General features: G+C 48.7%; 2 long non-coding RNA genes across 5 annotated transcripts; one reads left to right on the top strand and one right to left on the bottom strand.

Annotated features, from left to right (window-relative positions):
* Positions 1-8,917: 8,917 nt before the first annotated feature.
* On the bottom strand, positions 8,918-45,124 carry LOC113604238 (uncharacterized). Of its 4 annotated transcripts, none has more exons than XR_003426120.2 (4): positions 44,655-45,124; positions 43,884-43,989; positions 23,095-23,236; positions 8,918-9,028 (listed from the first exon to the last, which is right to left on the bottom strand). It is a non-coding gene; the product is annotated as an uncharacterized LOC113604238 (long non-coding RNA). The 4 variants fall into 4 exon arrangements; XR_008296628.1 differs by having other exon boundaries at positions 44,735-45,124; XR_003426118.2 differs by lacking the exons at positions 8,918-9,028; positions 23,095-23,236 and adding an exon at positions 29,077-29,343.
* On the top strand, positions 23,154-31,311 carry LOC128314713 (uncharacterized). The gene is made up of 4 exons (XR_008296629.1): positions 23,154-23,314; positions 27,344-27,383; positions 29,505-29,609; positions 31,043-31,311. It is a non-coding gene; the product is annotated as an uncharacterized LOC128314713 (long non-coding RNA).
* Positions 45,125-60,948: the final 15,824 nt, after the last annotated feature.

Genomic DNA, 60,948 nt, shown 5'->3' with positions numbered 1-60,948 from the left:
AGAACATGCAACTCTTGATCTCAGGGTTGTAAGTTCAAGCCCCACATTGGGTGCAAAGCTTACTTAAAAAAAAAAAAAAACTCGGGGAGGGGGGCACCTCAGTGGTTGAGCAGCCAACTCTTGATTTTGACTCAAGTCATGATCCCGGGGTTGTGGGATCAAGCCCTGCATCAGGCTCCACACTGAGAGTGGAGCTCGCTAACAATTCTTTCTCCTTTTGCCCTCCCTGCTCGAATGTGCATGCTCACTCTCTCTCTCTCTCTCTCTCTCTCTCAAATATATATATGTAATCTTTATATTTTATAGTATATATAATTTTATATTATATATAATTTTATATTATATGTAATTTTGTGTTATATATGTTATTATATATAAATATATACATATATGTTTATATATAATTTTTGTCTCCAGAGATGTAAAACTCTGGAAGCAAAAATTGTTGATGAACTTTGAAAAATAGAACACTCTGGGGCACCTGGCTGGCTCAGTTAGTAGAGCATGAGACTTGGTCTCAGGACTGTGGGTGTAGAGATTACTTAATAAATCTACACATTGGGTGTAGAGATTACTTAATAAAATCTTAAGGGGTGCCTGGGTGGCTCAGTTGGTTTAAACGTCCGATTCTTGTTTTCGGCTCAGGTCGTGATAGGGCAGTTTGTGAGTTCAAACCCCGAATCGGGCTCTGTGCTGACAGCTTGGCACCTGCTTGGGCTCCCTCTCTCTCCCTCTGCCCCTCCCCTGCTCTCACTCTCTCGAAATAAATAAATAAACGTCTTTTAAAAATCTTTAAGAAAAGAAAAATATAACCCTCTTTGTAGTTGTTTCCCCTCTCCCTTCTTCCGGGTTCTTTTCTCAGTCTCCCCTAGTGTTCCCACAGGTTGGTGTCTGATACTGGCCACAGCAAATCATTTTAACCCCAGGAACGAATGCTATGTTATCTCAGGAAGTGCCTCGCGATTGTTGCTTTTTTAAGCCCCCAAATCTTGGAAGCCCATTTATGGACACTTCTCTGTGCTGCTTTTTGAGAATCTCTGTAAGTGCCCCCAGAGATAGTGAGGGACGTAGGAGCACCTGAGGTCAAGACCTAAGGCGGGCGGCACCTAGTCCATTCTGGAGGAGGCAGCTTTCTCCCCTTCCCTCCTACAGAGACACCGGAGAGGGAATCTCACTCACAGTTCCTTCGCCCCTCAGGGAGGATCCGGCAGTTCTGTGGCCACAGAGTTCTTGCCTCCGACTCCATCAGGGACGCGAGCTTCCTTGGTTAAAACTGTTCAGACTCGGAGCCTAAGTTCAGTGAGAAAGTGTCGCTGGGGACCACCTGTCACAAAGAACATCCCCCTCCCCTTCTGATGACTCAAAGGCCTTTTTAAGAGCAACCCCCACCTACAGGGTCAGAAGCCTGGGCTGTTGGGGTACCTGGGTGGCTCCCTTGGTTAAGCCTCTGAATCTCGATCTCGGCTCAGGTCATGACCTTGAGGTTCCTGGGATCAAGACCCTGGAGGCGCTCTGTCTGTGCTGGTGGTGCGCAGCCTGTTTGGGATTCTGTGTCTTCCTTTCTTTACCCCTCACTCATGCACACACAATGCTCACTCTCTCTCTCTCAAAATAAATAAACTTAAAAAAAAATCTAGTCTTAAAAAAAAGAAGAGGGGATTGCCTCTTTGTTGCGTGCTCATCTGTTGCTGTGCAAACCCGCATAAGCTCCTCGGTGCCCCGCCTTTCGGCCCCATAGCCCCACACCCCCAAACCCGAAGCTCAGCCCCCTCATTTGCCTCCAGTGGCCTGCCAGAGTTTTGTTTTTGTTTTTTCCCCTCCATTTTTGAAACCAAAATCACCAAGGCGGCAAGGTGTTACTTGAGAACTGAGGTGCACTCATCACGAAAGGACTCCTTGGGCCACGGAAAGTCAGCGAGTCTGGACCTGCCCAAATTTCTCACCCAGGACTCAGTCCTTAAAGATGTTTTCTTCTTCATGCATCAAGTACAACTAATAATCCCCCCCTAAGGTTTGCTGAGCACTTACTTTGTGTCAGGCCTTGTGCGAAGTGCTTTGTAAGCGTTGTCTTATTTCATTTTCTCCACAAACCTGTGAGGAAGGAATTAGGGTTTTCCTAGCTTATAGATAAGCAAACAAACTCAGTAACTTGCCCAGAGGCAGACAACTAGTTAGTGGCGGAGCTTCAGAACCGTGGCAGCCGCCTGCGCATGCTCAGAACCTTTGTGCTCTAGTTATTTAGAAGAAATGCGGGGGCGCCTGGGTGGCTCAGTCAGTTGAGCGTCCGGCTTGGGCTCAGGTCGTGATCTCGCGGTTCGTGGATTTGAGCCCGCCGTCGGGCTCTGTGCTGACAGCTCGGAGTCTGGAGCCTGTTTTGGATTCTGTGTCTCCCTCTCTCTCTGCTCCTCCCCCACTCGCGCTCTGTCTCAAAAATAAATAAGCATTAAAGAAAAATTACAAAAAAAAAAAAAAAAAAGAAGAAGAAGAAAAGAAATCCGCCCTTCAACTGAAAACTTTTTGGGCTCTTTTTCTAGGGTCAGCTCGCAAACACCCTTTCCGCAAGCCTGTCCTGAGCCGTTCCGCCCGTGGCACTTTATTCATACAACGTTGGAGCTCTGGCCCTACCAGGATCCATGGGGGCGCCTGAGGGGTACCTGGCTGGTTCAGTCAGAAGAGCGTGCAGCTTGTGATCTCAGGGTCATGAGTTCGGGCCCTGGTTTGGGTGCAGACATTACTGAAAAAATAAATAAACAAACTTAAAAAAAATGGTGGCACCCAAGCCTGTTCTCCCCACCCCTGCCCTTGCTTTACAGGGAGGGTGTTGCCTTACATCCTTCACTGGCGCCCCCAGCTCCTTGAGAAGCCCCACCAATGTCTTCTGATGGAAAAAATGGTAAACACGAAGGTGGTGGATTCTGTCACAAGCAATTCTGAGGACCAAGGAGAGCGTCCTGCTTAGTTGGGGTCCTGGAGAAGAGAGATGGAGTGAAAGCGATGATCTCAGAGCTTTAAAAAATTTACAGTCTAACTGGGAGGTTACGCATGCACCTTTGAACTATATAGCCCAAGGCTTTATGAGGACACAGCAGCAAGGGCACAAAGATGTTTATCTACATCTTCGTTTTGGACACAGATGAACTGAAAACATTTTTTGAACTAGGTAGCAAGTCACATGATTCAGAAGTAAATGGATTATGACCACTCTCCTTTTCCTCTTCCCCCCAGCTCCTTATTCCCCTCCATGCAGACAACCAACTCTATTCCTCTCTTTTGTGTTCTTCCAGAGAGATTTTATACATGTGCCAGAAAAAATAGTTTTAGTTATAATATATTGTGCATATATGTGTATATAAAACATATATATTAGCTATACAAATAAATTAGCTATATATGTTATAGCTAAAATATGTAACATGTAATATATATGCATTTTATGAATTGCTTTTGGCTGGGATATCCAGTAATATAATAGGCCATCAATTAAAATCCAACATTTAATAAGCTCACTATCTGCACAGGCTTTGTTAGAAAGTGGATCCCAAGGGGAATATAACAGAAAACTTAAACCCTGTCTGCAAACAGCTCCCACTTAGGATTGGTTAAAACCTGTCCTATTTCAGTTAATTCAGCCTACACTCAGGAGTAGGCTGGGCAGGGAGTGGGGACCAGGGGGGTAAGGAGAGAAGATGGGGTGGCATTAAGTTTAAAGGAAAATTAACCACTTTTCTCTACTTTGTGTCTCTGGAAACTCACCATAAAGTGAGTCATTGTAAAGCAGATCACATTTTCTTCATAAAAATAATGAGGCAGCTGGAGGTCACATCCTAAGTAAGGCCTTGGCATCCAAAACCACAGATACGACTAGAGATGTCATGAGAGCAAAGAACGATAAACCTTTCTAATCACTTAAAATAATAAAATTATGCTCCAAAGCGTTTTACAAATGTACATAAATGTACCAATCATATTGATTACACAAAGGGCCCCAATCAGCCATAAAACGTACATGCAGCACATAAAAGGTACAGCATTTCTGCCTCATAAATCTTCCCAGGACTGATACATTACTTGTGATAAGCATTAATTTAAAGATTAATTAACAATAATTCTCCCTGCCCTTCATAGAAGTTAGAAAGGCTTTTGAGAATAATTTGAAGATATTTTGAGATAATGATTAAGAGGCATTTTTGATTTAATAATTCAATAAATTTTGCGATACCTTTTAGGCATCCTGAGCTCATTAAAAACTTATCCAAGAAAGTTTGAACCACTGCCTAATTGTTCCCCCAGTAAATTTTCTTTGATGGAAACGGAGATGTTCAAAATCATCCCTTTGATCTTAACGTTGCCCTCAAAGTAGCAGTGGCTCATTCAGAAGGCAAAAATTTTTAGCACAAACTTTGTGTTAAACACTGAGGATTAAAAAAGGAGGGGCACCTGAGTGGCTCAGTGGGTTGAGCGTCCAACTCCTAATGCTGGCTCAGGTCATGATCTCAGTGGTACATGGGTTCGAGCCCCACATCAGTTCCATGACAGCATGGAACGTGCTTGGGATTCTCTCTCTCTCTCTGTCTCTCTCTCTCTCTCTCTCTCCCCCCCCCCCACTCCCCTGCTCACACTCTCTCTGTCTCTCTCAAAATAAATAAATACACTTAAAAGAAAAAAAAGGAAAAAAAACTGTAGTGGACTCATAGTTGGCTGGACAGTTATGAACATAGAATCCACAGCAGTTGCCTTTTTGAATATTTATTAGGTACTATGCTCTGGTACAGTTAGCTCATTCTATCTTCCCACTAAGAGGAAGGTATTCCTTTGCATGTATTTCAGAGGAGGACACATTACAATTACCCGGGTGTTATGGATTAGATTGTGTCTCGACAAATAATACACTGAAGTCCTGACCCCCAGCATCTGAGAATGCAAACTTATTTGGAAATAGGGTCATTGCAGATGTAATCTGGTAAATTAAAAGGAGTTCAAAATGGAGTGGGATTGGCCCTTAATCCCATAAAACTGGTGTCTTTCTAAGAGGAGAGAGACAGAGAGCAGAAGGCTCTCCAGACACAATGCAGGAAGACAGCTGAGTGAAGAGAGAGGCAAGGCAACGTGTCAAGGATCGCCAGCTGTCACTAGTGGAGAGGCATGAAACAGCTCCCCCCTGGCCCCGAGAAAAAAATCATTACCAACACCCTGATCTCAGACCTCTGGCCTCCAGAACTGTGAGACAATACAGTTCTGAGTTTTGTAAGCCCGGCTTGGGTCGCTTTGTCAGAGCAGCCCCAGGAAATGGACACCCCAGGGGACACAGAGGGTGAGGTGGACCCAGGCTGGATCTGCTTCTGAGCCCCCTCTCTCAGATACCATCTTGAGGAGTGGGAGAAGTGTGGCAGAGGGGCCGGAGGCTCTGTGGAGGACAGAGAGGAGTAGCCACCTCTGCCCAAGGTTCGGCATCTAGGAAGGCTTCTCAGAGGAGGGGACCTATGAGCCGGATCTCAGTGGCTAAGCAAGAGTTTGCCAGGGCTGGGAGGGTGGCGGTGGAAGGTTAGGCTGGGCAGAAGCCTCCTCATGCAGAGGCAGAAATGACTGCACAGGAGGGAGCTGGGGAGATGACAGCAGGTCAGTGTGACTGGTGCAGGCGGTGGCGGGTTTTGCCCATAAAAAGAACTCCTTAAAAGTGAGGATCGAATCCCCGTTTCTTTCCTTCCCCGTCTGTTACCTCCTTGCTGTAGTCCAAGGGGCTGTTCCAACTCCACTGGCCTTCCTGGGCTCGTTCTTCTGCCCTCACAGCCCCTGCCCTCACCATCCCTGTGGCTGTCCCCTCTGGCCCTTGGGTCTGGCCTCAGAGGTACCCACCCTCTGCCTCCAGGAAGGCTTCCTCATGATCAATCACCACGTTCTGTGATTATTAATCATGGTGCCTTTCAATAACTGAAACCATCTGATTACCATTTGCATACTCTGTGTTGTCTGCCCTTAAACATAAGCTCCACCTAAGCAGGGACCTGATCTAGCTTGTCTCCAGAATTGAGAACCAGGTCTGGGAGTTAGGGATATCTTCTATAAAGATTTGTCAAATGAACGTAGGAAGAACTTTCTAGCAGTGAAAGCAATTTAAAAAATAAAGTGGGGGAGGGGCACCTGGGTGGCCCAGTCAGTTAAGCGTCTGACTCTCGGTTTCGGCTCGGGTCACGATCTCCCGGTTCATGGGATGGAGCCCTGTGTCGGGCTTTGTGCTGACAGAGCAGAGCCTGCCTGGGATTCTCTCTCCCTCTGTCTTTCTGCCCCTCCCCATCCCCAAATAAATGAATAAACTTTAAAATAAAAATAAAAGTAAAATGGCCCCAGCAGGGCCTATCACTAAAGTGGCTCAACAGAAGCACTACAGGTGGGCCTTGGGGCATGGAAGGTCATTAGACTAAAACTCCTGGACCCTGAGCATGGCTCCATGAAGACCAGGGCCTGACATGAGGGTAGACTCTGTTTCCACTGGGACTTGGGTCTATCAGAGGGAGGCCTTTGCCTACGTCAGGGCCGAGGAGCCTCCCGAAAGGGAATTCAGCCTAAGGAACAAGAGAGTCATGCACATCGCTTAGGTTCTAGAACAACAGGCCAAGGCCAGGGAGGAGATTCAATTCCGGGCCAGCAAGCGTCTGTTCCCAAGGCTGTGCTGTGGGCCAGCTGCCATACAGAGGGGGCTGAATCACAAAGAAAAGAAAAGCAAAAAGAGACTCTTAGGTAACATCTCTCCTGGGCACCAAGAGGGCATGGGGGCTCTGGTTGACAGAAGCTCCATCAAGGGCAGAGTGTCCCTGGAGAGCTGCTGAGCGGTTGGGAAGGTCATGCCCTGGTGTGGATGTGGCCTGCCTAGAATATGGGGTCCCCTTGCCTTTACTAGCACAAAGGTGCCTTCTGGACCTGGAATCACAACAGGAGGGCAAGATGTTGGTGGCCAGACTGGACGGCTGTGACATTACATGGAATACCCACAGGCTGGGGATTCAGGAGGGCAGGGCGTGTGCGGCAGGGATCCAGGAAAAAACTGTCCAGGTCACAGCTTTGGTGGCCCTTTCTTGCCCCTGAACAAGTTGTGTGTGCAAAACAGATTTGCTTCTGGCCCTCAAATCAGTGAATGGTCCCCCTCGTCTCGAGTGTCCTAGGCACTTCCTGACACTTCCTGCTATGCTGTCAGGTGCTTCGCACTTCAGTGGTGAGCCAGGAAGAAAATCAATAACACCAGAGTTGCGAGGGATTTCTCACCAACTTGTCTGTTCCTTCTGGCACCCACCACGGAAAGAGAGTGAATCTCTACCTTCCAGGGGCCTGTGGTCTATTTGGAGAGGTAAGACACACACACGCACACACACACACACACACACACACACACACACAAGCCCAAGCCTGCACTGGAGGTCTGCATTCATCTGCATTGACGGCGGCGGGGGGGGGGGGGGGGGGGGTGCAAGGGAGGGGAAATATTTTAGTCAGTGACTAAGCTCAAGGCACACAAATCTTAACTTTCTTGTCCACAGAGAGGTGTGACATTAAAGGGTGCTTTTGGAGAAGAGCTAACAGTAATAGGGATAAGGACATTGGTGCCTGAATAGTGGCCCACACTGTCCACAGCCTGGTGGGACCAAAGTGGCAGGGTTGGGGGGGTGGGTTGTGGAGGGACGCAGCAGACTGACCCATGAGGGTATGTATCATGGGTCTTGTCTTTTTTATCATTGAATCCCCAGGGCCTGCCTCAGTGCCCAGAGCATAGTAGGTGTTCAAGGAATCTCTGTGAAATGAGTGAAAACAAGTCGCTGCGATATTGTGGTTTGTGTGGCTAGAACATCTCCACGGGTCTGCTCCCTTGCTGCTGTGGGTTTATTATTGTTACCATTGTTATCATTGTATTGTTCTGAGTTTAATTTTCCCCAGGACCAGGAGAGCTCCAGGTGCAGACCAAGTCTTCTGATCCTCTGACCCCTGGCCCAGGTACTTCCCATTCCACGCTGATGGCAAGCAAGTGAGCCAAGTAAGGGAGCCCTGGTCTCACTTCAAACCCCTGCTCACTCCCTCCTGCCCCCTCCCCCTTTCCCTGTCTCCTCAAAGACAACTGTCTTTACCTTCTTGGAAGAAGGGGAGCTCCCAAGACACGCCTCGCCCTCCCTGCTTCCCTGCAGCCCCCCCCAGCTGAGATGGCTGGATACAGCGCGAAAGTCCGGGGCTCCCAAATTGGCCTGGAAAACAACGCAGCTGTACCCGATCTCAGTTAATCCAGCACATGCTGGCACTACCATCTCAGGATTGCACAGTAAGTGATGTACAGCATGCAGAAGTACTCTGTGAATTTTGAAGTCTATGCAAATGTTCATTATTTTCATCTTTTGAGCTCAACCTCTCTGGAATGTCTCTGTGTGGCTTCCAAACCTCACTCTGAGAAAGGGAGGGACATCTATTTACGCTCGTGTCTTTCCTGTGTGTGTTGGGGGGAAGTGCTGTGGGGGAGAGCATTAGGATGGGGGTCCGTGCAAGGAGGGAAGAGGGGATGGGAAAGGGAGGGGACACCTGTTTTTTAAATGGTTATTGATCTTTGAGAGGGGGCAGAGTCAGGGGGGGCAAGGGATCGGAAGCCAGCTCTGTGCTGACAGCCGACAGCCTGAGGTGGGGCTCGAACTCACGAAATGTGAGCTCATGACCTGAGCTGAAGCTGGATGCTTGACCAACTGAGCCACCCAGGCGCCCCCGGGGGACATATGTTTTGTAGGGAGCAGGAAGAGGAGCAGGAGTTTGTCAGACAAGCATGGAGGCCTGACCAGTTTGCATCCTGCACCTGAGCTCAGAAATAAACTTGCATGAGGCAGACTTTTATTCTAGGTGAATTTTGAGTAGAAGGGGAAGTTATCAGTTCAACAATGATTTATTAAATTTCTACTATGTTCTCTGAAAGCACCATAGGAATATATGAAAAAAGTACAGTAGAACTGCACTGCTCCAGATCTCACATTTCTGACAATCCATCCTTCTGGAAGAGAGTCAAGAACTAGGAAGGAAAAAAGGTCATTGATTAGTCAGAAATACACCACAAAGTACACACATAAATACACACATTTGTATATTTACTCTGGGCCTATTAACTTTTAATTTGCACATGGCTCTAGCAAACTTATTTATCTGTTTATTTATTTGTTTGTTTATTATTTTTGTTTTAAATAATAGTTGTGGCTATGCCTTTTTATTTATTTTTTATTAAAAATTTTTTTTAATATTTATTTTTGAGAAAGAGAGTGTGAGCAGGGGATGGGCAGAGAGAGAGGGAGACACAGAATCTGAAGCAGGCTCCAGGCTCCGAGATGTAAGCACAGAGCCTGGTGCGAGGCTTGAACCCATGAACTGTGAGATCATGACCTGAGCCGAAGTCAGACGCTTAACTGACTGAGCCACCCATCTGCCCCGCCTTTTTTTTTTTTTTTCAGGTTTTCTTTTTTGTAAGTCATGTCTCCACCCAATATGGGGCTGGAGCCCACAACCCCCCAGATCAAGAGTCCCATGCTCCAGGACTGAGCCAGCCAGGCGCCCCCAGTTGTAACAGATTTAGATGTTACAAACTTGAAAGAGAGTTGCTACTATGGATGGGTCTATAAACAGTGGTCTAAAATTAGCCTAAAAACAAGGTAGGAGAGAAGGAAATCTAGCAAAACTGGTTTTGAAAGTCAGAGTCAGCTGTGATTTAGCGTGTGTGGAAAATGGCCTTCTGTATACCTCAATAACTTTTGTGTTGACCTCATTGTATGACCACATGGTACACAGGGCAACCTCTGAGAGCCAGAGAGGTGAAGGAACTTGCTGAAGTCTGCATAACCAGCCGGGCAGCTTAAGTGGTACCCAGGTCTCCTTGTTCTACCTGGCCCAGGGTTCTTTCCACTGCTCATACAGGGATCCTAACTGAGACCCCAAGTTCCCAAGAAAACCTCAAATTCTGTTCTAGGTCTTCTATCTGAGACATCGGGAACATGTGTGCCTACTTTTAGAAAGAATTCCTTCGTAAATGATGATAATGAAGAAAAGATTGGGATCCGACAGAGGTCCTGTGTGCCCTGTGGCCCCCAAACACATACACCAGCTATCTGGAGGCAAAGACTAACCCTGAGGAAGCAGACAGACAGCAAAGATTTTGCTCTGGGAGAAAGAAAAGGTCCGTCCCTTCCTTCTATGGGGCCCATGCTGACTTTGAGGGTCAGACTAGGCAACGAGAACCAGAAGACGGTGTCAACGGGGGTGCTGATGGCAGGGCAGGCTTGTGATCCCCTGGCATGCGCCAGGGGAGTGTGTGGGACATCTCATCAGGTATATAAATACCGGGCAGGCTTATTATTGGGTGTATACGGCCGCATTATTTTAATTCAGTGATCCTGTCCCCGGTGGTGGGCATCCCGCCAGTCTGCATTCCCACATCCTGCTGCCGACTCCGGGCCCACCCGTTTCTATATTGAGGAGCTCCTCTCCATAAATAAAGAACAGGAGTCAGGCACGAAAGAAAGGCCATTTAGAGTGCTGGGAAGGCTGTCACATGGCCCAACAAAGGGCAGGAAGTGCCGGGCGGTGGCCCTGTGTCGGTCCCCAGACCCAGCTCACCTGGCTGGGCTGTAGGGTCTTTGTGCAACAAATGTCAGGCCCAAGTCCTGAACTTCCTGCCATTTGTCAGGCTGTGCTGTGACCCAGAGTTCACCGAAATGCTTGCTGCTCCCAACAATACACACATACATCCTTTGGAAAAATTCTCTCTCTTTCTCCTGTCCAGGCAGTGATGGCTTTTTATGGAAGAGGCCGGGGGGATCCAGGGCTGAGCCATGGAAAGTTTCAGTTGTATTTCTCTTCTGAAGAAGCCTGGCTCAGACACAGCAGGGAGAGGGCAGGATCCCAGGGCCAGGGGACAGAAAGAAGCCCCGAGGTCCCACCCCGGCTCTGCTCCAGACTGGCTTGGAGCTGTGAGGACATGGGGTGGGGGTGTCTGCTTCTGTGACCCATTTGCTTTCTGCTCCCTAACGAGACTCCAGAGTCTCTGTTCCACCTGTCTCCCCTGGGGCCCCAGGATTTCTCTGCCCCAGAGTAGGCTGCAATCAGCATCCAGAATACCTACATGCCCACAGAGGTGAGCCTCCTGGAGCAAAAAATCAGGCCATGTGTCTGAAACAGAGGCTCAAGGATTGGAAGCCATGTCCCTGGCTCCCAGCTGCATCCTGGGACTCAGCGACTCAGGTCACTTCTTCTCTGGGCAACGACGGAAGACTTTAACCACCTGCTCTGCTCACTTGGGCTGTGCTCAGCTGCACACAGTGGCTCCCAGATACTGGGATAAACATTGGTCAAGTGGTCCCCTGTCCCCTGTAAACTGAAGAAAGAGAAACGTGATATATTTTCCAGCTTGCTAAATTTATTCCATTGAAAGGACCATCCCTTCATTCTGAGATTATGTTCTGAAGTGAAGAAAAAGAAAAATGTGAATTTCCCCATGCTGCTAAGCGTATTCAGTTTTAAGGGTTGTCCTTTATGCTGGCATTATCTTCTTCCTTCCTCCCTAACATGACTTTCTTAGTGTTAAAATGTGCTTTTGTTTATGACATCCCAGTAATTTAAAAACGTGTTTATTTGGTGCCCCTGGCTGACTCAATCAGAAGAGCAGAGGACCTTTGATCTCCAAGTTGGAGCCCCATGTTGGGCATGGAGATTACTTAACAAACAAACAAACAAACAGACTTTAATAAATTTAAAAAAATAAGTGTTTTTGTTTGATTGAACAAAGAGGTGACAGTTCCATGCTAGCCCTCTGAACAAAAAACAAAAACAAAAACCAAACAACCACCAGCACCTGCAGCTTGTAAAGGAACCACACGAGGTGCATGGAAGAGGAAGACTGGGCTGTCTCCCTCAAGGGGCTATGGCTTGGTGGAGGGCCACAGACCTGCAATGGTGACACATTACAAAATCTCAAGGGACTCTGTGCCAAAGTGTGGGACCAAAGCTACTGGTGCCATTGGAGCTCAGAGGGGAGTCTGGCCCGAGAGAGTCTTTTCCATAGCAAGCACTCAATTAACAGTGGCTGAATAAACGAATGACGGGAAACCACTGAAGAGGACTTAAGAAAATTGGGACTTGGGGGGCAACTGGGTGGCTCAGTCAGTTGAGCATCAGACTCTTGATTTCAGCTCAGGTCATGATTTCATCGTTCGTGGGATCGAGCTCCCACATTGGGCTCTGCCCTGACAGTGCAGAGCCTGCTTGGGATTCTCTCTCTCTCCCTCCCCCCCTCACCACCCCCCCACCCCCCCCCCCCCCGCTCCTCCTCAGTTCGCACATGCACACACACTCTCTCTCAAAATAAATTTTAAAAAAGGAAAATTGGGACTTGGAGGGGGAGGAAGTCTTGGTGAGGGGGCGGAGATAATGAAAGGTATTGCTGGTCAGCGTGTCAGCCCAAGCACAGGCACAGAGGCCCAAAAGAACACGCTTATATGGGGGCTGCGGGGACTAGTGTGACTGAAGCAGAGACAGTACTAATCGGAATGGTTGGCTCTGATGTTAAATAAGTGCAGATGCGCCTTGAGATGTGTTTGGACTGGATGCAGCCATTAATGGGGAGCCATGGCAGGTTCTTGAGCAGGGCAGTGCCAGGGTGAAATGCTAGATGAAGGCGATGACCCTGACAGCTGGTGTGTAGGGCTCAGAATCAAGAGCCTGGGGAGCAGCCAGAGGACTCCAACCTGGGAGGGCAGGGGGTGAGGGTGTGGGCAGTAGGGCTGGTGAGGGGGCACTGCCAGGATGGCAGGAGGACTGAGACTTTCATTCGGGAGTCTAGGAAAGTTTTGACATGCCTGAACAGACGGAGATATGGGAGAGGTAAGAGGTTCGGGATAAGACCGATGAGCTTGGCTACGGGTTTGCCAGCTTTGAGATGGCCGGACTGGCGAGTGTAAGTGTGCAGCCGCCCAGGGCTGTAGTGAGAGAGCTGGGGAAGGGACCCCGGCCTCCTCGCCGAGGGACGGGAGAGGAGAGGCCACCTGGTGCTCCTGTGGCTGTGGTCAGGGGATGGGGGGGACCCCATGGGAGCGGGGGTGCTGGCCCTTCCCAGGAAGATCTCCAGCTTGGCTCAATAATGTGTGGAATTCAGGCCTGGATTGAAGGAGTTGAAAGCCGCCAGTGAGGGACTCTCTCCGGGAGGGGGGCTGTCAGGCAGGCCAGCCTGTCCACTCTAGCAGCTTAGATAACCCGGAGCTATTTCAGGAAGAGAGTCCTAAGAAGATAAACAGGCCAGTGGCCAGCAGATGGACAGATAACCTGTGCTTACCGGAGGAAAGGCAAGAGGGCCCTCTGGGGACAGGGTCCTTCGAGACAGGAAGGTGCCAGGGTGCGTCAGAGGGGGGAGGTGTGGGGCTGCACCTGGGGAGGGGGCGTCTCATCCCCCCGGGCCCTGCCAGGCAGAAGCCCCTGTGATTCTGATGGGAAATGGAGACAGGAAGTTCCCTCAAGTCCAGAAGCTTTGGAACTTACTTGGGGTCCGAGTGCCCCCAAACAGCCCGGAGATCGCAGGCTTTTTATGTTTTACTCTTTCAGGTTGTCCGGGAATCAGTTGCCTGCCCGCATTTACTGGCGGCACGGCCCCGGGGTGGTGCAGTGCGTGCGTGTGTGGGCTGGTGGTTGTAGAAGTTGAGTGTGTGTGATGTGTGGGTGTAACGTGTGTGGTGTGTGGGGGTGGTATGGGGGTGAAGTATGTGTGTCGTAGATATGTGTGTGTGCAGCATGCACGCGTGGGGTACGGGTGTGCTGTGGGCGCGGGGTGTGCGTGGGTGCGGTACATGTGTGTATGTGTGTGTGTGCGCGCGCGCAGTGGGTGTGGGGACTGTAAGTACAGTATGTTGTGCGGTGTGTGTTTGAGGGTGTGTGTGTGTGTGTGTGCAGTGCGTGTGAGGTCTGTGGGTCCAGTATACCGTGGGGGGTGTGCGTAGTACGTGTATACGGTACGAGCGTGCGGCACGTGTGCGGGGGGCAGGTACGTGTGTGTACGCGTGAGTAGCACGTGTGTGCAGCGGCGGCCGGCGGGGGGCGCGTGCCCGTGGTGTGAGGGGCGGGCAGTCCTGGCAGGCTCGGGCCCAGGTCCCACCCTCACCCCCTTGAAAACAGCGCTGTGGCAGCGGTGGCCCTCGGCAACTTCAGAACACGCTCTGAAGCCCGAAACCACCACGAGACGCCTTCAGGATTCAGTTCCAGGCCGCAGGCAGCCACCGTGCCCACCTTGCCCTCCCGGGGACCTCCTTGTCTATGTGTTTTCCTGTCTCTGGGCCCCTGTTTGCGCCATTTCCTCTCTGTGGAAGGCCCTGCCCATCCTCTCCACCTCAAAAAGCATCTTTGTCCTTGAAGGCTCGGCTCCCAGACCCCGGACAGTGACACCTTCATGGGCACTTTCCTGGTTCAGGCCCGCTGCCCTCCGCCGGCTCCGGGCTCAGAGCTTCCCATAAGACAGGCTTATGGCAGTGGGTGGGGCTGTGGCCATGTGCTGAGCCCGCTGCACTGAGACACCACAGGGGCGAGGGTGGGGAGCCGGGCCCAGGCACTGGCCCCGGCCCCCGGGCTCCTCTCCGGGCCTCCCCGCAAGGCTTTGCTCCATCCACACACGGGCCTCACTGCAGCACGTTTTCTCATGGCCGTCTCTACAGGACCTCACACCTGGTTCTGTACCTCAGTTCCTGACTCTCCTGCTGGCACTGCCATCCTACAGGCACCCAGGCTTAAACACTGGGCTTCCTGGGCGCACCTAGGTGGCTCAGTGAGTTAGGCATCTGACTTTGGCTCAGGTCATGATCTCGCGGTCCATGGGTTCGAGCCCCGTGTCGGGCTCTGTGCTGACAGCTCAGAGCCTGGAGCCTGCTTCCGATTCTATGTCTCCCTCTCTCCCTGCTCCTCCCGACTCATACTCTGTCTCTCAAAAATAAATAAACATTACAGAAATAATTTTAAAAAAGCGAACTGGGCCTCTTCCACTGTCCTGCATGTGTATGCACGCTCAAGTGTGTGTGCATGACAGAAAGAGAGAGGGAGAGAGAGAGGGAGACGAGTCACTGACCACATCTGTTCTTCTGGTCAGTGGCTGGACTCATGACAAGGAAGAAGATGTCATGATGTCTCTTGTCACTGTCCTTCCCCACTTCAGGTTTTGGTTTCCTCTGATTAGACTACGCAGTAACAGCAAACATTGATGAGGTATTGGTTAGGGTCAAGGTGACAACTCCTTCGCCCCCTAGAGACAACGCAGCAGGGAACATCCAAAGCACAGCCCCCCAACCCCGCCCCACAGACCTGGGTGAGCGTTTCCTTGGGTAGCCAAGGAATGGGTCCTGCCACAGTGCTTTCCAGAACGGCCACACCGCTCCACTCCCAACTTGCCTATCTTGTTACCAACCACAGAGCATTTCATGTGCCTCTGAGCTTTCTCCCCCCATGTGGTCTGTTCGTACCTTAGGCCTGTCTGTCTTCTGTTGGGCTTGATGCCCTACCCCTGTCCTTTGTATATTCTAGATTTTACCTAGAATTAGAATAAACTCAGTGTTGGTTTTAGACCTGGCAATGGCTTCTCCCATTCTATCATCCATCTATTAATTTTGTTCATAGTATCCTTCTTTGTCAATGAAGCCTTCATTTTGATGTAGAAAAAGGAAATGTTTATTTTTTTCAGTGTTTATTTTTGAGAGAGAGAGATTGTGCGCATGAGCAGGGGAGGGGCAGAGAGAGAGGGAAACAGAGGATTCAAAGCTTTTAGCACAGAAGTCATAAACCAAGAGATCATGACCTGAGCCAAAGTTGGACGCTTAATCGACTGAGCCACCCAAACATCCCCCCCAAAATCAAACTTTTAAATTTTTGTGCATGCTTTTGAAATTTTAAGATGTCCTTTCCAGTTTCTAAGTCACGAAAATATTCTCCCATGGGGGTGCCTGGGTGGCTCAGTCAGTCTAAGTGTCCGACTCTGGATTTTGGTTCAGATCATGGTCTTGCTGTTTGTGGGTTCAAGTTCCACATTGGGCTCTGTGCTGACGGCACAGAGCCTGCTTGGAATTCTCCCTCTCTCTCTCTCTCTCTCTCTCTCTCTCTCTCTCTCTCTCCCCCCCCCCCCGCCCTTCCTCCCCATCTCAAAACAAATAAAAAAAATATTCTCCTATACTTTCTTATACTAGCCTTACAAGGTTAATACCTTTTCTTGTACCAGGCTTATACTTTATCTAGTGTTTTCCATAGTGACAGGTACTCTGCAAGTGCTTTGCAGACACTTTGCAGACACTTAACAGGTGGAGACTGCTTCAGATCCATCTATTAACTTGTTCAATGCTCACAACCCTGGGAGGTGGGCACTGTTACTATCATCCCCATGCTACATTTTAGAAAACTGAGGCACAGAGAGGTTAAGTGACTTCTCCAGGGTCACACAGGTAACAAGCTGAAGAATCTAGGAGTCTGGCTCCAGAGACTGTATCTTCAATGTCAATGCTAAACCTTCTCTCTCAGGTGAACTTCACAGCAACCCTTAGCATAATGATTAACTTTATAGGTCACCTTGACTGGCTGAGGGATGGATGCCCAGAGAGTGGGTAAACTGTTTCTGGGTGCATTCTTGAGGGTGTCTGCCTTCTCCCTCAGACTGAATTATCTCACCAGCTTTCCTGGTTCTCCAGCCTGCAAATGGCAGATCTTGGGACTTCTTGGTCTCCATAATGGCATGAGCCAATTCCTACAGTAAATCTCCTTTTGTATGTATCTCTAGGTATCCTGTTGGTTCTGTTTCTCCAGAGAGCCCTGATTAGTACACTCAGAGTAAATGAACAGATGCCACTCCTCCTTGCCCTAGCTCACAGCCCCAGACAGCCGCAAAGTCAGTCTGAGCTTACAGCCTGTGCCCTGAGCCTCTGAACTTCGTTCCCACTGGGAAAGAAAGCCTGAGGTGAGCACCTGGACCTAGGTGGCTCATTTTTAAAAAAAAAATTTTTAAGGTTTATTTATTTATTTTGAGAGAGAGAGAGACAGAGACAGAGACAGAGAGAGAGAGAGGGAGAAAATGCATGTGTGAGCTGGGGAGGGGCAGAAGGAGAGAATCCCAAGCAGTCTCTGTACTGTCATCACAGAGCCCAATGCAGGGCTTGAACTCACAAACCATGAAATCATGACCTGAGCCAAAATCAAGAGTCAGATGCTTAACTGACTGAGCCACCCAGGCACCATAGGTGGCTCATTTTATAAAATACCCCCCCAAATAAAGCAAGTTAAAAAAATAAAGAAAATGATCCCAAAGAATAGGAGTGGGGGCTTGAAGAGAGCAAAGCGGGAAGGAGGGCAAGCCAGTCCAAAGAAGCTCTTCCAGGCTGGCTACTGCCGTGGCAGCTGGGGCTCCATCCTGCTGGAAACCTCTGAGGGAAACATAGAAAGGGTCTCAGAATTGTCCTGTGAAGAATGGGACAGCATATACCCAGAAGCTCCCATTCCCCCACTGGCCAAGAATTATCCTGTCACGTGTATGAGTGTCCAGAGTACCCAGTCATGGAGGAGCCTGGGGGGCAGAATGGTGACAGGTGCATCTGACAGGTGCTGGCAAGGCTGGCTGCTACAGCCACGGCTGGGGGAAGGGTGGGTGCGGAATACGTGAGGCCAGGTGCTGCCTGGAGTTATTACTACTTGACACGTCCCTCCTAGTCTCCAGAAATTTCTCTCCCTGCAGACCTGTCTTGTTTCTCCAAGCAGATCACTGGCTTCTGGGATGTGGGTATGGGCACATCAGCTCATTGATCTTTATTTCCTCATGGTGTCCAGTGAGGTGCTGAGAACAGAGCACACTCTGATACAACAACCTCATCCTTTACTGAACAGCTTTTATGTTCCTGGCAGGTTTGGGGGCGGGGGGGGGGGGTTCTCTACCTCTGCATCACTTTAATCCTAGTGACAGCTCTGCTCTGCTTTTGGGTGAGGACGTACAGGCTGAGAAGTTTAGGGACTCACTGCAACAGAGCTAAACCAGAATCTAGGCTGGTGCCAAACAGGGACTCGGAGCTCCCTGAGTGCTGGTTTAAGGAAGCTCGTGACCCAGCTTCGGTCACCTGGACCCAGGACACCAGGGGGAATGGGGAGGAAGGAGCCTTTACTCAGAGGAAACAGCCAGAGGCTTATAGGCGAGAGAGGCAGGAGAGCTGGGGCTTGTATAAGGAAGAGCACTTTGGCCAAGTGCAGGAAATTTGTGGGAGGCTCTCCTAAAAGAGTGGCTGCTTTGGGGGTGGGGGTGGGAGAAGGTCAGGGCAGGGGAGGTTACTCCTTATGCCTCAGGTGGCAATGGGTGGGGGAGCTTGGGCTGAACTTTAAAATGCCCCAGTCACACTGCAGTCTCCATGAGGGCAGGAGAGACGCAGAGAGAAGCCGCCTTTCTCTGCCCACGAGAGCACCTGGGTACGTGTGTACCTTTGTCATGGTCACGGAGGGTGGAAGATAAATTGGGGTGGTGCCCACTTCCCAGCATATCCCCCTGGTTACATTCTGTCACCAGTCTTAACCCACCCACCAGACCAACCCCCAACCTCACAGCTGAGCGGCCGCTCCACACTTCTGTTACTGGTTTTCAGCAACGAGCCTAACAGTTCTTGGGGGCTCCTCCAGTATGTCACAGGGGAGCAGCTGGGATGCTCTTCCTGTAGACTCCCACCAGCTGCCACCCTTCCCAGGCTTGCACAGTTCAATGGCAGCAGGAATGGAAAAAGGGACAAGAGGTTCCCCAGACCTGTGGCCTGGTCAGCCCTTGACCGAGGTAGGATTTGTCCTTGGTGTCCCTCTCGCATGTTCCTCCCCTGACTTCAGTATAATCTCTGTCTCTGTGAGTAACTGACTTGTCCCCCACTCCTTTAGCCTGGCCCTGGTCCTGGTCCTGGGCTCTGGGTTCACACCACGCTCCCCTCTAATGCCACTTCCAAGAGGCAGCCCCTGCCAACAGTTAGCTGTTTATATTAGTGACATATGTTTAAAAACAGGATCAAACAATGTGTATCACTGTTCAAATCACTCCCCTCCTTCAGTAAGGTCACAGCCACCTTTCCACAGAAGGCACATGGACCCAACTTTTTCTTTTCAGGGACTGCTTGACATTTCAGTACAGGCACATGCCATATTTTTAACAGGCTCACTTCCCATTCTTTACTGAGAAACTGTCATGGATAAAGCTCTATTGTGGGGACCAGAATTTACATTCAAGTAACGAAAACAGGAAATATAACAGTAATTATATAAATAAGCTGGAGCACTATGGATGGTGTTAAGTGTGATAAAGAAAATAAAACCAGAGGGTTTGGGAAAACATCACTCTCGGGTGACACTTGACAACTAAATACAAACTTCTGGAGAACAAGAAGGATGCATACTTGGGCCCCGTCCAGTGTGGACTAGGATGCACACTACTGGTGACACCAGTGAATCCATATGATGTGGACGGTAGACATGGAGACGAGAGGAACCCTGTGGCATGAGTCTTGCCTCTTCCTTACTTGGTGTCCTCAGGGCCAGTGGCAGCAGGTACAGGACAGCTGCCAAGGGATGGGTACATACAGGTACACAGGCTGCTCAGCAGGCCCACGGCCCCTTGGAGTGAGTCCCTAACAGACTAGGCAGGCATGACAGAGCACTGGGCCAGGCCCAGCTGCAGCACTCCCTCACTTTTGTGACCTCTCAGAGTAATAAGGGGACTCTCTTATTTGTAAAACTGAATAAAACACCTAATCTGCCTCCGCTTTCACAAGATAACTTAAATGGAGTTGCTTTAGGGGGCCCCCCGGGGTGGCTCGGTTTAAGTGGCCAACTCTTGATCTCAGTTCAGGTCTTGAGTTCAGGTCATGGGTTCAAGCCCCATGTCAGGCTCTGTGCTGAGTGTCGAGACTGCTTAAGATTCTCTCTCTCGGGGCACCTGGGAGGCTCAGTCAGTTGAGCGTCCGACTTCGGCTCAGGTCATGATCTTGTGGTCCGTGGGTTCATGCCCTGTATCGGGCTCTGTGCTGACAGTGCAGAGCCTGGAGCCTGCTTAGGATTCTGTGTCTCCCTCTCTCTCTGCCCCTCCCCTGCTTGGGCTCTGTCTCTCTCTCTCTCTCTCTCTCTCTCTCTCTCTCTCTAAAAAATAAGTAAACATTAAAAAATAAAAAATAAAAAAAGGCTTCTACATCAGTGTCCTGGGCCTGCTGTAACAAAGCACCACACACTGGATGGGTTTAACACAACAGAAATTATTGTCTCACAGTTCCAGAGGCTGCAAGTTTGAAATCAGGTCGGCTCCTCCTTAGGGGCTCTGAGGGAAATCTGTTCCAGGCCTCTGTCCTAGCTTCTGGTAGCCATCAGCGATCCTTGGCATTCTGTGACAGCATCTCTAATCTCTGCCTCTGTCATCACACAACATCCTCCCTGGGTGTCTGAATCCAAATTTCTCTCTTTTTATGAGGACACCAGTTATTGGATTAGGGCCCACCCTAGTGACCAAGTCTTAACGTGATTACATCTGCAAAGACCCTATTTCTTTCTTTATTCCTCCCTCCCTCCCTCCCTCCCTCCCTCTCTCTCTCTCTTTCTCTCTTTCTTTCTTTCTTATGTTTATTTATTTTTGAGAGAGAGACAGACAAAGCACTAGCAGGGGAAGGGCAGAGAGAGAGGGGGACAGAGGATCCAAATAGGGCTCTGCACTGACAGCAGAAAACCCAATGCAGGGCTCGAATCCACAAACTGTGAGGTCATGACCTGAGCTGCTTTCCAAATAAGGTCACACTCACAGGTACCAGAGTTAAGACTTGAACATATCTCTTTGTGGGCACACAATCCAAACCATTATAGTACTTAATGTCCCCTTCATCATCAGCACCATCATTGTCATCATCACCACAAAGAATCAATGTTAAAAAACAGGGCTCCTGGGTGGCTTAGTCAGTTAAGCATCCAATTCTTGGTTTCGGCTTTGGTCATGATCTCATGGTTTCATGGGTTTCAGCCCCACGCTGCTTGGGATTCTCTGTCTCTGTTCTCTCTGCCTCCCCCCCACTCATGCTCTCTCTCTCTCTCTCAAAATAAATAAATAAACTTTATAAACACACACACACACACACACACACTGGCTCAGTCAGTTGAGCATTAGACTCTTGATTTCACCTTAGGTCAGGAGCTTATAGCACATGGGATGGAGCTCTGTGTTGGGCTCTGCACTGACAGCCTGGAGACTGCTTGGGATTCCCTCTTGCTCCCTCTTTTTCTGTCCCTCCCCTGCATGGGCTTGTGCATGCAAGTGCTCTCTCTCTTCTCTCTCAAAATAAACAAATAAACATTAAAAAACAAACACACCAGGACGCCTGGCTGCCTCAGTAGACACAGCATGCTACTCTTGATCCTATAGGTTGTAAGTTCAAGCCCTACGTTGGGTATAGAGATTACTTAAAAATAAAGTATTTAGAGCAAGCAAGCAAGCAAGCAAGCAAACATACCCAAGTGCATTATCAACAAACTGGATATGCCTGTGTTTGTGTGAGAGAGCCACCTTATTTTAGCAGATGCCTCCACACAACAAAGGTAGGTCCTGCCCAGCACTTCCCAAGCTGCAGCTCACACATGAATCACCTCGGGGTCTTGTGAAAATGCAGACTTGGTCTGTAGGCCTGGGGCAGCCTGACATTCTGGATTTCTGTCAAGCTCCCCAGTGCTGCCTCTGCTGTTGGTCGGCAGATCACAGTGTGAGTAGCAAGGGTCTGATGGATTGCCACCTTGCAGGCCTCTGCCCTAAGGCGTAAGCATTGGTCACACGCGAAGAGACTTGCCCTCTTTCTCCCATGACCTTTTGATTTCAAGAGCCAGCCTGGCAGGCTTTATACACATCTCTTCCGCTGAGGTGGTCCCTGCTATGATGTCCTTCCCGTTCCTACCCGTCCTCCATGTAGCATGCTATCTTTTCTTAGCTGCCATTAGTATGCCAGTGGGTGACCTTCACCGTGGACCCCACCCGGGAGCTGAGAGGAAACTTAGCTGAAAGGCAGGCTGCAAACACATCAGAACACAAAACACACACATTCAGCCAAAAGACCCCCATTCCTGGACCCCATCCAGACTCGTCCCTTTATTATTTTTGTTCTTTTTCCTCTTTAATGAGATCTTGCCTGAAAACAGCCTGGGCGTTGCTAAGGTAACGCCTTAGAGCCTTCCCGAACACATCATTGTTTAATGCCTGCAGCGTTGGCCTGGAGGAATTTGGTATTTGTTTAAGAGATGAAAGCCACAAACTTCCACACATTCTTCTCCAGTTTCACTCACTCCCCTTGTACTGTATGGCCCAGGCAGAGTGAACACATTGGGTGGAGGGGACTCATGGGGACCCAACCAAATAGTGGGTGCTTGTGAATGGTCCTCACCACCCAAACACAGAGATCTGGAATTTCTCTTGACCGGACAATGCGGAAGAAGTGTCCTCACTGAGGGTCTTGGAAGGACACGATGGGGGAGGAAAGCCTCTCGGTGGTGGTCCCTCCCATCCTTGAAATCTGGAAATAGTGAATCAAGGCACACTTCCCCCCAGGGCCTCAGTTTCACAGATTATAACTCCAGGAAGGGCACCAGAGCCCCCAGCGAGCAGTACTCCTAACCTGTATGAAGACACACAGGGTGTGGTTCTGGGGAGCAGGTGTTTCGGGAATGCATACAGGCCCCTGTAACAAGCTGTATCGGGACCTCACTGAGGCTGGCTGGTGGCCAAGATAGGCACCAGGGATGCAAGGTGCATGGTGATAGCACCTCCAGGACTTCACACGGCCCTGGATCTGCAGGTTCTTGCCAGCAGGAGCGCTTGGCCCTACTCAATCCTACTCTGCCACGGACCTATCTCAATCTCTCTTTGTTCTCGATTTTCTTTCCTCCTCATTCTGCTTCTCTCACCGACAATGCCCTCACTCCCGCTCCCTCTACATGGACCCGAACTCCCAAAGTATAGGCTCAGGTTTCGCGAGCCCCTCGGCCTGGTTACCTCTAGGAGGCTGGCTGACCAATAGAGGGGCAGCGCTCGGGTCAGGTGCTCACCCTTGGTCCAGTCAGCTGTGGCCCACACGCCCCGGCTCACAGGGTGCCGCGCAGCAAGGGGGCTGCCCATGCGGCAGGTCTTCGGGGCCTGCTCCTCGGTCCGACGTAAACCACGTGATGAAGTGATGCTTTCAGAGGAATTCTGGAGAGAGAAAAAAACGTCTCAAGGAAGCTTGACTGAATGGCGGATACCATCTCTCCCCCGTCATCCGTGTAAAATGTGCGTCGCGCATCAATACTTTGAGCCTTAGACTTGTGTTTTCGGAGGGAGGTTGGTTGTGCTGATTCTGGCCTCTGCGGGGACACAGGTGTAGAACAGAGGCTGGTTTTGGGGGCCCACAACTGGTTACCTGTAGAAAACACTTGAGAAGTTGGGCACTGAGTGGAAGGAGAAAATAGGATGCCTCCACGGGATCACCTGCTCATTGACCCAGAGGAAACGTGTGCACAGATGCCAGGGGGAGAGACACACACACACACACACACACACACACACACACACACACACGGACAGAGTGAAAGAACGCTAATATGATAGACAAAAATACGATAAAATAGGCAGGGAAAAGTTGGGACCTGAGGTCCATGGGTGGGAAAAACACGTATTTCGGAACAATACTGGGAGCAGGGACCACAGTGAACCCCTTGGGGGTAAGGTTCCTCTTAAGAATGTAACAGACACCACCTCCTCCCTTCAGGTTCCCCTCAGGAACTTGACAATCAAAATACCTAACTAAAAATAAGTAAACCATAAAACTTATGTTATACAAGGGACAGCATGACCATAGTCTGATTCCTCACACAACTGAGTCGAGCCGATCAGGCATGGACAACCCAGCACCTAGAGTTATCCAACCAATAAGGGTAGAGCCTCAGAAGGAATGAGGGGAAAAAAAGGGGGGTGCTGACCAGAACCCTATAAAACAAAGACCCTTGCCTACAGTCCATGGGTATTCACCTCGAATGCCCCCTTTATTTATTTATTTATTTATTTATTTATTTAATGTTTTTATTTATTTTTGAGAGAGGGAGAGAGACAGAGGATGAGTGGGGCAGGGGCAGAGAGAGAGGGAGACACAGAATCCCAAGCAGGCTCCAGGCTCTGAGCTGTCAGCACAGAGGAGTCCAATGTGAGGCTCGAACCCACAGACTGGGAGATTATGACCTGAGCTGAAGTCAGACGCTCAAATGACTGAGCCACCCAGGCACCCCTGCCCCCTCTCTTTATTTTTTAAAAAAAATTTTTTTTCAACGTTTTTTATTTATTTTTGGGACAGAGAGAGACAGAGCATGAACGGGGGAGGGGCAGAGAGAGAGGGAGACACAGAATCGGAAACAGGCTCCAGGCTCCGAGCCGTCAGCCCAGAGCCTGACACGGGGCTCGAACTCACAGACCGCGAGATCGTGACCTGGCTGAAGTCGGACGCTTAACCGACTGCGCCACCCAGGCGCCCCTGCCCCCTCTCTTTAAAGAGAACTTTCATCCTATTCTTACTTTGTCATCTTATGCTCTACTAAACTTTTGCCTGCTGCTCATTTTATGTCCACCTCTTTGTTCTTCCAAGTGGCGAGAAAACGAATGCCAGGTATTGAGGTAGGAAATCCTGCAACACCAAGAGACATAGAGAGATCCAAACCCTGAGAGATACACAGAGAGTGAGAGACACAACACTCACTGGGGCACACCCACATGCACTGACACAAGCAGAGATCTGAAGAGAGCTTGTGGCTGAAGCGGACCTAGTCTGGTGCAAGTGAAGGCTGCCTCATCCCTTCACACAGAAGGTGGAGGCATCCAGCGCAAAAGGAAAAAAAGGGCCATCTTTGTGGATGCCCAGGATGTCATGGCAGAGCAGTTGCTCGGCTCATCTTCGGGAGAGGAGAGGGTGCAGTGCTGTGGCTACCAATGCAGTGTAATCCCTTTTCACAAGAAAATGTGTTTCTTGAAGTTGGAAAGGAAAAAAAAAAGTAGGAGTAGACACGCTTTTGGAGAAGTTACAAGAATCCAGATGAGTTCCAAGAGTCTGCTTAGTCTGTGACCCACCGCTCAGAAGTCTCCCCCCCCCCCCCCCCCGAAAGCCCTGGAAGACTCCGAGCGTCTGGAGAAATGACCAGTCTGGGCTGGAGCGCCCATGATGCCCAGAAGGGTGGCTGTTGTCTGCCTGTGGTTCTCACTGCACAGGCACCCAGAGGGGGTGTTGAGACCACGAAGGGTGTGGGTTCCAGCCACAGCCAGTCCCTTGGGGCAGGGCCAGCACCTCAACAGCAGCAAGGGGAAATGGATGAGTTGCTCCCTGGGTAGGATGTGGAGCTCACACTCAAGCTTTAGGCTGTCACGTCTGCCAGGGACATTGGGAGATCTTGCCAACCCATTCATTTTTCAGAGAGACCTGAAGCTCAGAGGTTAAGTGACTCCCTGAGGTCCTGCAGTGAGTTATGGTGGCCCGGCGCACTCTTCATCAATGGCTGCTGCCCCTACATCACTTTTCTTTTAACTTTCTGGAGGGAGATCAAATCAGTGCGGTTGGGCTGGTGGGGACAAAACTTGACAGTAGGGACGAGTGTCTCTGAGAAACCACTGGGAAACTGTCACAGAAGCTTCCGCTTCATTTTATCTGTAGGGTCTCCCCTCCTTTGGGCCAGTTATTCTTGATGAAGACTTCATTTCGGTCATAAAGGAGATACAGTGACTTGAGTCCTTCCAAGAGTAGGTGATTTTGACAGACTCAGGAAGAGAATGAACGGAGATGGAGAAGCTAATTGATGGCATTCAGGAGCACAGAGTGACCTTAGTCACAGCATGGAGACTCCCTGCTTCCTCTCTTCCTCCCACCCTGCTGCTTGCAAATCAGTTGATTTGCAAAGTGGCATCTGATGGGAGAGGGGCGCCAGTTCAGCGGGAGAACCAAAGAACTGGTTCCCAAACTGGGAATTCAGGGATCTTCCTTCACAACAACTGCAGGAGCCTTGCTGGACAGAGAGAAATGCGGAACTCTGAAATTACAGACCTACGGGGGATGCTGGCCATTGTTTTCATGGAGCCTTGCTCTGGCATCCCCGTCCCTCATTAATGCTGGTCTTACATCCAACCCTCCCTGACCACTACTGGGATGGGAAATGGGAGGATAGGACCAAACTCCTGTCCACGTCGGGAGGGGCAGGAACCAGGTGTTCAAGTCTGCAATGGTTTGCTTGGGGTCTTGCAGTGTCCTCAGTACCCAGGTGTCCTGGCTCCCAGTCAGATCTTCCGGGGGCGTGCAGGTGCCTTTGATGTTCCCATGGAGCCCTGAGAGCACAAGAGGGCAGCTCTTCTCTGAAAAGGTGTCACATTTACATCACTTAGGACTTGGGCCTGGCGCTGGGGCCAGAGGTGAGAGAGAAGGAAAGCAGCAGCAAAAGAAAACCGATCTCTCTGCTGTACCCCCTACCCCCAAATGACTCAATTGGTCATTGAGATGAGAAAACAGCCACCAAATTCTTTCTGCTCTCGGCTAGGAGCTTCCTTTTGAATGCAAAGGAGAGTCCCAGAGCTCTGGGTAGAGTCAAACGTGGATCTCCATCTCAATGCCCAGAGACAAAAGCCAAAATATGTGAGGAATTTCCAAAGTGCCTCTTGCAAACAGCGTCTCCCCCACCCTCTGGCTTGGCTCCACCAGCACCACGATGGGAATGGTGGCTTTCTTCTATGGGCCTGGCCTGGCCTGCTGCCCACTCGCTAAAAGATTGGATCTGAGGACAAATGAAATTAGGAATCTCCCTGCTAAGCCTCCTGCTCTTGTGCTCCTGTAAGAAGATACCTCTGTGAACCCAGGTAGTGGGTGGGCCTGGTGAAGGGACATGGCCGGGGGCAGCCCACAGGCTCCCCTGCTTGCCTGCCCCCCCCCCCCCCAGCAGGAGGGTAACTGCTGTGATGGCGGGTTGGGGAGACCCAGGCACCTCACCCACTCCAGGGCAATGAGAATGTCCTCACTTTCTGAGGGAGGGCCTTTGAAAGGAGCCTCATTCGGCTCAGGGTTCTTTTGTTTCTCCTTCGCCTTTGGAGGCTGACCAAAAGGGAATAAGCTTCCAGGACGTCATGAGGAGTGAAGAAAGAGACTGGGAAAGAGCCCACAGAATTCTCATTTTAAGCCACCTTTGAAACACAGACAGGGACTACTCACAGTCCTGAGGCCCTTGGCAGTCTGGGAAATGTCTGCTGGCTGCACTGTGCCCATTTATTTACCACTAATTTCCTTTTCTTTCCCTGCAGAATGCTGCGTTCTTTGGGGGTCACTGTGACCCATCAGAAGGTGAGAAAAAACAGAAGATAACAACCTATAGAAAATCTTGAGGGGGTGGCGTGGGAATGGTAACATTGGATTGCACAGGGGGCGTCTGCCTGGCTTAGTTGGTGGTGACTTTTGATCTCGAGGTTGTAAGTTCGACCCCCATGTTGGGGGTAGAGATCACGTAAAAATAAAATCTAAAAAAACCAAAAAACAAAAAAACAAAAACCCACATTGGATTGCACAGTCCTACATGGACTGTTCCACTTATCAGATGGCAATATTAGGGAATAACCTTGTTCACTGACTGCCCTGAACTACAACTTGGTAGGCTGACTGCAGGCTCTCTCCTTGCTCCCTGCTGGCATGCGCCTAGCTCGCCAGCTTTCCTCATGTCCTAGCCTAGTCATGCTGATATGGTTTGGAGTGTTGGGGTTTGGAGCCGATGGGCAAGGAAGAATTCTTGACCTCTTTGGTGCAAAAGGGTGGTTTTATTAAAGCACAGCACCAGGACCCATAGGCAGAAAGAGCTGCACTGGGGTTGTGAAGAGTGACTGATTATATACCTTCAGGTTGAGAGGAGGTTAGGGATCCCATTAAGTCTCTAAGGAATTTTGGCAACAAGGTTTCCAGGACCCTGAGGGGCTAGCTGCTGTTAGGAAAAGGTCATTTATTGCTGTTTAGTAAAAGCTCAGTCATGAGACCCTTCAGATGGATATCAGTGAGGCTTAAGCTTTGAGGATGATTACCAACATATATCTTGGGGGGTAGAGATAAAGGAAGTTTCCAAAGGAGTTTTTATATGTTAAAGCAGATTTACAGGATTCTGGGGGTCAGGATACTGTTAAGATTGCTTTTTGCCCCTTAGCAAAGTGTCGTCATGGGGGCAGCTGAGCTCCTAGAGGAATGTCACTCTGCCTGTCTCAAAGACTTGTCAATGGGCTGTAAGTTATAAGGGAATTTTATTTTTTAAATTCTGCTTTTGTTTCCCACATCAATGCATTGCCAATGTTAGAACACTCAGGAGCACCTGCTGACCACTGTATCAGGCTCAGTGGTCTTGGTGTGGCACTCAAGGTCTGACAGCAGCCCAGGGTCCCCTCTTCCCAGTCTCTACAACTCACCTCTCACTGCTCCTCAACAGGGCCACCCTCTCCTGCCATTTATCCCACCCCTCTCCCCAAACAGTCTGTTCTTACCTCCTTGACTCTTATCCCATCCAATATGGAGGGCACCTTCCTTCCCCTCCTCCTGTCCCCCATTTCAACATGGCATTTCACCAACTCTCCTCCCCTCTTCACTGCCCATCACATTCACCATCCAGCTTGAGTTCCTTTTCCTCTAGGAAGCTCCTCTGACAAACCCCACCTCCCCTCATTCAGGCAGGCCTGGCCTCAGAGCGCTGAGTAGCCTGACACCCTTACTTATCCTTGGGGAAAGGATGGACCTTGAGCCTTTCTCTTCCCTCATCTGTGAAGTTGGGAAATGATTACCCACCTTATAGGACTTTATGAGGATCATGTGAGATGATGAGAACATTGTAATAAGTGCTCAATACATGTCTACCTCTTTTTCCCCCAAATCCCCTCAGTTTGGATGTATTTAGTCTGCACTGCATTTGTGGGTACTTTTTGCTTTGGAACTGCCTTTGGGAACTCAAATGATTTATAATCTTGAGGTCAGGGGTGTTAAAAAACAAAATTCAAGTGAATACGTGTAAAGATCTTACTGGCTTTATTCAATGATTCATGAATGGGCAGCATCCCATCCAGCAAGTGGAAAGGAGCTCCAAGAAACTGTACAAAAGGGAAAACTTATAGGCAGAAAGAGTCAGGGCAAGGTAGTGATTCCAGCAAGGAGTAGATTGTTTCAGGCAAGGTCACCTTCCTTTGGAGCACACCGGGAGTCTGTCAGGGAGATTTCGTCACTGCTGTTGACCAGGAAATTCCAGACTGACTGGTTAAAATTACATTCCTGGGAAAGGCTGAAACAGCAGTTTGGTTAGGTGACATCGGCCTTAGCACAAGTGACTCCATTTTGGGCCTATTGTCTCTCTCTCTTTCTCTCTCTCTCTCTCTCTCTTTTTTTTAACAGGGGAGACCCTATTGTGATGGTTCTTACTTTTTATTTTTTTTTTTTAAGTAGGCTCTATGCCCAGCATGGAGCTCAATGCAGGACTTGAACTCAGAACCATGAGATAAGACGTGAGCTGAGACCAAGTGTTGGAATCTCAACCAACTGAACCACCAGGTACCCCTATTATGATGGTTCTTATAGAGAGGTCCTCTGACCACAGCATCCGCATCTCCTGGGAACTTGGTAAGAATGCAAATTCCCAGGCTCCACCCCAGGCCTGATGAACCACTGTCTCTGGTGGGTAGTCCAGCCATCTGTGCTGTACCAAGCCTTCCAGATGATTCTGGTGTATGCTCATGTTTGAGAACCACTGCTCTCTTCCATTGCTTGGAGTGTGAATGCACTACAGAATACTACAGGACTCACTACACTCCATAAGCTTCAAAAAGCCAGTCAACCAGCTCTCCAACCAATAAAGTTGCCCCATTCCCCAGAGCTGACTGTCCATTCAGTCTCTAGAGGTAGATCCCTTTCAGACAGTTTGTATGCTTCCTTTGTATGTTTCGTTGTGTGTGTCCTCTCATTGACGTTTTGTGGCAGCCAGGAGCTTGGATGGCTGTTAACAGAGAGGTACAGGCTCTCCAGGACCCACTGTGGTGTCCATTCCTGCCCTGCTTCTCTGCACCTGTGTCAGGGTTTCCCAGAAGGCAGATGGAAGGCGGTGCTGGGTGGAGGGAGGGAATACAGGCAGTATGTGCTTGGCCTTTGTGGAAGCTGAGGGGAAGATCCACCCTGTACCCCAGGCAGCTTTCCTCAGGGAGCAGGGGCTGCCTGTGCAGCCGAGGAGGGCCAGTGTAGCATGAATGGAGACCTTGTATCGAAGACCTCACTGGAGCCAGGAGCCACAACACAGGGGCTTTTCACGAGCAACCTCGCAACAGAGGCGGCATTGAGCGTGACTGGTGGCTTTCGGGTAGATGTGGGGTCTGGTAGACGCGTGGCATCAGTGGAACAACATTGCTGCTCCTCCTGACCCTGCCTTGGCTGGGGTGGGGGGAGGTCAGATGTCTCCTTTCAGAGGAGAAGACTCGAAGAGTCATAGTGTCCGTAGCTCAAGCTGCCTGGACATCATCCCCCTCCCCCCATGGGCCATCAGTCAGGGTTCAAGGCTGTAGCAGGGGCACAGAATGTGAGCAAGGGGGTCCATGTGTACTGGGCAGGAACGGGTTAAAGATAGCTGCTTGGAGACATTGCCAAAGCCCAACTCCACTGGGGCTTGCTATAAGACTAGGGACAATGCCAGGCATGTTGTTTCTGTCTAAGAGGGATGCAAGCCCATTGTGCACCCCCAAGGGGTTACTGAGAGGTCAGGAAGCACTGTTGGGGGGCTGCTGTTTGGAGTCTGCCCAGGAGCATTCAGAATGGGGTGACAATGAGGGTGGGGGAGAGAGGTGGGGTTAATGCTACCAAAGGAGAAGAGTTTCCCTCCATCACATATAGACACACCCTCTCCATCACCTGCAGCCAACCCTCACTTCCCCAAGGTGGTTAACTGACCAGCTAGCCAGGTCCCTGATTTCCTGTCCCTTTTGCACTGTCTCTTTTAGGGTGACCCATTGTCCTGGATTCCCTGGGACCAAGGATTTCCCAGGATGCAGAACATTTGGGGCTAAAATTGGGACAACTGTCACCCTACTTTCATCCTGGAGAGCTTTTGTTGCATTTGAAACTTCTCATACTTCTCTCTCATGACTCCCCCATCAAAAATTTGGTAACAAAAGGGGACAGGACTGTTTTGCCACTTGCAAGCATGGCTAATGGTGTATTGTCTGCAGATGTGGTGGGTCTGCAGAAGCCCTGGTTCAAATAAAATCGGGAAGCAAGTTATGGCTGATGTTTATTTAGCATAAGTATATTGAGGAGGCATCCATGCATTCCCCATTTTCACTCGGTGGACACACTGATCTCCTACTTCTTTGCTCCCTTGAAGGACTCTTGCACTCAGCCCAGCAGGTTCCATTCATCCCTCCAAAAGGCCCAGACTGGGTGAGGTGGCCTCTCATGGGCTTGCAGTGTCATATGTGACACACACACATACACACATGCGCGCGCACACACACACACACTCTTACATTTACATGCGCACATATGCCCGGCACTCCTCATGCTTAGTTCCTAATCTGCTCTAGGAGATTGTGATCTCCTTAAAGGAAGGATTGTTTTCTTTACTTTTTTGGTATCTGTTGCCACATAGAAGGCTCAGTATTTACGAGTGAGCACATGATTCCCATCCAGGAGAGAATTCTTGATCTCCTGGATGGAAACCCAGGAGGGTTGTCCTTCATGGACAAGGGGGCCTACACAGTGGACTGGGGTATTGCAGGGTAGAGATGGGTCAGTGGCCTTCTGGGAGCGAGCTGTGGGGCACCTGGGAAGGCTGAGGCCTGAGTTTCTCCTGGCTGCTGCCCCTGTCTCCAGAGCAGTCCTGAGTCAGTCCTCCTGGTGTCTGCTCTTAGTTCCAGGCTGGGCTGCTGTGGCTGTCACGAAGTGGTGACTCCCCGCTCCCTGGGGCTCATGTTTCCTGAGCTCCTAGACAGGCAGCCCCAGGAGAGTCTTGCATACACAGCCCCATCAAAATGACAGTTGCCTCCAGGGGCCACTTGATTTCCAGGGAAAAGCTGTTCTGCTTCCACCCTTCCATCAGAAACCAACGATTCCAACCAGGTCATCTTGGGGCACCAGGATGTTTGGCGGTCACACTTGGGGAGTCCAGCTGTCTCCTTCAGAGGTCTCCCCTGGGGCCACTCCCAGGCCGTTACAAACTCACAACCTTGGTGTGTGAAACAAGCCCAAACACAGGAGGAACGCCGAGACTCGGAGCACAGTGAAGCCAGGCTTTAATCAATATTCCTGCAAGAGAAGGTGTTTGATGGAGAGGCACATCCAGGGCAGTCACAGCAGGTAATTTATCACCTAGCACGCAGGTCCCTCCCCTGGTTCCTCATTGGCTGAGTGCTCCAGAGGTTTCGGCCTTTCCTGGAAGTCTCCTATGCCCATGTAAGGCAACAAGTAGGCTGATTGGAACAAATGTACATTCCCTGAGGTGACCCTGAGATTTCCAGTCCCTCCTCCCTTTCTTCTATGGCGCATGTTCGTTGCAAAGCCCACGAAAATAGCCCTTGAATCAGGAGAAGAACCAGGAAGTTAAGTGTATAAAGATATAGTGTTAAGTTAAGGTATAAAGTTAAGTGTATAAAGTGTATAAAGGTTTTGGACTCCACTGTTGGGGGTGGTTTGTACATACTTCCAGCAGGTTGTAGACTTACTGTTAACTGAACAGCACAGCTTTTATTTAGTACTTCTGAAAATGAATCATCTCCCTTCTCACACTTGGAGGGCCCCTGGAGAAAGCCTGGAGGCAGAGGGTATGAACTCAAGGTGAGCACCAGGAAAGCCAGGGCCCTGGGCCACCAGCAGCTTTTGGCTCCTAAAAGGGCTCAGCTAACCAGGATGGGCCCTGTCCCTCATGAGCCAGTCTCTTTTCCTTGTACCCTTCCTTCTCTTTTGTTCTCACTTTCCCTATCTATACCTCTCTCCATCCCAGCTGGCAGCCCCTGCATCTTAGCCCAGGAGAGGGTGACGTGGATGAACAAGTCCCTCTCAACCACCCTAGTGACCCCATTACGACCTGGTTTTTCTTTGTGATACTGATTACAACCTCAAATTAATTGCCTATTTTGTGTCGCCTTGCCAACTTGAATGGAAGGAGGGCAGAGACTAGTTTGTTCACCTAACTGTGCCCTAGCACTTAGTGCCTGGTGTATCATAATTAATGACCGAACGAATGAGGCCGAGTGTTTGGTCTCATGCTCCAGTCTACAGTGATTTAGTGCTGGGCAGTGCTCAGGTACCGTGTTTGGAAGTTTCCTGGGAAATGGGGCACCTGGCTGGCTAGTTTGTACAGCATGTGACTCTTGATCTCGGGGTTATGAGTTTAAGCCCCATATTGGGTGTAGAGATTACTTAAAAAAAAAAGAAGTTTCCTGGAACAGAAAGCTGGGGGGCCCAAGGTTAGGGAAAGCCCCCTGCAGTTCTAAAACTTTTTTGGGGGGTGGTGCCTGGGTGGCTCAGTCGGTTGAGTGTCCGACTTGGGCTCAGGTCATGATCCCGCCTTTTGTGAGTTTGAGCTCCACATCAGGCTTGCTGCTGCTGTTAGTGCAGAGCTCAGCTCAGATCCTCTGTCCCTCTCTCTCTGCCCCTCCCTCGCTTGTGCGCTCTCTCAAAAATAAGTAAACATCAAAAAAAATTTTTTTTAAAGCAGTTTTTTTTTTTTAAACCCAGGGGAGCCACAGGAGGCAGGAGGGAGTTTTGGGTAGAGAGATGGTGACAGCCCTAATTGCCTGCCTTACTTTCTGAAAGGGCAGACCTGCAGACCCCTTTCTGTGCTCTTTGAACATGAGCCCTGCTCCTCCAATGCCCACACTCCTTAGGTCCAGAGAACTGAGGTTTTTTGGTTATTTCTAATGTTTATTTATTTGAGAGAGAGGGAGAGAGTGAGCAGGGGAGGTGCAGAGAGAGGGAGAAAGAGAAAGAATTGAGGTGGGCTCCGTGCTGCCAGCATAGAACCCGACCTGGGGCTCGAACCCATGAACCATGAGATCATGACCTGAGTGGAAACCCAAGAGTCAGATGTTCAACTGACTGAGACACCCAGGCGGTTTTATTTTTTTCTAATGTTTATTTGTTTATTTTGAGAGAGAGAGAGAGAGAGAGAGAGAGAGAGAGAAAGAGAGAGAGAGAGCATGTGAGCAGGGGAGGGGCAGAGAGAGACAGAGAGAATCCCAAGCAAGCTCTGTGCTGTTAGTGCAAAGCCTGACACAGGGCTTGAACCCACGAGCCATGAGATCATGACCTGAGCTAAGATCAAGAGTGGGACGCTCACCTGAGACCAAAAACGGTGGTTTTATTAAAGCATGGGAACAGGACCCTTGGGCAGAAAGAGCTGCCCCAGGATTGTGAGGAGTGACTCATTATATACTTGGGAATTGGGGCGGGGGTAAAGGCAAGGGAAATTTTCCAAAGGGATTTTCATACGCTAAAGAGGACTCCGAGGATACTGGAGGCCTAACTATGGTCAACCTAAGGTTGTTTTTCCCTCTAGCAAAGCTTTAAGACAGTAAGGAGTTCCTGAAGGAATATTATACTCTGTCTGCCTCAAGTAGTTGTCAGTGGGCTGCAGGTTATAAGGAAATTTAATTTGATCTCCCTTTTCCTTCTGCCTTGGTTTCCCACATCAACTACCACTTGTTAATTTTTACAGTTTGACAAGTATTGTGCTAAGTACTTTATTTATGCTATTCCATTTAATCCTTACAACAAACGTACAACGTGAGTCCTCATCTTTCAGATTTTCATCCTCTCGGCTCATAAAACCCTGAATTCAAGCCCTGTGTTTATGACTAATGTGATACATCTCGGCTTCCTAAACACTTCAGACTTGACTGCCAGTCCAGGACTATTTCTGCCCTATTATTCTGCCTCTCAGACTTCCCCTTATCTCTGTGCTCTATCTGAAGAGTGTCTGCTGTTTACAGGTCAAACTTTGTATCCTCACATAAAGTCTAAAGTCAGTAGACAGGCAATTGTTTCCTAGGGCCTAGGAAATACATTACAAAATCACAGAGGCGACAGAGACGAAAGATGATGCCCAAGTTTTAGTGACACTGGAGTGTGAAGTAACAGAGAATGGTCTTTTCCATGGGTCCAAAATTGAATAGCCAGTTAAAATGCATTTAGTGCTTTCTAGGAGAGGAATAAAGTTACATTGAACAGGACACATATCTTTAAGGAGTAAATACCCTCATTGGGAGCATGAGTTACACTGGAGAGGCAGAGACAACACAATGTGTTCTCTAAGTCCTGCTTCATTTTGCCTAGGCGCGTAGCAAGACTACATTTCCCAGACACTCTTGCCGCTAGGTTTGGCCATAGGAGTCCTGACCAACGGGATGTGGCAGAAGTGAGGTGGTATTGTCGATGCTCCTTCCACTTCAGTCCTATGTTTAAGGTCACAGCCTCACAAGTTAGAAGTAGCTCAGAAGTGCCAAGGAGGAGCCCCTGACAGTCCTGAGCTGTGACTGGAAATTATGGTTTGGCATAGCCTGCTTGTCCTGACAGGAAACTAGCAAAAAGAAAAAATGTAACTGACTTCAAAACCATACTAAACTTAAAAAATAGTTGTTTAGTAAAGAAAGTCGCCTAGGTGGCTCAGTCCGTTAAGCATCCAGTATCAGCTCAGGTCATGATCTCACAGTCTGTGAGTTCAAGACGCAAGTCAGGCTCTGTGCTGACAGCTGGGAGCCTGGAGCCTACGTCTGATTTTGTGTCCCCGTCTCTCTCTGCCCCCTCCAGCTTGTGCTCTTGATCTCTCAAGAATAAACATTAAAAAATATAGTTGTTTAGGGATGCATACAAAGGCACTGAAGATACTCTGAAAAGTAAGATAAAACAAAAACAAAACAAAAAAACCTAGGGGTGTCTGGGTGGCTCAGTTGGTTAAGCATCTGACTTTTGAGTTGGGCTCGGGTCATGATCTCACAGTCTGTGGTATCGAGCCCTGCGTCGGGCTCTGTGCTGACAGTGTGGAGCCTGTTTGGGATTCTCTCTCCCTCTTGCCCCCTGCCCCCATCCAAATAAATAAGTAAACATTTGAAAAATAAAAAATGGGCACCTGGGTGGCTCAGTCAGATAAGTGTCAGACTTGGGCTCAGGTCATGATCTCACGGATTGTGAGTTCAAGCCCCACACTGGCCTCTCTGCTATCACCAGGGAGCCTGCTTGGGATCCTCTGTCCCATTCTCTCTGTGCCCCTCCCTTGCTTGCATGCTTTCTCTGTCTCTCTCAAAATAAAGAAATTTTTTTAAAATTTAAAAAAATAGGGGCACCTGGGTGGCTCAGTCGGTTGGGCATCCGACTTCAGCTCAGGTCATGATCTTGTGGTCCGTGGGTTTGAGCCCCGCGTCGGGCTCTGTGCTGACAGCTCAGAGCCTGGAGCCTGTTTCAGATTCTGTGTCTCCCTCTCTTTCTGACCCTCTCCTGTTCATGCTCTGTCACTCTGTCTCAAAAATAAATAAACATTAAAAAAAATTTAAACTTAAAAAAAAATTAAAAAGTTAAAAATTAAAAAAACCTTCACCTTGTTGCCTTGAGGTAGAGGATGGAGAGGGCTGTGAGCAAGATGGTACAAAAGGAACTTCAGATGGAAGCTGGGTCACTCCTTTGTGGGTATTCATGATGTTAGTTTTAAAGGAATCGTACATAATGACCATTTAAAAAGCAGATTGTGCTTCATGTGCTATTATTTGTGTCGGTGTCTCTATCTCTCTATCTATCCATTGATCCCTCTTCTCATATATATGGCCCAGACGAAAGATGAAGGAGGAGTGTCTGAAGAAAGGGGTGAGTAAGCAAAGGAGGAGTGGAGCATTTATAAAGCTGGTGGCCCTGCAGGTAGGTGAGAAAGGAAAGAGCCACTAGCAGAAAGGCAAGGATTGGCTAGAGAAGCAATGGTGACAGCCTGGACCATGACGTTGGGGAGTGTCAGGTGTCACACGGTGGGGAGTGTTAATGGCCTGTCAGGGTCTCTGCAGGAAAATGAGGCCACGCACAAAGATTACTGAAGAGAGTTGAATAAATGACTTTATAACAGGTGGGCAGGGGTAGGAGAAAGCAACAAGAGAGGGCACAGTACCCCTGGAATAGCAGGAGCTGGGAGCCATTACCACTCTGTGGATCAAAGGGAAAAGGGAGAGAATGTGAGGAGACAGCTGTACGGAAGGGCTCCCTCACAGGAACGCGGGCAGCCCACAGTGACCCGAGAGAGGGGGAGCCTGAGGAAAAATATCCCAGTCTCCTCCTTCCCATCTTTCCATCTCTGGCTGGGGCTCCCCACTGGCTGCATCTGCCCAGAAGCCAGAGGGAAAGTCCATTCGCATGGTCCCTATGTGTCAGCCTCTTGGGGCTCAGAGTGCGGAGTGAATCTGGAGGGGCAAATGGAAAATACTAGCCCATTGGTGAAGAAGAAAGTTTTGTAAAGAAGTTTCCAAAACGTCAGAATGGAGGGCACCTGGGCAGATCAGTTGGTTAAGCGTCCCACTCTTGATTTCAGTTCAGGTCATGATCTCGTGGTTTGTAGGATCGAGCCCTGAGTCATCAGGTTCTGTTTAGACGGCACGGAGCCTGCTTGGGATTCCCTCTCTCTCTCTGTCTGCTCCTCCCCACCCTCAAAATAAATAAATAAGCATTTAAAAAATGTCAGAATGCTGTCAGTCTGGGGACTTAGCATCCATCAGGCAAGGCAGGAGCACCAAATGGTAGGAGTTACAGTATTCTTTATCATTGGGCACATGGCGGGGGGGGGGGGGGGGGGGTCAGTTTCACTTAAGAATGTTTTTGATGAAGCTATAAAAGGTATTAATTTTATTAAACCTTAACCTATGATTTTTTAAAATGTTTATTTTTATTTATTTTGAGAGAGAGTGTGTGTGTGCAGAGGAGAGACAGAGAGAGCAGACAGACAGACAGACAGAGAGAATCCCAAACAGGCTCTGCCCTGTCAGCCCAGAGCCCAATGCAGGATTCGATCTCATGAACTGTGAGATCATGACCTGAGGCAAAACCGACAGGCAGATGCTTAACTGACTGAGCCACGCAGGTGCCCCACTTAACTCATGATTTTTTTTTTTTTTTATCCTTCTGAGTGTTGATATAGGAAGTGTGCATAAAACACTGCTAGTGCCTATTGAAGTATGAAGGTTGTTTTAAGGAAAAAGCATGTGCGATTTTTTTGATTTGTCAACTGAACTAACTGCTTTCTTCATAGAATCCTATATATATATTTTTTTACTTGAGAGAATGACAATTTTTTTATTACACTTGGATATTTTGCAGTTATTTTTGAGTGATCAAAGTGAGACTGTCACTACAATGAAAACAACTGATAGTAATTGTTGCCAATTATAAAACTTCAGCTTTAAAGTAGAAATTAGAATTTGGGGGGGTGCCTGGGTGGCTCAGTCGGTTAAGCGGCCGACTTCGGCTCAGGTCATGATCTCGCGGTTCATGAGTTCGGGCCCCGCGTCGGGCTCTGTGCTGACAGCTCGGAGCCTGGAGCCTGTTTCAGATTCTGTGTCTCCCTCTCTCTCTCTGACCCTCCCCCATTCATGCTCTGTCTCTCTCTGTCTCAAAAATAAATAAACGTTAAAAAAAAATTTTAGAAATTAGAATTTTGGAAACCTTGTTTCCAAACCACCTCTGGTTTGGAAAGCACCTTTGTGAGCTTGACAGCTACCCAATACTTAAAGACTTTTTTGATGGGATTGGTGTTCATATTAATGAATGTAGCCTTTGATATTATATGAAATGGGCTCTCCCTCACCTGGAAGATTTTTATGATTTAATGAATCTATATCTATCTATCTATCTATCTATCTACATATATGTGTATATATATATTTAAGCAGGCTACACATCCAATGTGGGGCTTGAACTCATGACCCCGAGATCAAGAGTCACATGTTCTATTGACTAAGTCAGCCAGACACCCCACCAATATATATTTTTAAAAGCTTATTTCTTTTTTGACAGAGAGAGAGAGAGAGAATGTAAGCGGCAGAGGGGCAGAGGGGGGGACAGAGGATCCCGAGCAGGCTCTGTGCTGCCAGGAGAAAGTCCAACATACGGCTTGAACTCATGAACTGCAAGATCATGAGCTGAGCTGAAGCTGGAGGCTTAACTGACTGAGCCATCCAGGCGCCCCTCCCCCCCACACCAGTATTTTTTAAATGATCAATACATGAGATTGCAAAACCGCGGAGACAAAGATCCATTCAAAATTCAAGAGACTAATGTATCATTGTAACAGAGTACAAAAGTTCAACAATGTATTTTCAAGTTCCACACTGCAAGTTACTTTGAAGAAACTATACCACTTGTTGAGTTTTGGTATGGTATCAAAGAACAATACCCACAAGTATCAGCAAAGACTATGAAAATACTACACCCATTCTCAATGGCAAATCTGAGTGAGGCCAGAATTTCCTCACATTTCAGTCCAAACAACATATCATGGTAGATCGAATGCAGAAGCAGATATGAGAATCCAGCTATTCCTTTATTCATCCAGACAAGGAAGAGATTTGCAGACATGTAAAACAATGCCACTCTGTTCACAAGTATATTTTTGTTTTTATAGTTTAATGTTTATTTTTGAGAGAGACAGCACGTGCGTGCGCAGGTGTGAGCAGGGAAAGGGCAAATAGAGAGAGACACACACTGAGAGAGAGAGAGAGAGAGAGAGAGAGAGAGAGAGAGAGAGGATCCGAAGGGGGCTCTGACAGCAGAGTGGCTGAAGCAGGGCTCAAACCCATGAACCCTGAGATCGTGACCTGAGCTGAAGTCGGGGGATTAACCAACTGAGCCAAGCAGGTGCTGGTTTTTATAATTTTTAAAAATAAAAATGTTATTTACGTTAACGTGGAATGGGTTTATTTTTAATTTAAATGAGTCTCTACTAATTTTTTTGTTTTACTTCCTTTTTTTAATGTTTTTTTATGAGAAATTTTTACTTTATAGTACTGTATAATGAAATTCTTTACATAGCAAAAGTAAAACAATTGATTTCAGAGGTTACAAATGGTTTCACACTTAAAAAAGAAATCGTTTTTATTGGTCATAAAAATCCATCTTTGATATAAGCGACACAAACATTTTCTCACTTCATTGAGGTATTTTGATTACCTCCTTATTGATTTATGAAATTGTGGCCACACTGCAGAATTTTCCTTGTTCTCAAAATTTTATATCTTTTTATATCTTTATATCTTATAGACTTTTACATCTTTCTCCTTTCAGAGTGTTACGGTTTCTTTTAGGAACTTAAAAGCTCAAAGATCTTTGTTTATTACACTGGCAGAAAGTAGAGAGTACCTGGACAGGCTTTTCCATTGGTAAGCCAAGACAGATGCTCTGAGAAAATTCTTGACACAAAACACCTCTAAATGCTATGAAAATGTAGAAAGCATTTGTTAATGCAACACTGTGCCCGTAGAAGAATAAGAAAAGTCCCCAGAGGCCAAAAAATAAAAATAAAATCTGAACCAAAAATTGCAAGATAACTCTCAAGCTATAGTCACACTTGGGGTGTTTCTAGTTGTAGTAATTAAGAATACTAGGGTTTAATACTGGACCCTAGAAGATAGCTTCAATGAAAATGTTGAGAAAAATACCCTAGACTAGCAAAAGTAGCTGAAAAAGGAAAATTGTTTATTTTGGCATTCACAACATGCAAGGAAGATCACATTAGTAAAATGATGTTAAATGGTTCTTGAATTCTAAGTTTGTCAGAAGCCAGGTGCAACTGACAACAAGTAAATGCAAAAGATTCCTATAGATAAAGTTAGAGAAAGTCTCACTAGATTAAAAATCCTACTACAAATAATTAAAAATCCAAAATTATAAAATAACCAAGGAAACAGAAAACTGAGCAGTATTTCCCGGAACTGAATATCATGGAACTTCATGTGATGCAAAGATTGGGTGAAATATACAGTCTAGCTGAATAAGAAAATAATACAAAAGCAAAATATATATACAGCTTTGCAAATTCTCTTACCCTGTGACTCTGGAGAATTCTCTACATGCAATGGTTTATTCAATAGGAGGGAATGTAATATAAAAACAGAGATTCTAGTCACACTGCTGATTCACATCTTGCATTTGTCTATGTGGCATCCAATTATTAATTTGGCCTTCCGCTGCCTAGTTTCCTCCTCATTAAAATAGGAATAACTGTACCTGCTCATAAGGCTATTGTGAGTATGATAGGGATTACATTGAAATCTGCAGATCACTTTGGTATATTAATAGTTGACATTTAATATTTTAACCATCCATGAATATAAACATGAGATGCGCTCCTATATATTTATATCTTCTTTAATTTCTTTTAACAATGTTTTGTAGTTTTTATTTTACAAGTCTCTCGTCTCCTTGGCTAAGTTCATTCCTAAGTATTTTATTATTTTTTGATGGTATTATAAATAGAATTGTTCTTTTGTTATTTCCTTCAGGTTGTTAATTGTTTATACATAGAAATACAACTCATTTTTGTTGACTTTGTATCCTGCTACCTTGATGAATTAGTTCATTTAGTAGTTCTGACATTTTTTTGAATGGACTCTTTAGTGTTTTCTACATATACCATCATTTCATGTGCAGAGGTAATTTTATGTCTTCCTTTCCAATTTTGTTTTATTTCTTTCTCTTGCTTAATGGTTCTGGCTAGCATTTCCAGTAGTAGGCTGAATAGAAGTGAGTATTTTGCCCTGTTCCTGATCTTAAAGGAAATACTTTTAATTTTTTTTTTTTTTAATTTACATCCAAATTAGTTAGCATATAGTGCAACAATGATTTCAGGAGTAGATTCCTTAGTGCCCCTTACCCATTTACCCCATCCCCCTCCCACAACCCCTCCAGTAACCCTCTGTTCTCCCTATTTAAGAGTCTTATGTTTTGTCCCCCTCCCTGTTTTTATATTATTTTTGCTTCCCTTCCCTTATGTTCATCTGTTTTGTCTCTTAAAATCCTCATATGAGTGAAGTCATATGATTTTTGTCTTTCTCTGACTGACTAATTTCACTTAGCATAATACCCTCCAGTTCCATTCACGTAGTTGCAAATGGCAAGATTTCCTTCTTTTTGATTTGCCAAGTAATACTCCATTGTATATATATATACCACATCTTCTTTATCCATTCATCCATCGATGGACATTTGGGCTCTTTCCATACTTTGGCTATTGTTGATAATGCTGCTATAAACATTGGGGTGCATGTGTCCCTTCGAAACAGCACACCTGTATCCCGTGGATAAATGCCTAGTAGTGCAATTGCTGGGTCGTAGGGTAGTTCTATTTTTAGTTTTTTGAGGAACCTCCATACTGTTTTCCAGAGTGGTTGCACCAGCTTGCATTCCCATCTTTTTTTTTTTTAAATTATTTTTAAATTATTTTTTAATTATTTAATTTTTAAATTAATTTAATTTTTAATTATTTTTTATTTATTTTTGAGAGAGCACAAGCGGGGGAGGGACAGAGACAGGGGGACAGAGGGGGACAGGATCTGAAGCAGGCTCTGTGCTGACAGCACCAAGCCCGATGTGGGGCTTAAACTCAAGAACTGCAAAATCATGACTGGAGCAGAAGTCAACACTCAAGCGACTGAGTCACCCAGGTGCCCCTGTTTTAACTTCTAATATGACCAATAGCAGTACATAGAATCCAGCCATTTAGTGTCTTTAACATAAGACCCTGCACCCAATTCCAGTGTGTGTGTGTTTTCCCCAACCACCAAACGATTCTCTGATACCAGCTGGGTCTCCTACAATTCAACTCAATTCTGACACTGTCTACCTGGAGATGGAAATTAGATCCCACAGGTTAAAGGCTCAGCCTTACAAGACTGCCCCTACCTCCCTTCACCCCTTCAGATCCCAATCACAAGCCTAGGTTGTCACCTGTTCCAATCCCCTCCTTGGATTCAATTAATTTGCTGGAGTGGCTCACAGAAGTCAGAGAAACATTTCACTCACTAGATTATTGGTATATTATAAAAGGGTATAACTCTGGTAGTTAGACGTTAGAGCTGTATAGGGCTGTCTCAGCATGGCACTGTCCTCAGGCTCCACCTGTTCACCAATGTGGAAGCCCTACCGTCCCTGTTTTTGGGGTTTTTATAAAGGGTTCTTTACATAAGCACGCAAGTCATTGGCTGTTGGTGACTGATTTCAATATACAGCCCCTATCCCCTCTCTGGAGGTTAGAGGGGTGGGACTGAAAGTTCCAGCCCTCTAAATACAACCTTGGTTGTCCTGGCAACCAGTCCCCCTTCCTAGGAGCTTTCAGGAGCCATCTCATTAACATAACAAAAGACACCTTGATAACTCCCATCACTTAGGAAATTCCAAGGGTTTTAGGAGCTCTGTGGCAAGGATGGGGATGTAGACTAAATATATCTTATTATAAATATCACCAACGATATTTAAGAATATAAAGGAATCCTAAAACCAGAAAGTTTGAGAAGCAATATAGGGAACACAATGCACGTAGCTAGTTACAGGATTGTTGGAATTGCAGAAAAGCCAGAGGGTGGCCAGGAAGCCAGAGGGGCTTAACTGGGAGCTGCTACTGCCCTTGAGACTGAAGGACAAAGGTGGGGTCGGGTGTACCACTGGCCAGGAGCAATAGCTTCCTTTTGGGACTTGGCATTATAAAGGACTACCTAGTGGGAACCAGAATCATGTTAGGGGCTGCTTGAGAGGATCTGAAAATACCAAGGAAGTGAAGCTCCTGCTGGAAGCCCCAATCAGAGCAGAGAGAAGGGGGACAAATACCTTGGTTTCTTTCTTTCTCTTGCTCCCCAATTTCACTGGACAGCCCTGTCTGGAAACTGGTTCTCAGCCGACGGGTGGGGAACACAGCTTGCAGGAGTCCGTTTTCCTGCAATACAGACCAGAGGAGAACAGGGATGTGAGAGCAGTAGGAACATGCTTGGCCCAGAAAAGGAAGGAGAGAACCAGGATGTTGGCGAGAGGGAGCCACAGGGATGAGAAAGGCTGCTCTTGATGGGAGGATCTCCTACTGGCCTGAGGGAGCGGGATAGAGTAGGGTAAGACAGAGGCAAACCTAGTCCAGGTGGGGATAAGGGCAGAAGGGAGAGATGGCCAAGTCCAGGCAGAATGTTAGCCAATTTCCATATGAAAAGCGCTTACTGGGACCAACTGATTAGAACTGCAAATAAGGAACTTATTTAGAAATTGTTTGCATGCTACTCTTAGAGTCTGCCTCTTTGGGAGACTGGTGGATACTGGGCATGGGAAGGCTAATGTCATCTTTTCCTAGGCTAATAATTTTCAAATGTCTTCTATGCAGTCTATACCTCTCTTATATACAACAGCGTGCTAAAGATTTCCCCCTGGATGATGAGGTGCCTTCTGCTGTGACTTGGGTAACTCTTATTCACGCTCAGGTCTCCCCTGAAATGTACTTCTTCAGAGAATGCCACCCTGGCCCCCATGGCTCAGGCTTTCTTGTCATTAGCTGATTAACATCTGTCTTTTCCATCAATCTAAATGAAAAGGTAAATTGAGGTACTCTCGAATTACCAGAGTTTGAGTAACACAGGAAACGCGGACTGCAGCAAGCCACAAGCCAGTCCCTCGAGCGTTTTGGAGTGAATAGTTACCCGCAAGGAACGCAAAGTGGGGAGTTCCGCCAGAGTGCAGGCTGTAAGTTCATTGGCTTGAGGACGGGGAGGGATTCTTGGCGGAAGTTCATTGGTCAGGAGAGAAGCGTCGGTCTTGCATAATCAGGCTCAGAGCGGGCATATCCTTCTGAGGGCGCATGCGTCAGATTCTCCATTTCCTATTCTCCGATTCCATGTTAGGCTGAAACTTTTTCACACTTCCCGCCCAGAGGTTATTGCATCTTTGTGGCCGGCTCCTAGCACAGTGCAGTGGTACCCGTCCCCCATCTTCGGTTTCGCTTTCCCGGGTTTCTGCTACCTGTTGTCAGCTTCGCTCAGGCAGCAGAAGATCGTCCTGACGAATCTGCGGAAGGTCAATGGTAGCCTCATTCTACGTCACAGTGTGACGTCATCACCTCACTTCCTCTCATCCCTCCAGCATCTTACTATCTCGCGTGATCACGGGAACGGGAAGGGTGAGTAGAATACAGTAAGATATTTTGAGAGATAACATCCGCCTAATTTTTGTTACGGTATATTGTTAGACATGTTCTTTGTATTATTATTGCTGATTTCTTACTGCACCTAATTCGTAAGTTTAACTTTGTTATGGGTAGGTATGTATAGGAAAAACCATAGTTTATATAGGGTTCGGTATTACTCGCAGTTTCAGGCATCCGCTGGGGGTCTTGGAACATATCCCCTACGGATGGGGGGGGGGCGCTATTGTGCTTGGTTCGAGGTAGTACTTAATATTTGATGAGTGAACAAATGGCGGATTGTAGGGAGGTGTAGAATATGGGGGAGCATCCCCGTCCTTGAGGTTCACATTGAGCAACTGTCCCCTCGCTCCTGCCTTCAGAGTCCCGGGGAGCCAGAGAAGAGACCTGTGTTGGGGGACCTTTCTTCCCTAGTGTATGCAGCTCACAGAACAGAGCCAGAAGCTTGAAGTTTAATTCTGGCTCTCACATGGTAGCTATGAAATCTTGGGCAAGCCAAATAAGTTTTCTCAGTCTCCATCTTCTCGTGAATAAATCTAGACAGTAATATCTGCTCCCCCACCCCTAGAGGCTGTTGTGAAGGTGAGAGATAGTGTTGCTAATAGAGGAGCACCAAGCACAAACCCGAATTTAGAGGAGCCCCTCAACAGTCCTCCCGCTTTAAGCCCTAGGTGGCTACACTGATGTCACCAGGCCTGCTGTTTATCTCCTCCGGAGAGGAAATGTTAACTGGAAGCACTTCAAGGGACACAACTCTTTGACTGTGGAGTTGGCCACGTCTCCACAGGCTTCTGAAAGCAGTGGTGGAGGGAGCCTCCAGTGGGTGTGGGGTGTGCTGGCCAGCCGAGGGGCCCAGCCCATCTTCCTCCACCACAGCCACTGTGGGGTTCACACATGGGGCAGCTGACGCAGAGAGCAGAACAGGTTAGACCTAGGAGTTCTGATTCCCAGATCAGCTCTGGGTTCTTGTGCCACCAAGGACAAATGAAAGAGATATGTCATGGGAGCACCTGGGTGGTTCAGTCGGTTAAGCATCCAACTTCAGCTCAGGTCATGATGTCATGGTTTGGGAGTTTGAGCCCTGCTTTGAGTGAGCTCAAGCCCCACTTTGGGCTCTGTCTCTGCCTCTTGCTCACTCACACCCCCCCCTCAATAAAAAAAAAAAGAAAGAAAGAAAGAAAGAAAGAAGTCATGAGCAGAAAAAAGCTTCCTGGAAATGCCCATGTCCTTTCTCTGCACAGGCCTATGTCAAACTCTGGGAGATAGGGACTGAGGGTCCAGCTCTGCCCTCAAAGAGCTTGTGGTTGAATAGGTAGTAGATGGATGCCCTTATCCAGGGCAGAGACCCTGCCTTGTTAGGGAGCAGTGAAGGCAGAGGCTTCTCAGGGCAGAAGCGGTGGGTGGGCGACCCCGTCCCACTGCTGCTGGCTGGTTCTTTCTCAACTGGAGCTGCTGAGGCAAGTCTGTCACGCACTAAGGAGGGTGCTTCCTGGCTCCAGGCACTGGGGGTTGACTCACACGGATGCCATTGGAAAGAGCTTGTCTCAGAGGAAGGCCTGAGGTTCCTGAGGAGAAACAGTCTCACTTCCTCATTTCTCCAGTTGAAATGCTGTTAGAGCCCCTGGGCCCGGCCCACAGAAGTCTGAGAGGTCCTAACGCAGGGGATTGGAGGTGAGGTGGTCTGCAGGAATGCAGTTGCCCCCCATGCCCTAATCCCCAGGGCCTGGGGGAGAGGCAGAGTGCGGCTGGTACCAGCCCGGACTGCAGTTTCACCACCACAGCCCCTCTGAAGCCAGGCCAGAGTGTATGAATTATAGGCCAAGCCCAGCTGGGTGAGGGGGCTGAGCTGGGGAGTTCTGGGCCTCACAGCGCTCTAGGGTAGATAAGGATGGATCAAAGGGGCCAAGGCCTCCTACACCACTAAGTCGGGATCCACCACCGGGTGGGTGGAGTGACAAGACAGATCATATGTATATACATGGAGGGGATTTTGTGTTTCCTTTTGAAGCCCTTTGCACAAACATCTTGTGTGTGAAGCAGCCTGTGCACCTTCTGCTGCACAGCCCCCCACCCCTCTGGTGTGGGGTCTTACCCCCCTGCCCTCCCCCAGGTCTTCCTGTAAGGCTGGTCCTGTGTCCTTTCAGGTTTATCCCTGGGGGCCCAAGTTGGCTTGAAGTTAACATCATGAGCAGCTTTTGTGAGCCTCAGTAAGACCCCCGGGGGCCCTGTGCCCACCCATGCCAGTCTTGGGGTCAGTGGACACTTTGTTACAGCCTGTAATCTAGCCTCTAAGTCCTGGAGGAAGAGTGGATTTTCCTGGACGTTTTGTGGAGGTCAGGAAGAGGGCATTTCACACACCAGTCCCCCAGCAACACTTCCCTGCCCAGTAGACATCCTGGCCCTCTCTGCATCCTTGTTCCTCAGCACTGGCTGCCAGCCCCTTCTTCCCTTTCTGTTCCTTACTCAGACTCTAAAACCCCCTCTCTTCTCCAGTGCAACGGGGCCTTTCCCAGGTCCTTCCCTCAGGCCTCCTCGGGATTTCCCTGCAGTCTGTAGACTGCAGCTTTCACCCAGCGAACAGATTCAGAGTCGCCTCAGCCAGCAGCTGCCCTATAAATAGCTGTGCGTTGAGTGCCGTCTCAAACCTGCCCAGGGTGCGTCTCAAACCTGCCCAGGTGGCCTGCCTCATCCCACCACTCCTTTGTTGTTGTTGTTGTTGTTGTTGTTTTTAATTAAAGATTTTTTTTCTCTTAAAAAAATATTTTTATTTTGTTTTAGTAATCTCTATACCCAGTGTGGGGTTTGAACTCAACGACCCCGAGATCAAGAGTCACATGTTTTACCGGCTAAGCCAGTCAGGCACTCCCTTCGTCCCACTACTCCTAAAGCAGAGAAGAGTTTAATTGTGGGGGGTGCAGTTTCCTTTGCAGGGTGCAGGGCCCAGCTGGGTGGATGGCCGTCCCAAGTTCCTGCATGCTCTGGGGATATTTCCAAAGCTCAGGGCTAGGGTCTTTGTCTGTTCTCAGGTTCCAGGAACCCATCCCTGCCTCCCCTAAACCCTAACAATCTTTCCTTCCTCCAAACAAAGAGCGCTTTTGATCTTTATCACTCTCTTGGAACATACATGCCAAGTGTCTTGGGTAATAAAAATAAGATTATCAGCAAACACACAGAGAGCACTTACTATGTTCCAGGTACTATTCTAAGCACTTTATAGTTACTAGTTCATTTAATCTCAGTAGTTGGGGTTGAGGGAGTCTGTCTAATTTCTTTAATTATATAGTGAAGTCCTCAAGGGCAGAGACTAGGGTAACACATCTTTATATCCCCCAAATTCCTTGCACTCCAGGAATGTTTGCTGATTGACTCGGTCTGTCCTTGGGAGGTGACATCCCATCCTGGTTACTCACTTTCCCTTTCTCTTCAAATGGGACTAGGATTTCCTTTCCTACTCCCTTGGGTAATAGAAAGTGACCTGGGGAGGCTTTGGGGTCATTGGGACTTTCTTCCTTTGACTGCAGATGGCACACCTTCCCTATCAAGGAAGGCACATGCCAGAGAGGAGCAGAGGAAGACAGGTGAGCTTTCTGAGCAGGAGGGGAGAGAGGTGCCCTGTGTGTGTGTGTGTGTGTGTGTGTGTGTGTTCATGGTGGTTGTCTCTGGATGGTGGATTGTGGATGATTTTGGTTTTCTTTTTATGCTTTCTTGCATTTTCTACCATAAGCAAACATTACTTTTACACTCTCAAAAGAGGAACTAGAGATGGAAAAAGAGAAATGTTTATTGAGTATTTTGTTGAGTAATGACTGTTGAGGTGAGCTTTAAAGGATGAGCACAGAAGCCCCAGAAGCTGGGCTGGCATTCAGCAGGCATCCAGTGACCTGTTTTGACCAGTGCCTGTCCCACACCCATTAATAAATATTTTAATGTCTGCCCTGCCCATGGGCGCCTGGGCAGCTCATATGGTTAAGCATCTGACTCTTGATTTCGGCTCATGGCGTGATCTCATGGTTTGTGGGTTTGAGCCCTGCGTCGGGCTCTGTGCTGGCAGTGTGGACCCTGCTTGGGATTCTCTCTCCCCCTCTCTCTGCCTTTTCCCTGATCACTCTCTCTCAAAATAAATAAATAAACTTAAAAAAATATATTAAAAAAACCCTCCGCAGTCCAGAAATGATATCTCTTCTTTGAATAGGAGGAAGATTGTAATCTGGGGTCAGTTCCCTTCCCCAAGCCAGCATCTCCCATCCAGTGATGTTCTCTTTGCTTCCTCTAACAGTGGCTGCAGGAAGGGTTTCTACCTCCTCTTCCCTGGATTACCTGTTTCAGCCTACCAGCCTTTAGAGTGAGCAGTCTTTGACTCCAAGCTGGCTGCATGTTTTTAAAATGTGAAGGTCTTAAAAAATAAATTAATTAAAAGGCCAAGGTCTGAGTCCCATGCCACACCACTTAAATCAGAACCTCTGGGGTGAGCCCTCAAACAGGGGTGATTTTTAGGTTCCCAGGATGCCTCCAATGTGTGGCCAGGGTTGAGGACCACTGAGGCAGATGCAGAAAGTCCCCGGAGTGGACAAAGGGGCCAGTACAGAGACACCTGCCCGGCCTCTGGGGGCTTGTAGTTGACCACAATGTTGGTGAGCAAGCTAGAACCTGTGCACAAAGAGACAGGAACACTCGGTGTGATGCCCACCGTATCCAACCTGTGCCAATTCAGACATGGCTGTTGAGGATGCTGAGGAAGGAGGCAGTTCGGGTGTCCTGAAGGTAATCAGGCTGGTCTTTCTGGAAGAAGTTCTGGAGGCAGTTTTGTGGGGGGGGAGAGGCCTTCACAATGTTGCACTGACTCTTCTGGTCCTTTCCAAGGGTTTTCTCTCAGGTTCCTTATCTGATGAACCAGCTTCTTTGTAGCTCTGGTCCCAATTGGGTGTGGCTGGCCACTCTTCAGTCACTACCCCAGCTCTCCAGGACACCCCGGCAGACTAGGCTCTGACAGATAAGAACTGTGCTTGTTAGCACAGCTGTTCTCTGCAACACCCAGTGTTGTTTTCAAGCCTACGGAAATTTGGGTGCGGAAGTGTGGCTACATCCACCCAACTTCAGAGTTGGGCTTGGTTCCAAATAAAAGGAAATTTAGTCAGTTTTCCCAGACACAGGGACAAAAATAGAGTTGACAGGAACCTCAAAGGGTCTGCTGAGGTACGAGGGTTACACCTAGAAAAATCAACTGGATCTTTGGTCTGGATGCTGTCAGATGCCCTGGTCAAAACTGGACTTTGAGCATCAACAACTAGTGTCTGGTGCTCTACAGGTGATGTCTCACAAGAAAGTGATTTTGTTCCTGCTGCTGTTAAGAGTCTTAGAGATCTGTGTGCTTTTTGGGCCTTTTTGGTCAATAACCTGGATTCTGGGGTTAATGAGGTTCAGATTAGCTACATGTGTGGCCGAGGAGATTGTACCTGAGGGGGAAAGGAACTAGGTGGTATAACTCATGTTTGGATAGATGGGACCTGGCATGATTTGTTATGCCCACCTTCAGCCTTGGATCTTGCCTCAGGCATGTGTGGGTGTCCTCTGTAAGCTCATGCTGCAGAATGGGGCCTCCCAGGAGAACTGGTTCTGCCTTGACATCCCCAGCAGGACTGTGCCGAACCAGTGTTGACGTCACCGGTGTCCTTCCTCACTCTGTGGAAAGTGTCCTTCTTTTTCCTGTGCTTTCACCAGCTCCAGGGGCTTTATACACAGTGGCCGGGAGGGGGTCTCCCGCTCATCACGGGCCTTTCGAACACTCCTCTGTGAGCAGGTTTCCCGGCACCCAACACATGGAGTTACGCTGCTGGTGAGCAGCAGAACTGAGCTGCAATTCAGATCTCTGGATTGCCACCCTGCCCTCCTCCAGGTGGTGAACTGTCGGCCCAGAGACTCCAGAAACTGTGGCTGTTGCGTAAAGCGGGAGGTGTGTAATCAGGGTCGGAAGAGGACAACACAATTCCCACGTCTCCGTACATTTGTCGTTGTGTCCATGCTGTATGTGGCCTAGCCGGGCCAGAGGTGGTCCCTGTAGGCAAAATAGATACCCTCATCCCCTGTAAAGATTTCACACGGCTCCAGGCTCCTGCTTGTGTCGATGGTGACGAGAACGGGTGTAAGGTGGCAAGGCTGAGCTCATTTTCCTTTAAAATTAGAAATGCCACACTGAAGTGACTGGGGCGAATTATTTGACCCTTCTGAGCTTCATTTCCTCATCTGTAAAGTGGGAACAAGAAAGGAACTGGCTTCACAGGGTGTGGCGGAGGTTCAACCGAGATGATATTTACAAAGTGCCCAGGGAGCACAGAGCACAGGAAACTTACTAAGGCTGAGAAACCATTTTTCCTAAAGGGTGCTCCTTCGGAGCCAGCCTTCCTTCTTCCTTGCCCTTGTCTATCTCCTCACAGCCTGTGAGGATGGGTGTGGGTGGCTGTCCTTTGGAGACAAAGCTGTCCCTAGGGGAAGTGACAGGTCCCTGAGACATAGTGAGTCAACAGCTTGGGGGTCCTGGAGCCTACCTCTCCCTGTGGGCTGGTCTGCTTGCTAGTGTACTGGGTTTCTGCTTTCCACAGGTCAGCCTGGGGCCCTGCCTCCCGTCTTGCTGTCGTCCCTTGCCGGAAACCCCGCCCCATTGTCCCAGGCAGCCTGGGCCTGGGGAGCCCAGCTGCTGGGCTGACAGTTTCCTTTTGAGGCCGAGATAACTTTGAGAGATGTCTATCTATCAGGTTCAGGGAAAGGGTGGAGGGTCTGAGTGAGTCCTTTGCTGCCCTGAGATATCTGGTGGGCCATACTTAGAGAGATCATTTAACCTCCCAGCCTGTCCTCTGCCACTTTCTCCCTTCTTCCTTCTCCCCTCATCCTCACCCTTACCTCTCAAGGCTTTGATGAATTTCGGGGAAGCTTTGGTTGAGGCTGGACAGGCCTCATTAACTCCTTCAGTGCTGTCGGTATAGTGGGTAGGAAAAGTACCTGGGGGAGGGAAGGGGGTTGTAGGGATGGTCTAGTTCCTCTAGTTTTGTCCCTTGAAAAAGCTTCAAGAGTCCAGCCTCTCTCTAGGGGCACCTGGGTGGTGGCTCAGTTGGTTAAGCATCCGACTTCGCCTCAGGTCACGATCTCACGGTTAGTGAATGTGAGTTCCGTGCCGGGCTCTGCGCTGACAGCTCAGAGCCTGGATTCTGCTTCAGATTCTGTGTCTGCCCTTCTCCTACTCGCACTTTTTCTTTCTCAAAATAAGTAAATAAACTTAAAAAAAAAAAGCATATTGGGGTGCCTGGGTGGCTCGGTCGGTTAAGTGTCTGAATTCAGCTCAGGTCATGATCTCATGGTTCATGAGTTTGAGCCCCATTTCGGGCTCTGTGCCGATGGCTCAGAGCCTGGAGCCTGCTTCGGGTTCTGTGTCTCCCTTGCTCTCTGCCCCTCTCCCACTCACACTCTGTTTCTGTCTCTCACACACAAAAACAAAAACAAAAAAAAAAAGAAAGAAAGAAAAAGAATCCAGGCTTCATCATGGATTAACTCAGTGAGATGGGAAACTGAAAGTTTCTTCTCTGCACCCTGGTTTTGTCATTTGTTAAATGGGGATGAAAATGCTGCATGTGTAAGGTTGACTACAAGGAGGAAAAGATCTATTACGTGTAGGGAACCTGGTAGAGGGCCTGGCACAAGGAGACTAGTATGATGGTCATTCCTGTGCTGCCATCTGGTAGGTGGCCTTGTGACATCAGTGAATAGGAATTCTCTCACCTCACCCTTTACTGGAAATGGCAGCTATTCTGATATAAGTCAGATGGGTCATCTTGGCGTGGAAGGAATGACACTTCATTCATTCAGTAAGTAAATACCTATTTATTCAAAGTTACTATGTAGCAGGTACTTGGGATCTTGTATGTATCAGGCATCTTGGGAAACAACAGTGAGCAAGACAGTCCCTGTCCTTTGGGGTGCACACATGTGCAGGACTGGGGCTTGGGGCAGGGGTGGCTGGGGAGGTGGGAACAGTAACAGATTAGCAAAGCATAAACATATAATATAAGTTCACATAGAGGTGGGTGCTTAGAAGAAAATGAAAATAGAATCAAGGGTTCAATGCTGGAGGGCCGCACGTGTGCTATTTTAAACAGGGCATATAAGGAAGGCCTTTCTAAGGAGATGATTTTTGAATGGAGCAGTGAGGAAATGAGGCAGGAATGTTTTCCAGCCTCGAGAGCAGCAAATTTGGAAGCCCTGAGGTAGAGACCCAGCTTGGCAGGTTCTAGAACGTGAAGACCGGAGAAGATGGGCTGAAGGGAGAGGGTGCACAGGACCCTAAGTGGGCATACTTGGAGCTGGGGAGCCCCTTTCCCCCCAGGGCTGTGACCTCCGTCCGTCCACAGGTGGCTGTTGCCTGTGTGTGTGTGTGGGGGGGGTGCCAGGGAGGCAGAAGGCTGACTGGCCGTGGTGGGCTGCATGTTTATTTTAATTATGGTGATGGCAGGCAGCTGTCACTGGTTTCTTTTTATTTATTTATTTTGTCCCTGGTCTATGATGGAACTTTCTGGTGCTATTTGCTGATGCCAGAGGCAATCCTGAGTTCTGAAAACACAGCAGGGCCCAGCTGCTCCCTTTGGGCTGGTCCTGGTCGGGGACCAGCTCACGTGAAACAGCCGGCAGCCAGGGCCATGCCCTCCACGTGCTAACAGCTCCAAGCTCTGTGTGGCAGCCTAGAGCCCTGATTAGGACCATAATTCAGGGAGAAGAAAGTCCTTTCAGTCCCCAAGTCGAACCTACTACTTAACTAAACTGACCGATACTTTCTTTCGACCTCAAGTCAGTTCAAAGCAACAAATACTTCCTGGGGCTGAGCATGGCTTGGGATACAAACCCAGCTGGTAGCTGTGGGTGTGGCGTGCTGGCTGACAGCTGTTCTGATGGGTTTTTACATCTATAACTTAAAATATCTAAAAACCCATCAGTGCAGGGTGAACCAAAGATGTTCCCTGCCCTCAAAGAGCATGCACCTTGGGGCGCCTGGGTGGCGCAGTCGGTTAAGCGTCCGACTTCAGCCAGGTCACGATCTCGCGGTCCGTGAGTTCGAGCCCCGCGTCACGCTCTGGGCTGATGGCTCAGAGCCTGGAGCCTGTTTCCGATTCTGTGTCTCCCTCTCTCTCTGCCCCTCCCCCGTTCATGCTCTGTCTCTCTCTGTCCCAAAAATAAATAAATGTTGAAAGAAAAAAAAAAAGAGCATGCACCTTGTCAGACCACTCAACTGACTGTCCATCGTGCCTGGTGAAGCAGCTGTTTTGACAACTGGATAAACCAAGCATCAGGACATAAAGTGCATCAAGAAACTGACTTTCCCCAGTATTTACCTTCCTGAGCGAAACCCTCACGTTGCCCACCCCCTCTGCCCCTACTCACCTAGGAAAACCCATTTCCAAGACCTGTACTGTTTTTCTTTTATTTCTTCTGGGTCTTTTCCCCTCTGAAAAAGTGGTGCTTGGGCTGGATTGCCAACCTTTGCCCTCCAAGGACCTCTTCTTGCATACACCTTGGGGCCTTTTGGGGTTTTCATTCCTCAGATCCCCCACTCATACCGCTCCCTCCTCCTCCCTGCAAAACTTTGTGTTACAATGCTTGGCTTCTGGACCTCTCTGTGGAACTTATTCCTTCCTCCTGTGAGTATGCCTGTCCCTGCCCATCCCAACTCTTGTTCTGTTCCAGAGTCTCCTTGTAAAGCCCTCTGGTCTCAGGGGACCATCACGGCTGCTGTTTTGCAGCCCGCAGGCTCTGTGGGCTCCCGGGGACCTCCGGGCATCCCCTTTCCTGCTCAGTGACCCAGCTCCCCAATTTGAGCCATGATGAAGTAAAGTGACTTTATGCACTGCCAGCCATCTGGGGCAAGGAGAGAGCAAAAGGGGCAGTGGCATGTGCCATGGAGTTTTAGAAAGTCCCCCAGTTCCAGGGGTGGGTGGAGTGTCCCTGTGATAACCCTCAGGCTGGGCAGGCCCAGCATTTCTGTGATGAGCCTGGGGCAGGGAAGCCAGTGGGCAGTAGCCACAAATAGAGCCTGGATTCATTCTGGGGCATCTGCAAAGTGCGGTGGTGTGGAGCAGGGTGGGCCGGCACTTCCCTCATCTCATCCCGTGTCTGTTTTCCTTTGTCTCCCGGTGCGGGGCTGCCCCTGCTGCCTTTTATCAGGGCCTGCTCACACCAGGACAGCTGTGGGCTGCCCCTTTTCCTGTCTGTTTTCTCAACCTGGGCCCTGGGGGCAGGCGGGGTAGGACTGGACTGTCCCCTACAAGTGGGGGCTCGTCAGAAAGCCCGTTGTGGCTGAGGGTGTGTACTGGGAGGTGGTCCCAAACTTCCCTTTCAGACTCTCCGCGAACTGGACAGTGACTCACCCAGAACAGTCCTGCGATCGCAGGAGCGTATGTGGGGCTGAAGCCAGGTCCTCGGGTTGTAGGATGTGGGGTGCCCTGGGGCCATCTGAAAGACTCTCGGAGGGTTGCCCCCAGTGATAAGCCCACCAGGTGATGCAGACCAGAGTCTAGAGGAGGGTGCTGGATACAAAAGTAGCAAAGACAGAGGGGAGTGGGAGAAGATGACAAGACCTGAACCACACTGACCGTGAAAAGTGCTAGCAAAGCACCACGAAGGTAAATTTGCATGGTGCAGCCGCTCTCCCTGCATGCTGGTGGGAGGCAGGGGAGGGGCTGTGAGTAGAGATGGAACAGGCATCCACATCCATCACCTCCTTGGGGCACAGAAGAGGAAACTGAGACCCACCCAGGGAGGTGAGGGGTTTGGCTCATGGTCACCCTGCCATAGAGAGGCCGATGGCCCTGCAACTAAGCTCCTGGGGTCAGGCCTCTTTCAACCCCCGCTTCAGACACTACTTGAACTGGAAGGCTGAGAGGGTGGGGTTTCCTCATGGGGGACACTGAGGCCACAGCAGGAGACAGCAAGCAGACCTTCACGGCCAACCTTGGAATGTCCTTATTTCTCTCTGTCATCCTCTGTGTTCACCTGTCTTGTCTTGTTTGTCATCTCTCCTGGCCCCTCTCTTGTCCCTCTCTTCTTCCCTACTCGCCTGGTGAGCATCAGTGCCTCTTCCCTGCTCAGATCAGTTTCGGTTTGCAGTTGGCAAGCACAGATTGAGGGAGCAGAGTGAAGAACAAATGAACCAGAGGACGGGGCGTCAGGGCTTCTACCCTTGATGGGGGTGGTACCCACAGACCTTCATGGAATGGCTAGCATGTGCTGCGTTCTGGGCTAAGCACTGAGTTACACATACAGGGGAGACCTGGTCCCTGCCCTCAGCTCGCTCTTGAGTGGGGAGCCTGACAAATAAATGAATACCTCAAGTGTTAAGGAGAACGAGGGGGGGGGTTGCTGTGCAGGTGACATAAGCTGTGTGGTGGCAGGAATCCATTCAGCTCCCCTCCTTCCTTCCCTGCCTTCTTCCCTCCCCTACTTTCTTTTTACAGTCCTGGGTGTGTCTGTTGAGCACTAAACCCTAATTGCCAGCTTCTTGCCAGGTACTTCACTTGGATGTCCCACAGCTGTCCCCATTCAACATGACCTACCCATGTCACTCTTTTCTCCCCCCATACCTGCTCCTCTGCATTTCCCATCTCACGTGAAAGCACTGCTCTGTGGCCCCAGCTAGAAACTTCTGGTGGTGTTTCCACCTCCTCCCTTTTCCTCATACACACACATGGGGTATCAGATATTTGAGGGCCCACCTCCGAAACGTTTTCCAGCCCACCTGGCACTTGTCTGTCCACATGGCCACTGCTGACACGGGCTCTCACCGTCTCTGTCCCAGTCCTCTTCAGGGCTCTCCTGGCCCGTGACTTCACTTCCCTCCTTTAATGCACAGCCCTGCTAGGAATGTTTCTAAGACACAAATCAGGTTGTTTATTTGATAGCGTGTATATTGGAATCACCATTTGCCAGGCACCATTCTCAGTGGTTAATATAAATACTAGTTCCTTTGATCCTCCGAACAGTTGTGTGAGGCATATGTGATGGGCTTGAAGATGCTGTCTGTTGTAAGATGCACCTTATGTTTGTAACACTGAGAAAGAAAAATTCTTTTTAAAAAATTTCTTAAAAATATTTATTTTTGAGAGAGAGAGAGAGAGAGAGACAGAGGATGAGCAGGGGAGGGGCAGAGAGAGAGGGAGACACAGAATCTGAAACAGGCTCCAGGCTCTGAGCTGTCAGCACAGAGCCTGACGCAGGGCTCGAACTCAGGAACCATGAGATCATGACCTGAGCTGAAGTCAGATGCTCAACAGACTGAATCACCAGGGCACCACAAGAAGGAAAAATTCTGACACAATTCTTTATCACTTCAAATTTTTATTATCTATTTAATGAAAGAGCTCTTTGATTTATTTAAAAAAATCTTTATGTTTATTTTTGAGAGAGAGAGAGAGAATGAGCATGTGCAAGGGGGAGTGGCAGAGAGAGAGGGGGAGACACAGAATCCAAAGCAGGCTCCAGGCTCTGAGCTGTCAGCACAGAGCCTGACATGGGACTTGAACTCACAAACTGTGAGACCATGACCTGAGCCAAAGTCGGATGCTTAACTGATTGAGCCACCCATGCACCCGAAAGAGCTCTTTTAGACTTGTTTAGACATAAATTTTCAAAGTCATATATTTATCTAGCACATACTTAAGTTCACAATGAAGTAAATTAGTCTAGGTGTTCTCCACATTTTCTCATTTTCAGGCTTCCACCCTTCTGAATTATTTTAACACTCAGAGCCCTCAGAATCTATGTTCCGCCCTGCCCCCATAACATTCTCTGTGCCATTAACAATGATGCAGTATTTCTCAAAAGCATGAATTTTCTGGGGCACCCGTTGGCTCAGTCGGTTAGCATCTGACTTCATCTCAGGTCATGATCTTGTAGTTCCTGAGTTGGAGCCCCACAGTGGGCTCACTGCTGTCAGCACAGAGCCCATTTTGGATCCTTTGCCCTCCTCTCTCTCTGCCCCTACCCTGCTCATGCTGTCTCTCTCTCTCTCTCTCTCTCTCTCTCTCTCAAAAATAAACATTTAAGAAAAAAAGCATGAATTTTTTTCTAGACGGCTGACATTGACTTTGTAATATTTGCTATGCATACACAGCCGATGTTACTGTGTCATTCTTCCCACCTAGCCAACGATACTAAGGTGATTTTACACATTTTATGTATGTGTGTTTGTACGTACGTATGTGTGTATTTAGGCTCCGTGCGTGGAGCTCAAAGTGGGGCTTGAACTCGCGACCCTGAGACAAAGACCTGAACTGAGATCAAGAGTCAGATGCTTAACCGCCTGAGCCACCCAGGCACTCCTTTACAGATTTTAAAAGGTAGAATGAAAAGGATGTATCTTGTAATTGATGAAATACATTATCCCACATTCATCCCAAATGATGAAATACATTTCCCAGGGCCCACATAGTAAGTGGCAGAGCTGGGACCTGAACCCAGGCTGTCAGCCTCTTAGATCTCTGCTTTACTAGAAAGCCTTTGCTAGAAACCCTCTTCCTGGAGCAAATGAAATTCAGACCCTCATCACAACACTCAAGTCCTCTGTGACCCGGTGCTTTTTCTGTAGACTCGTCGGCTCTCAAGTAGCTCGCGCTCTAGCTGCTCTGCCTCCTTCCAGACAGGCTGTGGTGCCCTGGGCTCACACCCTTGTGCCTGCCTTGGGGGATAGTTCAGATCCTCCTCCGAGGTGAAGGCTTGGCCCAGTGCCACCTCCTCTGGGGTACCTCCCTTTGACCCCTTGTAGGTGCTCTCACGGGATTTAGTTCGTTAGAGCCCGGCTGGCAGCCTCCTGTGTGTGGTGCTGGCTCCTCTCAAAACCTGGGGGCCCCTGGGGGTCAGGGACCAGCTTCTTCCTCAGGGCACCCATCTCAGCACGGTGCTCCATCTGAGGACTTGACTACACCAGCCACCTTTCCTCGCACCGGGACTGACAGGAAGTCTGATGGTTTGAGGAGCACTTGGGAGATCTGGGATGTTTATAGTTGCCACTTGAATGTTGACCAGCTGGGGACTTACTGTTCACATAAGTAATATCCTGTCCGTGGGGGTGTGTTCCTAGCGTCATCCTGAGTTGTTGGAAAACACCTGATTTGGCATGTTCCAACCAGGGCACCTCCCTCGAAACCCCTCTCACTTATGAACTCATGGACACCATGACTCAGGCCCTGCTGGCTGGAGAACTCAGGGGCGTATGGGGGCGCACGTGCGTGCGGTTGTACACACAGGGCAGGGTGGAAGTGTTGGTGGACAGACCTCCTTCTTTTCTGCTAAAATCTCATTTCCTGTGGCTGATGGATTCTGGGGAGGCTCCAGGACCCTCTGTTCCCAGTTCTTGCCCTGGGGCTGTGAGCCAGCTGCCCCAGGAGGAGACACTCAGGCCAGCTAGCTTGGCACTCTCACCGTCCTCCTCCACAGAGGGAGATGGCAAAAGCCCATGTGGGAGAAGAGGAGGAGGAATGTTGCAGGCCTGCTCAGTTATTAAAGACCTCTCAAGATAATGAGGCACGGGGAAGAACAAAGAGACAGAAAGGCAGCAAAATGAAAGAACACCACCTTCTGTGCTCTGACCTTCAGGCCCGGGCAGAGGCATTTGGCCGATATTCAGCTGTTTGGAAGAGGGAATTTCTGGCCTCATCAGGCTGGAGGGTGTCCACGAGGGTATAGGAAATGCCATGTGGGCTAAGGTCTGTGGTCTTCTGATGAAGAGCTGTGTCTGATAAGGGAGCACCCTGGGTTTGTAGGTGATCATTCCCCTGATGTCACCCTTAGGATCAGAGACAGCCTCCAGATTCCATTTTGCTCTTAATATTCCACTATGGATAGGCTATCTATAACTTTATCCTAAACTTTTGCTATCAGTTTATATACCTACCTGGACCCGTCTCTTCAGAGTACTGATTACTCAAGTGGTGTTTTCTTTTTTCTTTTCTTTTTTTAAAAATTTTAATGTTTATTACTGAGAGAGAGTGTGCAAGTGGGGGAGAGGTGGGGGTGGGCAGAGAAAGAGGGAGACACAGAATCCGAAGCAGACTCCAGGCTCCGAGCTGTCAGCACAGAGCCTGATGTGGGGCTCGAACTCAAGAACCATGAGAACATGACCTAAGCTGAAGTCGTATGCTTAACCTACTGAGCCACCCAGCCGCCCCTCAAATGGTGTTTTCTTTCCTGTTCTTTCCTCTCACTACGCTTTCTATTGTTGTCCTGGAATTTGGAGAACCAGCTAGCTATAGCATTGATCATAGCTGTCCTAGTTCGGACAGATTAAATAAAAAAAAATATGGGGGTGCCTGGGTGACTCAGTCGGTTAAGAGTCTGACTTCGGCTCAGGTCATGATCTCACAGTTCATGGGTTCAAGCCTTGTGTCGGAATCTGCTGACAGCTCAGAGCCTGGAGCCTGCTTCAGATTCTGTGTCTCCCTCTCTGTCTGCCCCTCCCCTGCTTGTGCTCTGTCCCTCTGTCTCTCAAAATAAATAAACATTAAAAAAAATTAAAAAAAACATGGGTGTGTATATGTTTGATTAAATGCGCTGCATCTGTATTTTAAGTTTGGATATTTTACATTTGATGTCAAGCCACGTCCCTTCGACCTCCTGAGAGGGTTCTGTGGTGGAGTTGAGGCAGTGATTTTTTAGGCATTAAGTCTTTCAGAAGAGCTAAATTGT

The sequence above is a fragment of the Acinonyx jubatus genome, chromosome A2, assembly GCF_027475565.1.
Source record: "Acinonyx jubatus isolate Ajub_Pintada_27869175 chromosome A2, VMU_Ajub_asm_v1.0, whole genome shotgun sequence".
NCBI lineage: Eukaryota > Metazoa > Chordata > Mammalia > Carnivora > Felidae > Acinonyx > Acinonyx jubatus.
Note: the sequence above shows the minus strand (reverse complement) of the source record. Positions and strands in the feature narration are given on the sequence as shown.